The 71,878-nt window shown below is 37.3% G+C and overlaps 4 protein-coding genes and 2 long non-coding RNA genes across 8 annotated transcripts; all 6 read right to left on the bottom strand.

Moving 5' to 3' along the window:
* Positions 1-3,484: 3,484 nt before the first annotated feature.
* On the bottom strand, positions 3,485-4,687 carry LOC149621256 (uncharacterized). The gene is made up of 2 exons (XM_089854853.1): positions 4,626-4,687; positions 3,485-4,302 (listed from the first exon to the last, which is right to left on the bottom strand). Exons 1-2 carry the CDS (start codon positions 4,629-4,631, stop codon positions 3,886-3,888), a joined length of 423 nt encoding a protein of 140 aa, XP_089710979.1. The 5' UTR covers positions 4,632-4,687; the 3' UTR covers positions 3,485-3,885.
* A 467-nt stretch (positions 4,688-5,154) lies between these two features.
* Positions 5,155-5,614, bottom strand: LOC149621255 (uncharacterized). The gene is made up of 2 exons (XR_016375372.1): positions 5,487-5,614; positions 5,155-5,395 (listed from the first exon to the last, which is right to left on the bottom strand). It is a non-coding gene; the product is annotated as an uncharacterized LOC149621255 (long non-coding RNA).
* Positions 5,615-12,982: 7,368 nt separating this feature from the next.
* LOC149621254 (uncharacterized) lies at positions 12,983-15,788 on the bottom strand. Of its 3 annotated transcripts, none has more exons than XM_089854151.1 (6): positions 15,521-15,788; positions 15,300-15,420; positions 15,055-15,187; positions 14,909-14,971; positions 14,153-14,287; positions 12,983-14,055 (listed from the first exon to the last, which is right to left on the bottom strand). In XM_089854151.1, exons 1-6 carry the CDS (start codon positions 15,531-15,533, stop codon positions 13,726-13,728), a joined length of 795 nt encoding a protein of 264 aa, XP_089710277.1. In that variant the 5' UTR covers positions 15,534-15,788; the 3' UTR covers positions 12,983-13,725. The 3 variants fall into 3 exon arrangements, with proteins under 3 accessions (XP_089710277.1, XP_089710278.1, XP_089710276.1); XM_089854152.1 differs by having other exon boundaries at positions 12,983-14,031; XM_089854150.1 differs by having other exon boundaries at positions 12,984-14,055; positions 14,132-14,287; positions 15,521-15,787.
* Positions 15,789-25,064: 9,276 nt separating this feature from the next.
* Positions 25,065-26,007, bottom strand: LOC149621253 (uncharacterized). Its single transcript, XR_016375216.1, has 2 exons — positions 25,545-26,007; positions 25,065-25,322 (listed from the first exon to the last, which is right to left on the bottom strand). It is a non-coding gene; the product is annotated as an uncharacterized LOC149621253 (long non-coding RNA).
* Positions 26,008-33,418: 7,411 nt separating this feature from the next.
* On the bottom strand, positions 33,419-39,536 carry LOC149621252 (uncharacterized). The gene is made up of 7 exons (XM_089854135.1): positions 39,486-39,536; positions 39,330-39,395; positions 38,274-38,355; positions 38,097-38,201; positions 37,470-37,601; positions 36,520-37,384; positions 33,419-34,940 (listed from the first exon to the last, which is right to left on the bottom strand). Exons 2-7 carry the CDS (start codon positions 39,374-39,376, stop codon positions 34,084-34,086), a joined length of 2,088 nt encoding a protein of 695 aa, XP_089710261.1. The 5' UTR covers positions 39,377-39,395; positions 39,486-39,536; the 3' UTR covers positions 33,419-34,083.
* A 5,483-nt stretch (positions 39,537-45,019) lies between these two features.
* LOC149621251 (uncharacterized) lies at positions 45,020-53,773 on the bottom strand. The gene is made up of 7 exons (XM_089855260.1): positions 53,706-53,773; positions 53,550-53,615; positions 52,494-52,575; positions 52,317-52,421; positions 51,689-51,820; positions 50,745-51,603; positions 45,020-45,964 (listed from the first exon to the last, which is right to left on the bottom strand). Exons 2-7 carry the CDS (start codon positions 53,594-53,596, stop codon positions 45,279-45,281), a joined length of 1,911 nt encoding a protein of 636 aa, XP_089711386.1. The 5' UTR covers positions 53,597-53,615; positions 53,706-53,773; the 3' UTR covers positions 45,020-45,278.
* Between the last annotated feature and the right edge of the window lie 18,105 nt (positions 53,774-71,878).

The raw sequence follows: 71,878 nt of genomic DNA, 5'->3' as shown, positions 1-71,878 counted from the left end.
TGGTTTCGGACTACGACCATACTTGAGATCCACTCTGACGGTTCCGTAACTTTTTCCACAACGTCTAAAGCTTCTAGTTCCGCTAGTTTATCTTTTAGGGGTTGGCGGAGTGCCACCGGAACCTTCCTTGGTCTATGTTGTACAGGAGGGATAGTTTTGTCTACTACTAGGTGACAATATCCAGGTAAACACCCTAATCCTGTGAAAACATCTGCATACTCTTCTAGAATTTTCTCCTTGGTCAACGGACTTGGTATTGTGACTGAGTCTGTGGTATTGACTGTAGCCAGCGTTTCTTCCGAGTTCGTACTTGTAAATGGTTTATTAAACTTCAACAGTCCTAACTCTTCGCAAGTTTCCCCAGAGAGCAGTGGTACTTTATCGCTTGTGACCACTTGAAATTCCAAGGTATACTCCTGGGAATTATATAGGACTTGTATACTAGCAACTCCCATGACCTTTAACTCTGAGTCGTTGTAGCAATTTAAACGAGACTCATCCAGTTCTATCTGCTTCTGACTTTCTGGGAGGGAATCGAAAAGCTTCTTGCCAATTACATTGCAAGTTGATCCACTATCAATCTGGAACTTAACCATCTGTGACTGATTCTTTGCCTTATCTTCCACAAGCAACTGGGTGAAATACTTTTTTCCATGCTTGGTTTTCTTGACTGTCACCAAGTTTAAAGCGTATGTAGATTCGTCAGAATCAGCTGTCTCGGCAGAGTCGGGAGAGGCTAGCACCTGTCTTGTGTCGACTGAGTGAACCTGTTTCCCGGTTTTGTCTTGGTGAACTTCCCCTGTCGTTTCCGATTCTGATCAGTGCAGCATTTTGAAAAGTGATTTAGTTGGTCACACTTGCGGCACGTTTTTCCATACGCAGGACAGGCTTGACGATCTTGTACATGCATAGTTCCACAAAAATGACAGGATTTTTGTAACATCTTCTTAGCGCGACTTACTGACTGTTTTGTAGAGAACTTCTTATCAGCCATATTGACAGAGTGGACTGTCATGGAGTTATTTGAAGAGTCAGTATCGCCTAGATGTTGCACTTGTCTACATGTAAGTTCATTTGTTCTACACATCTCCAGTGCTTTATTTAACGTCAGATTGGGTTTATTCAAGAGTTGAGGTCTAAATCTTGAATCTGACATACCCAATACTAGTCTATCACGAACAAATTCGTCCACGTTTTGCCCATAATCGCATGTTTTGGCAAGTTTCTTCAAACGGTTTATATATTGGTCAATAGTTTCCGTAGGCTGCTGAGACGCCGTATGGAAAACATACCGTTCATAAATAGTATTCTTCATAGGTGCAAAATGATCTTCTAAAGCTGCTGTTAGTAACGCGAGTGTAGCAGTTTGCGCAGCCGTTAGTTCAAGATCTTGATAAACTTGGAAGCATGATGTTCCCATGACCGTAAGAAAAGTAGCTTTCTGTACTTCTTCAGTTTTAGTGGCCATACCTGTAGCTGTAGAATAATTTGCCCATTGCGCTCGAAAAAGTTTCCAATTCGTATATACATCCCCTTTTAAAGAGACCGGAGTAGGCGGCGGAATGTTGGCCGAAGCCATGACGAACTAGCAAGCGACCCGCAAAACAAAAGCAAACCAAACTAAACGGTGGGAACGTACGACGTACACACCGAAGCTAAGCCTTGGACACGGCTACAGTTAGGATAAGTTAGCAAATTTACCTCAAGAACTGGTAAAATGAGTCAGTTTTTAAGTAACGAGTACGAGAAACGTCACATAAAGCCAATAACCACTTCTGGCACCATGTTTCATTATCTTATTTGTTATAATGAATTTAAATTTATTGGAGAAAATCACAGTACGTTTTAATGGTTCACAAAATGAGTTGAGACTAGTTACAAAATACATGTATATCTTATACATGGAGAGAGAGGTACATTACTTAAACCCTAGCGCCATCTAGGTTGATTCCGAAACACCGTCCTTCTTTCGCCCGGGTAGATTGACATTGAAAGTTATCGTTCAATTAAGAGTTAAAAATGGATATTTCTGTCCAGTGTAATTTAGTATATCGGGAAACTAGTGACAAGAAAAGCCAGACAAGTTTTAAAGGCAAAACTAAAGGTATTCAAGTAGAATTTTCGCCAAATTCGAGTGACTCGTTAAGCCTCGGCCATAGTAAACACAAGAAGTCAGGTACCATAACAAAATCAGCATTCAGCTGGATAGCAGACGAACCTTCGAAGAAAATAGTTTCTTGTATTCATCCGCGGTTTCCCGCCAAAAAAAGCGGATATTCAGTGGCGCGAAAAAACCGATAAAGTGACGTCTCGCGAAATGGCTAAGAATACGTACTTCCCCTATTTTCTTCTGACAGTATGAACACTTCATATGGCGTTTTACTTTGGGCAGATTTTTTACTGCCGGAGGCGCTCGAAAAACCTTTGCGTATTCCAATGGTTTAAGCTCAGTAGTGATGAGACGCTGTGCGTGCTCCATTGGTAAAATTAGCCTTGAACTCCCAGCGCGATGCCAGCACTACTGACTTGCCAACACGGCAATAATAATTCGAAACATGGCGCTTAAAAAGTCCATTGAAATCAGGGTTGGAAATAAGACAGGTTTACAAGTCTAAAACCAGTTTATTAATGGCTCGGACCAGTTTATTTATTCCAAAACCTGGGGTCAGTGGTCCCAGGGACCACTTTATTAATTATCGTTTTTGGAAAAATAGACGGTGGGACCAGTTTATAAATTCGGGGTTCCTTATTAGAATTTTTCTAGCTCAACATATTTCCTACCAATTCTACTCCTAGGTTGTTAGTACTCCTTGGCTACAACTTCCCTACAAAAGTTTTGTAGTCTATTGACTATTGATCTTGACTAGCGTCTATACTCTAGAATGAGTCTCTTGTAGTCGACAGTCTAGACCATAGCCAGTACTAGTTGTCAGTTGTCGTATTAGGCAGTAGTGTATGGTCACATTACAGGATTTTGATCTGGCTTACCAGAGGTGGATTCATACAACAGGGGATCCGCAACTGTTTTCAGAAATATTATTTGAATTACAAATAAATTTTGGTGAGCATGTGCTTGTAATAACTAAATAAAACCGTAATTTTGCATAAACGTTTTCATTTGTATGTAATTATGTATCATGTTGCCCCCCAAAGGTTAGGTAACTTTCTTCAATTGAAATTACCATCTGAAAACTGATATCATTTAAGCAGATTTTATAAATTTTAATAGTCATAAAAATTCATTTACAATAAAACAATAAAAACAGAATATCAAGAAAACAATTTACATTATTTCAGAATTAACTTGTAATGAAGATTGGAAAATGGTATCATCCATTACAACTCCGTGATAGTTTTCAATGATTTTCAAAATTAAAATAAATATAGATTTCTTCTAATCTACCTGAAATGAAAAGCTGATAAACTTTTCGGGTTATAATCAATGTCGGGTGCAATTTTTATCACACCATGAACAAGTGTTGCCCGAAATAGTTCGTGTAACGGAAAAGGTATTAGCAATTTGTCAAAACATCATCGTTTCATTCAATAGCGAATTCTCAATTTTTTTTTTTCGAATTTTACAACATTGGAAATTTTTCATTATACAAATAGGTCTTACAATAAAAACATTCCTCGATTCTAATCTTTACCAGTCCTTCAAATCCATTCTATTCGCCCATGTGCTTTCAACGTTGGTGTGATGATACATCTTCACAATGATAAAACTTGAATGGTGTTTCACCATTATCAACGCCCTGATGTGTGATCAAATTTGACTTACATGTGCTAGTAAACTATAATCACATTTGAAAAGTTTTCTTCCTAAGGTGAATGCGCTGATGTACGATCAAATTACTACTCTGCCTACATTTATAGTCGCACTGATCACATTTGAAGGGTTTTCCCCCCACTGTGAATGCGTTGATGTCTGATCAAACCATTTTTACGAATACTTGCAAAGTCACACTGATCACATTTGAAGGGTCTTTCACCACTGTGAATGAGTTGATGTATTTTTAAATCATACTTCCGAGTACTTGCAAAGTCACACTGATCACATTTGAATGGTTTTTCACCACTGTGAATGCGCTGATGATTGATCAAATGAACCTTCTGCGTACCTTTATAGTCACACCGATCACATTTGAATTGTTTTTCACCACTGTGAATGCGTTGATGCATGATCAAATTAGTCTTGAGCGTGCTCGCATATTCACACTGATCACATTGGAAGAGTTTTTCACCATTGTGAATGCATCGATGGGCAATCCAGTGATGCTTGTTCTTGCTGAAGTAGTCACACTGATCACATTTGAAGGTTTTTTCACTACTGTGAATGAGTTGATGTCTGATCAAATAATACTTATCCTTACTTTCATAATCACACCGATCACATTTGAAGGGTTTTTCACCACTATGAATGCGTTGATGTCTGATCAAATTACTCTTCAGCTTGCTGGCAAAATCACACTGATTACATTTGAAGGGTTTTTCACCACTGTGAATGCGTTGATGCATGATCAAATTAGTCTTGAGCGTGCTCGCATATTCACACTGATCACATTGGAAGGTTTTTTCACTACTGTGAATGCGTTGATGTCTAATCAAATAACACTTCTCCTTACTTGCATAATCACACTGATCACATTTGAAGAGTCTTTCACTACTGTGAAGGCGTTGATGTTTGATCAAATTACTCTTCAGCTTGCTCGCATAATCACACTGATTACATTTGAAGGGTTTTCCCCCAACGTGAATACGTTTATGTCTGATGAAATTACTTTTCTGTGCGCTGGAAAATTCAAACTGATCAAATTTGAAGCTTCGTTCTCTAGTATGAATTTTAGAACTTAGTTCAAGAACTCTTTGATCTTCAATATCATGTTTTGCCTTGGATTTACCTACATAAATAAGGAAATAATCATGTAACATCTGGAAATTATAGATTCGACACAAGGAAAGTGCGATGATTCTATGAGATGTGGACGGAGCTAGTCCGACCCCTTTTCAAAAAATGATCGTTACACAGTGGGGACTAGGAGTGAAAGATTCTCAGAATCTCATCTCTTTTCTCTTAGTAATATTCATGCGTAGTCCAAAAATTAACGTTAAAAATGCTATATTCTGCAATTTACACACCAGGCTGGTTGCGGTTCCTGGCCTCAGTAGGGACTCCTTCCGAGCTATACAATTAAAATTGTGATAAATAGTCCATGGAAACAATAAAAATAAAAACACCTTTTTTTCTCTCGTAATACCTTTCATTTTGAGATTGAGGTTGTTGCTGTTCCGCAACTGGTAGGGATAATGCTTGGCTATCTGGCTCTGAATCATAATCAACTGGTTCAACTTTCACTGATACATCGTTAGCCTTTTGAACAGTTTCATTTTTCTCCTAATTTTTTAAAGAATTAACAATGATTAATGAATATTGCTAATACCTAACCTCATATTTCCGTTTTCATCAAATGAACAATGTCGCGTACCTTGAGATCTTTGACTTTGTTTTTCAATTCTTCTCTGACCTTATTGAGCCTGTCAATTTTACCTCGTTGTTCATTAATAGTTAATTCATTTTCCATTCTCTCCTTTCTCACGTTTGAAATTAAAACGTCAAACTAAAATATTGAAATAAGATTCCATTACTACAGCTGATTTCCATGGGACCTTCAGACAGAATGCCTTTTAAAGGGACAAGCAAGAAACAGGAAAAACCAATGACGCGAAAGAACGTTATAGGTCCATATTTTCAATGATGCTTAAAACAAGGGACCTCAAACCCTCCGAGCTTTTAGCCAATCAGACGCGAATTTTTCATTGGCAGTACATTTAAAAAAGTCCAATGTTCATCAGCCATGGAGTGGCGGTAGACAAGAAAACTGGGCGCTTTCGCTCAAGCATGGTGAAAGTGCCCCTTGCTTCGTTTTTCCTACCAGATTGCCTCTTAATGCTTTTTCTATGGGGATAATATTTGGGAAGTTTTCTCGTTTTGTCAAATAGTACCTTTTTCCTCAGTTTCTTCATTTTATCATCTTTGCTTAAGCAACGATCATTCTTATCCATTTCCTAAAACAAACAGCAGTTTTTTTGTAATTTCACGCGGTAGAACAATATTTGCTCAAATACCTCTCCGAGAACAACTCTTTGAGAATCGACTAAATTCATATAGGCTTTGCGTAAAGACAGTTTGTGTCGACACATTTCTTCCCTAGAATTAAACTTTGAATGAAGGTATGTTTTGAAACATGAAACATTATTTGAACAACAAGCGAAGGAATGGAAAAAAATGTTTATATTGTAAACTAATATGAGTTTATAGCGTTCCCATGACCTTTCAAGGCTGAAAGGTTTGATTAGTGCAAGAGCAAGAGCATTGTCAAAATTCCGACTCAATTAATTCATGTTAAAACTAATCAGATCTTCGTATATATAAATTTTAAATAAAATAATTTTGTATTTTTAACATTCATTATAAAATGTTGTTGAACTGTGATTAATGAGGGGTCTAATATTTCCGAAAGAATGTACATCATTATGTGGGATCATTCCTAGTTAGGAGGTCGCCTTTTTATAGCGGGAATTTTTTTTAGTAGGATAGTAGTAAAAATAGTACTATTTTTTTTAGACTGAAAAGCTAAACGAATGACGGAGAAACTACTATGAATAGCTACAGTTTGACTACTCAGGAGGCATATTTCAATATGAGCTCCCTATTCTTTACTGTTACTACAATAGACCTATTCACATTAAGGGCCGCGCATGAGAAGTTGCAATGTTTGGGGGCATGAGTTATAGCGCTTCTACGGAGTTAAACGTGTAAACTAAACTACGATGGACGTATGGGAGACCTTTTGAAATTTAATATTAAAATAAAATGCCTAGTATTTAAAACCGAGACAGTACAATTAAAATCATGTTAAGAAATAAAGTGTTTAAGTTCTAATGGAAACGGTGCATTGATATTAGTAGGCCGCTCACTAAGCCTTGGCGACGGTACGGGATCATCGCTTCATCGGCGAATAGACGGCGATGTCCGCCGATGCCGTGCCGAAAGCGCTGTGTATAAATGCCCGTAAGCCCTGGCGCCCAATTTAGTGAGTAGAATTTCATTAAATGCCCTAATTTTACGTCTATCAATTGAATTTGATAAAATTTCACCTCGGAAGTTCAATTAATACTTTTACAACAAGTAATACAACATTGTTTTATAAAAATAAACTCGAATGCGTAGCAAATAAGGCAAAAGGAATGGTTAAAAGTACTGCACTGCCCCCAGACATTCTTTCTACGCATGCTCACCTCTCTAAATTTTTCCCCCCTTTTCACCCCCGCTCTACCGGTGAAAAGGTCTATAGTGTGCTTCCGCGAAGCTGTGGGGGGAGGAAACTGTGACGTCAATATTGGGTCCCGAATTTGTATTGCCCAAGCTGACGACGTCTCGCGACTGCCAATATGGTCGCCTGAAAATAAGGTAAGAGATAAGAGCATGTGACGTCACTACAAAGTTCGTGGTAACACACTATTCCGCACGGCACAATGCACTATGTTACAAAAGACCGATATTTTGGCAATAATTCCACAAGGCACATAGTGATAATATTTATACATTTTCGACTTCCACCTATTTCTAGGATGATGCCAAAGTAAATAGTTTTTGGGTGCGCCACCTGGTGGCGAAGTTAGCACCCTAGTAGGTTTAAGTGTGTTTTGACGTTTGTTATGTGTAAAGAGCTTCATTCCTATGTTATGTTAAAAGGTCCGTTAGTAAAGATCACCTAACATTTGAGATACAGCGAACAAACTATCGAAAATTGCACAAAATGGGTCATTTTTGATCAATGATTACTCTTAAACGCGCAAGTGAATTGCGACGCGATTTTCATTAAAATGTAATTTAAATGCCATACTATAGAAATACCCGGAAAGATATTTGCGGTTTTGGCTGGTCTTTTAACAGTTGACGTTCCAAAGTCTAAAAAAACAAGGAAAGAAATATGCTAAACGATAAACGACGCACTTAAAAAACATACAGCACCTTTATTCCAACAATAGGGCAACACTAAAACGCAACTAATGCAAGATTAAACAGAATATGTTTATTAAACTTATAGTACTTATTGGTATGATAATACTATAACAGATTGTGTTTTTCACTCCGTGTCCGAATCGATGCAATCGACATTCGAGAGTAAGCTTAAATCTTCTATTTCATGTTCTTCTAAGCGTACTATTTCAGTGTGAATGCAGGTTTCATGAATATCCGGTTCTTGGAGAAGACCAATTGCTTCTTTCGGAAGAGGTAAAGAGTTACGTTTATCTAGTCTTTTCTTCAAAGAATACTCGGAAACAATAGGATCAGAAGAATCAAGGGCTCGTCCAATTATATCTCTCACATTGTCCTTTCGACTTGTCTTTCGCGCGTGAAGTTCCCTATCGCGCCGATAAAGTTTACTTCTTGATTCACCCGCTTGCTCACTCAACATCCCTACTGGCAGGGCGGATGTCTTGATAATATCTTCTCCATGAATGAGAATCTTATGAACAGTGACAGGCATATAGAACCATTGGTAAGAAGCAACATACCTTTCGGCCAGCTTTCGACAGTACTGCCCAAATTTTGATGGTTCAATTGGAAGAGATGATGATATGACGCAAAGGATGACGTGTAACTTTGGTACTAACCACTTCTCTAAACCAAGTATTTCCGCGAACATATCCTGGTTTTCTGGAGAGAAAGCTCTTCTTGCTGTATTTCCGTCGTTGCTTGTTCCCGCGCCTTTTGGATTTGGGAAGTCTACTCGAAGAGCTAATTTTTTACACATCAAACCCTGGATATGTTTCTTCCTTTGAATGAAAAGTGGATTATTCGCACCCCCTTTGATTCGCCATGTTTTCAAGCCTTCAACGTTGCGATAGCCCAAATGAAGACAAAATTCAAAAAACCTAATCCAAGCTTGAAGGGGACTAATACCGTAAATAAGTTGCTGCGCATCCGTTGTACGACTTGCTTGAAGGTTTAGTTTGTTGAATTGTGTTGGTGTGGCACCGCAAATCGAGCAGGATTGCTGTGACGTTGCTCCAGATATTATACTTAGGACTTTCCCATCAATTACCGTTAAGTAGAGACTATAGTCAATGATAACATTTAGATGATTTGATGGTCTTGACGTCAGCGGTTGAAGCGTTGCAATCTGATGTTCAACCCAATACTTTTCATCTAAAATTTATTGTTTCGATTCTTTGGCAAATTGTATCCTAAGTGGCCTGCAAAATCGAACAGACTGTGGAGAGGGGTTATTCCACAAAGCGTGGCCGCACTTGAGGAAAGGCGCAACGGAATCACGGTTGTAACAAATGACTCAGCGTCCGATAGTTCGTCTAAGCTGTCGAACCTTTGCTTGTATTGGGATTGTGCAGTGCTTCCATCAAAACCCCACGAAGCCAGAAGAGTAAGTTGCAGGTTGTCAACGTTACGAGTTTGAGCATAGCGTTCTACGGCTTCATGTTGTAGTTTCAGAATTCGGAGAGTAGTGTGGTTCAAGAGATCTTGCAAGGCTACTGAAGCAACAGTGTCCGACACGTCAATCATAGCGGGTCTGCAAAGTGACTTCGCCTCGAGGACCTTGTAATATGGTGGGAACAAAGACGATCAGTGGGACGTGGCTGTTTGCCTTAACATTTGATAGGTCGACACAGATAAATTTCCATCCAAAATCAAGGCTATGGCTTCTTCAGCAGTACAACTAGTTGATGCCTCGAGAGTCATGTTCTGTTGCAGTTTGGAAGCCCGATTTGGGCTTTTCAATAACTCATGCAAAATGTTCGATAATTGTTTTTCTCCTTGAATCTTTAGAGCTAATTCGCTTGATTTCATATGCTCCTCTTTAGATTTGTCGGCCAACACTTTAGCCAAATCAGTTACCTTTTGCCTTTTTGCTGCATTTTTCGCAAATGAATAGGGTGTTAATGGCCTACCTACAGCCACTGAAGTAGTTGAACCCTCAACAACTTCATCAATTCTATCTTTATCGAACTTGGCGTGGGGGACAGAGAAGTCGGAATTAAGCCATGACTCGTGTCTCTTCAAAAAAACACTCATTTTTTTCTGCCGGATTCTTTCCAATATTTGATGAAGCGGGACTTTTCCCTAATAAACGCCGCTTTCATACACTTAATATCTTCGTCAGAGATACTACTTTGTACATCCTCTCCAAGCAAAGCAATTACGTTTTGTATACACCCATTAACATCAGCCTTAGATTTAAAAATACTGACTAAATCGGACTTCCTGAGTGATAAAGGTGGTTTCGACTTTGCCATTGTAATGGGGCGAGCTTCTTCTTCAGTTGCAGAAGAAGTCAGCAATTCAGCAGACATACTGCACTGGAGATAGTAATCAAATGACTTACTTTGATAACCCGGAGAGGTAGAGGTACAAACTCCTCTTATCGTAATTTATTTTTTAAATTCTTTCAATATTACTCAAATTAGTGTTGCCCTATTGTTTGAATAAAGGAGCTGTATGTTTTTTAAGTGCGTCGTTTATCGTTTTGCATATTTCGTTCCTTGTTTTTTTTAGACTTTGGAACGTCAACTGTTAAAAGACCAGCCAAAACCGCAAATATCTTTCCGGGTATTTCTATAGTATGGCATTTAAATTACATTTTAAAGAAAATCGCGTCGCAATTCACTTGCGCGTTTAAGAGTAATCATTGATCAAAAATGACCCATTTTGTGCAATTTTCGATATTTTTTTCGCTGTATCTCAAATGTTAGGTGATCTTTACTAACGGACCTTTTAACATAACATAGGAATGAAGCTCTTTACACATAACAAACGTCAAAACACACTTAAACCTACTAGGGGGCTAACTTCGCCACCAGGTGGCGCACCCGAAAACTATGTACTTTGGCATCATCCTAGAAATAGGTGGAAGTCGAAAATGTATAAATATTGTCACTATGTGCCTTGTGGAATTATTGCCAAAATATCGGTCATTTGTAACATAGTGCAATGTAGCAATTTTATCCCATTTTCTCCATCATAGGTTTTGCTTTTCCGCGCCGGGGTGAATACTACTATTTTTACTACTATCCTACTAAAATATTTGTCACTAAGGAAAACGGCCTCTAAATTACGAATCTTTTCTAGATTCGCTGGCCCAGGATAGATTAACTTAGGTTAGGTTTTGCCAGGGCAGTTCCATTAAACCTCTTGAGGTATTCATCAAGTTCGAATTATTTTTATTACTTACCAGCTTAAAGGTTTCACCGTAACAACACAATCTTTCAATGAATCCATCCTACTTGTCCTCTTTTACCCGTCGAAGAATCTGATTAAACCAATCATTCAAGGATAAAAGTCAAGCCCTTTATCGTCTAACTGAAAGGTTTTCCTGTTACAAGTAACTAATGCCTTTTGTTCTTGTTTTATTAATAGTATTTCTAGTACTAAGGAGCCTTAATAATTTTAGTAACACACATTTAAAGGCTTCCGTCTACGTTGTTCGTTGACCGCTTTTCGCGCCGCCATAATAAGACAAGAATGACTAGCAGACAGGAATGTTTCCCAGTTTCGGACTTGGAGGCGGTAATATATTGACTACTGGAGTGGTATTGAGAAAATACAGTACTTACTGATCTATCTCTCTAGAATCACGCTGCACAGGCTGAGAAATAAGGTTTTTTTTTCAACTGGTCATATGGCCAGTAGAGCCCAAGTAATTTTATTAAATAAACAGGACATTAGCCACTTGAAATTGTTAATCTTGGAACATTTTTAATTAATTAGGTAGCCACGAGGCCAGTACTCCAGTAGACCCCAAGTAGTTAATTTTTAATCTGGCGCAGTTAATTTCTAAGGAGGATATTTGTCCTTATTTCTCTGCCTGGCCCAAAAACGTAACTCTGGGATTATCGGCGGGAAATTGAAATCTCAACTGCAAATAGATATCGCAAAAGTCAGAATATGGAGTAAAACATTAGTGAACCATCCGTACTGATTCGTCGCCGATTATTTTAAATTTTAAAATATGAAAAATATCCCCCCCCCAAAAAATTTCCGAATGATAACTAGCAGACACTTTCGAGTAATTTCGGTAGAGAGGGGGAGTGAACTTTGTATCCCCAACGTTGGGGGAAACTTTGTAAGAGATAGAGGGTTATGACGTTTCCATATATTGGAAAGAAATTACTCTACAAACCAGCAGTCTGGGAAATAGCACACTTCCTCTGGTCCAAAACCAGTTTATTAATTGCTTGAACTAGTTTTTTTAATTCAAGAAGTGGGGGTTTATTAATTGCAAATCTATAGGAGAACAAAGGATGGGACCACTCCGGAGACCAGTTAATTATTTCGGGGACAATGGGTGGTGTCACTGGTCCCAAGGACTAGTTTAAAAAATATCCTTATTTCCCAGATTGCAAACCAGTGGGCGTAGAGAGGGGTGTAGACTGTGTATCCCCCTTCTTGGCGCACTCTTGTAAGATGGGATACTGTACGCGCCAAGTAGGGGCTGTGACACTGAGCTATGATATAGAAGGGTGTTTGCTCACGTAGCACTGTCATTACCCTACAATTAGTGAAATAACGCAAGGGATAAATGAACAATAAACAGTGTTAAATACCTAGTAAACAGTGTTAACATCGGGATCGGCCGTTCTAAGAGAGTGCGAGATCTATATAGAGTGCTGTCAGTTGTGACGTCAAATCCAAGGTTAAACGTCACGAGTCTGCCTTTAGCAATGGGCGGCCATGACAGTTACCGTTTTTTTCTTTATGGGAAAACCGCATGGGTGACGTCACACCGGCGCTTCTGACAGCACTCTATAGGCGATTAAGGTTAAATGTCATCAAAATTTGAAGTAAAAGCGGCGGATGTCTTGTGATTCAACTCATGCTTATAAAGAAAAAAGATGCGGATTTCCATAGGCACATTTATTAAACCTTTTTTGCCTCTTTATAGTTTGGCACTTGTAAAATTAAAATTATCTTTAAAAACCGGTTTTTAACTTCTAAAAAAATATTTAGCACAGCAAGTGACTTCATCTTCCAGAGTAGATACTACCAATTCTAATTTGGCCGATTAGTGCATTTTGACGCAACAACGGCCTTGTTCCAGCGTTTTCAGTGGGCAAACATTCTTTTCTGTTATGTTATGTTAAATCTATTTCAGGTTCCCATAAGTGAGATTTTACTGATAAATCCATTCTACTTCGCAAGTTTTCTACATCGATATGTGATCAAAGTAATCTTCTGCACCTTAGAAGAGTTATACTGTTCACATTTGAAGTGTTTTTTAACGAAGTGATTGCATTGATGATTGATCAAATTATGCTTATAGTTGCCAGTATAGTCACATTGATCGCATTTGAATATCTTTTCACAACAACTGTGAATGCGTTTATGTCTGATCAAATTACTATTGACCGCGCACCCATAATCACTCTCACTGATCACATTTGAAGGGTTTTTCACCACTGTGAACGCGTTGATGTTTGATCAAACCTCTCTTGTTCTTACATCTAAACTTGCAGTGATCGCATTTTAAAGGTTTTTCACTTCTATGAATTCCTTGATGTATGATCAAAGTAGTCTTTTTCGAGCATCCATAGTCACATTGATCACATTTGAATGGTTTTTTACCACGGTGAATGCGTTGATGTCTGATCAAAGCGCTCTTCCACTTACTTGCATATTCACACTGATCACATTTGAAGGGTTTTTCACCACATTATGTTTTGATGTATGATCAAATCACTCGTGTTCTTGCATCTAAACTCACAATGATCACATTTGAATGGTTTTTCACAACTATGGATTCGTTTGTGTCTAATGAAATAACCCTCGCTCTTGCATCCAAAGTCACACTGATCACATCTGAATCGTTTTTCGCTCAGTTTTTTGCCAATTGGCATTTCTTGGCTATACATTTCCGAACCATACTCAATTGGTTCAGCTTTGAGGCATTCATCGTTAGTATTTTGATAATCATTTTCAACTGGTTCATCTTTCACGCATTCGTTGCTGGCCTTTTGATAAGTGTCATTTTTCTCCTAAGCATATTGTAAATTAACAATGATTAGACTGATACTTCAACCAGATTTTCGCTTCTCATCGACATGAACATACCAAGAGATCTTCTTCAAGTACCTTTTTCAATTCTTCAATGACTGTATTGAGCCTTTCACTTTCCGCACTTAGTCTTTCTGTTTCCTCTTGTTGATGATTTAGCGTTAGTGTAATTTTCATTTTCTCATTCCTCATGTTCAGAATTAAAACATCACACTACGCAAAAAAAAAATAAAACCTGTACATATCGGTATTGGCAGTGATACTGATTATTTCAAGATAGTATTGTATCGGTTAAACCAATACTGATTCAAATTCCGTTTGATGGCGCCACATGATATTTTCCGATATTTTCTTGGTTAATTTTAAACTAATATATGGCGCTTTTACATGTAAAATGTTCATAGTATCACCTATTTATGCAAAACCCTAACAGTATGGCTGATCTTCTACACAAATTTTACCTTGCCAAAGGCAGGAGCCAATCAGAACTCGTCCATGAGGGCGGAGCTAAAACTATCTTTTAATAAGCTTAGACTTAGAGGGTCAGTCAATTCCACCCCTCGATTATAGGAACATCTAGTGGCATTTGTTTAAACTTAACCACAGCCGAGACTTGCTTTAACATGAAGGAAAGTGTATAATGGAGTAGAAATGTTTGTGGGTCATGTGCTGCTATGAACGTCTCCAAGTGTACCTAGTGACAAGTGCTGCCACTTAGCGCCATTTTTCAGAACTGTTTTCCCATTTTATTTGTGTGAGAATAAACTTTTTTTTAAGACATAGGGGACACCCAGCCCAAACAGAACGACCTTCGTGGAATACCATGTAAATTACCTTGGCTTTCAGTTCCTTGATTTGATCATCTTTGCTTTGGTGGTTGTGGTTACACTCCATTTCCTAAAATAAATTTCAGTTTTTAAGTTTTATTGTAAAATATAAATTTACAGCATGGGTCTCTTAAAACAAATATGAATTACAACCATCATATAATGTCTTTGAGGAGGAAACCGTGGAGATGTCATCGTCTCAAATGTGGCAATGGGGTCAGTTTGAATATTTTTTTCAGTGGTGTCAAACACACTTTGGGTCCATTTATTACACATTTCCCCTTGACTTGTTTTCAATAAACACATATATATATATATATTAGTTAACAGTATAATTATTACTGTGAAAAAGAGGGTTGGGAGTCGCAATAGCGTAAGAACAGGCCTCAAAAACTTACTGCAGTTTGTCAAGTAGGAATGTGACAAATTTATCATTTTGTGATCCTATACCCCACCGATTCTTCTCTGTTGTCCATCTTTGAAAAACTGCATTACTGAGCTTTATTCTATGGATAGGTTCTGCAAAACATAATAATTATTTATTTATTTGCTACTGATAGTACATATAGATTGGATTTCTAATTTGTCAGACAGTAATTGGTTTAGTTCAATTTTTTACCTTTATTCGCCATAGTAAGTTTACTTATAAATGAATTTCCAAAAGTTTCCTAAGCCTTCCTGTGATATTTTCCTGAACTACAAAAAAATTTCTAATATTTCAGTTAGTGTTATCATAGCCCACTTGATCACGCTGGCTGCACGCGCTATAGAAGCCCGCTCAATCGACCCTAAAAATGAGAATAACATAGGTTCGGTCTAAAATTCAAACCCGTCTGGTTTTAACATGGGCGTCTATGGAAAGGGACCAGTTTTTTCCACGTTTTTGACAATATTAGTGCATCTACTGGTTCAAATCTCTTGAATTTTTAATGAGACGTGTATTGAAAGGTTTGATATTATCCTGTAAAATTAAAAGTCTTCAGCTATAATAGTTTTTTTTATAAAAAATAAAAATCATCACATAGTAGAGAAATTGAAGGATTTATTTCTCTACTATGTGATGATTTTTATTTTTTATAAAAAAACTATTATAGGCATATACCTTAAAAGAACGGCCTTTTTCGAAATATAAAAGGGAAAATATATATATAAAAAATAAATGATTTCTTACTACAAAATGATTAGCATTTAATTAGTCTTAAAAACGAGGGCTACTGCGCCATCCGCCATTGATTAAGTGGCGTCTGCTAAATCGAACCTCTTACCCCTTACCCTCTCTCGGCGTGTGAGAATTCAACCAATCCCGTAGGGGTGAGCGGTTCGATTTAGCAGGCACCACTAAACAAATGGCGGATAGCGCAGCAGTCCTTCATTGTTTTAAGACTAATTAAATGCTAATTATCATATTGTAATAATATAATATATAATATATAAAATATAATATATATAATATATAAAATATATTATATTATATATATGTTATATTAAGGTATAATGTTATGTTACCTCCAATTTTCCTTTAAGTACTCCAACTTAACTTTAAGAAATTCTCATAAAACTTTAATGAATAATTTGCCTTAAAAATAGTTCATCGGGGTTCTATGGCGGAGTGTATGAATTCTAAAACTACTTAGTTTTAGGATCCCCACTACGTCAATAAATTTGCAAATGTATGCAAAGTCATGAAGCGGTTTTGTTGGATCAGATATAAAATCGCGGGTTTAATTTCCTTTACACCGGCTTAAGTCTCAACTGGTCACCTTCCAAAAGGTGCAAAGCATATGTATATTAATAAGAGTGGTCAATAACATTAATATTTATTAAGAAAATTAAAACGCGTTGAACAATACATTTAAATAAATCTCCTTACAAAGTTTTAAATTACTTAGTGGTGTTTTGGATGTTGATGTGTGATGAAACTAATCTTCTTGTACTGGCATAGTCACAAAGATCAAATTTCAATGGTTTTTCACAACTGTGAATGCGTTCATGTCTGGCCAAATCACCCTTTCGCTTACTTGCATAGTCACACTGATCACATTTGAACGGTTTTTCTTCACTGTGAATGAGTTGATGTGCGCGCAACGTACACTTCAGCCTACATTTATAGTCACATAGATCACATTGGAAGGGTTTCTCACCACTATGAATGCGTTTATGTCTGGTCAAATTTCTCTTACGCTTACTTGCATAGTCACACTCATCACATTTGAAGGGTTTTTCACTACTGTGAGTGAGTTGATGCGTGATCAAATGACTATTCTCTTTGCTAGAAAAGTCACACTGATCACATTTGAAGGGTCTTTCCCCCCTGTGAATGCGTTGATGTATTTTCAAATCATACTTCCGAGTACTTGCAAAGTCACACTGATCGCATTTGAATGGTTTTCCACCACTGTGAATGCGCTGATGACTGATTTGATGACTGATCAAATGACCACTCTCTGTGGTTACAAATTCACACTGATCACATTTGAAGGATTTTTCATCGCCGTGTATGCGTTGATGTTTGTTCAAATCATACTTCCGAGTACTTGCAAAGTCACAGTGATCACATTTGAAGGGTCTTTCCCCCCTGTGAATGCGTTGATGTATTTTCAAATCATACTTCCGAGTACTTGCAAAGTCACAATGATCGCATTTGAATGGTTTTTCACCACTGTGAATGCGGTGATGACTGATCTGATGACTGATCAAATGACTACTCTCTGTGGTTACAAATTCACACTGATCACATCTAAAGGGATTTACACCATGGTATAGACGTTGATGTCTAATGAAACAATGCTTCCACACACTACTAAAGTCACAATGCTCGCATTTGAAGGGTGTTTCAATATGCATCGTTCTTTTATGCGCGATAAGATAATGCTTCCGTGTGCAGGCATGGTCACACTGATCACATTTGAAAATCTTTTCAACGTTATTCTTTCGCATTTGACGTTCTTGATCATTTTTAGAATATTCACATCGAGTTGAAAGTTCATTCTTGGATTTTTAAAGAAAATTAACCCATCAATATTAGTTTAAATCGAAGTCAGCACAAAAAGCTGAACCCTCTTTTAATTTGTGTCCCCTATGTCTCTTTGATACAAATTTCTCAGATGATATAAAGTTCGGTTTGTTTTCAAAATCTAAAAGGTTAAAATGTCCGAAGTTTTAGCGCATTTTTATTCAAGTCATTTCTGTAAACCAGGACCCCCAGCCGAATTTCGAAAATATTTATAGGAATTATAGGTATTTTTTCATGAAAATATAGGAATTTATAGGACGTTTTTCCAGAATTATAGGATTACATAGGGCACTAAAAAATTGTGATCTAGCAAACAACAACTTAATAGATTACCTATTAGCTGCCCACAGGCCCAAGACGCAAAGCTCACCAGAACCATAATATACCGAGGCATTTTTAACTAGTTAAGCGAAGGGAGCTCAGCAATTTCGGTGTCTAGTATCTCGATAACTGAGCAAAATTTTGATAAATTTGAGGCTAAACTATACCGAAACTTCGAAAAATATAGGAAATTATATGATAATATAGGTCAGGTTCAAAAATATAGAATTTTGTAGGAATTATAGGACCCTTGGGTCCCCCTGTAGTTTGGACGCTGGTCAGTGTTATTTAAATTTTTCCCATTCCAATACCCTAAATGGAGTTAATTAAAATTAATAAATAATTAATTTTGAAAATGGCGGATTACATTTAAAGGAAAAGGGAAGATAACATAACTTTATACTTTAAAAGAACGGCCTTTTTCAAAATATAAAAGGAACAATATTAAAAAATAATAATAATAAATGATCTCTTATTACAAATTAATAATTAGCATTTAATTAGTCTTAAAAACGAGGACTACTGCGCCATCCGCCATTGGTTTATAGGCGTCTGCTAAATCGAAACTATTACCCCTACCTCTCTCAGCCTGTGTGAATTCAACTAATTCCGTTACTCCCGTAGGGGTAAGTATATATTTAGCAGACGCCACTAAACCAATGGTGGATGGCGCAGTAGCAGGGCCGGAAATAAGAAAAATTTCTTATAGGACATGTGTCCAGTGACCCCCTGTTTGACTGGAAAATATATAGGACATTGTCCACTGGATTGTGCAAAAGTAGTGTCGCATCTCCATAGTCAAGCTATCAAAACTTGGGAAAATTTATTGGTCAAACTGTCCAGTGACCCCTCAGTTTTTGAAAGAATTATGGGACAATTTAAAATTTTATTGGACAATGTCCAATGTCCTGTGCTTATTTCCGGCCCTGCGCAGTAGTCCTTGATTGTTTTTAACACTAATTAAATGCAAATTAGTTTGTAATAAGAGATCATTTTTTTAATATTCTTTCTTTCATATTTAGAAAAATGCCGTTCTTTTAAGGTGTAATGTTAATGTATGTGATCTTTCCCTTAAATTTTTTTTACCTTTTACAATAGGTGCCACCTGGTGCCACAAAAATTAAAACTAGTGCGATTATTAAAACAAGGTAAAACGATAGTCTTAATCAGAACATTTAAGGTTCTTTTTACAACTGAGTCTGCATAATAATGCTCTTCGCACGATATTTTTAGATTGAAAATCGTCGGCTATTGTAGGATATCCCTAACCAGTTTTGGTGTTCAGTCGCTCTCCATGCAGACCTTACTTCATAGTTTTTGGTATCACCATAAGTTTATAAGATGTGTCCCATAAGTATGACACTTCCTATACTTCGTAATGCTAGAGACTTAATGAGAGCTAGTTCGAGAATGACAAGCGAGAATTGACTACACTCGGTTAATTTTGCAGTCCATCTATTCCTATTTAGTCTGTACTAAGCCTTTGACAGCGCCAAAACCAGGCGTCGCTTTACGAGAATCTTACGTCACTTCATGACAAGCTCTCACTCTCAGTAACAAGTGACTTGTGGAACATGTCTTATGAACTTATGGTATCAATGTACGACACATGATTCGATAGGCTAGGTACTCACACTATTTAAGAATAAAATTACTTACCAATTTTGGAACTAGCAGACGAATAGTTTGACGCGCAATATTCAAGGGCATCTAAGTTGGACACTGAAGTATCGTTTTCAAGTTCAAGCGGTATAACCGGTAAGTCGCTTTCCAGATCAACCGGGATCAGTTCAGGTGAACCGAAGCTCGGTTCAATATCTCCATTTTCATGAATCATATTTTTAGATTCCTGTGCTTATAGTTTTTCAAACAAAGATTCTATAATTGAATCGATCTCCATATTTCTTTCAAAGGATAATTCCAAATGTTTTCTGACTTCGACATTCAGTTGAGGAACTCACTCTTTCTTGGACTGCGATGTAATATCCCGATTTTCTCTCTTTGTCAAGGACCTTTGACATGTAAAATTTTAATATAATAAAAATAAATGTAAATCAAGATTTAGCATTGATAAGTTTAGTATAACAGAATTCTAAGTCGAAGCTTAAAAAGAGTACTATGTTAATAATTATGTTATCATAAATTTTAAAGTTATTTATGATCATGGTTAAGTGATTTTTTACCTATTCTTCTGCTAAGACCAATCTGGATAGTGACACACCCAGGAAATATCTCAGAGTGATTTTAAAATTACAATTATGTTGAGATTTTATGGACAATTTGAAATACATAGTTTCCAGGCATCTAGGATTTCTACCGTTATTAATAGAAGGAGATCAGGCGACTAAGAGCGAAAAATCGTCTGCTATTTTACACTCTAAGTCACCTGGTCTCCTTGTTTTAATGGTAGCAAATCTCCATTCCTGTAAACTATGTATAAGCACCTCCGGCCAATCGCGTAACGCCCTGCCTTCTTGATAACGAAATTCTCGTGGCACGCTCCATGCCGAATTAAATTTAGCGCGAGATTTGATAAAATTGCGCGAGATGTAGAGCGAGTAATGTGAAATTTTGATAACAGTAATGCAAAGCGTTATGCGATTGGTCGGAGGGGCTTATTTAAAACAATCCATAAAATCTCAACCTAATTTGAATTTAATAATAATAATAATAATAATTTATTTCCAATACCTTTGGTTACAATTATCATGGGCCGGCCAAGTCGTTAATCGACTTTTAGGCCGCGTTTAATACATTGTAATAAGATAATAGTTTAGAACTTTTTTTGTATGAGATTATTGCTTATGTAACTCTTAAATTGGGCCAGATTAAATTGAGAAGGAGGGTTTATGTTATTGAACATGTTAACAGTTCTGCAAAAAATTGAGTTTGATTTTATAGTAGTCCGTGCATATGGTACTTCTAAAATGTAACATTTTCGAGTAAAGTATTTCGAGAGTTTGCTTAGGGGAAATGGGTTAAACAATGAGGAATTCAATGATTTGAAAATAAAAATTAAACCGAAATAATCGTATATTTGAAAAATGTTCAGGATTTTGAGAGCTGTGAAAATTGGTATTGTATGTGCTAAATAATCCTTGTCGTCTAGTATCCTAACGGCGCGTTTTTGTAGTAGCCATAGCCTGTTAAGGTTATGCATGGCGCAATTACCCCATATTACTATACAGTACGTTAAATGAGGATAAACCAGGGAGTAGTACAGCATAAGAAGAGTTTTTTTATCAAATATTCTCCTATTTTGATTCAGTAGATAAATATTATAGGCCACTTTTTTAGCTATGATTTTAGTATGTTCGTTAAATTTTAGGTGAGGATCGTACCATACACCAAGGTATTTGTAGGATTGTACTTCTTGTAAGGGGTAGGGGCCAAACCTTATGTCTTTGGTACGTGTCCTAGTTTTGTGTATATTTGAGAAAAGCATGAACACTGTTTTGTCTTTGTTTAGTTCCAGGTGATTGTATTTTAGCCATTGGTAGATTTTGTTTAGGGTCTTGTTTACATCATTAATCAGATTATCTAAATTTGGGCCACCTTCAAGACTAACAGTGTCGTCAGCGTAAAGGGTCAGGGAATTCGTATTATCGATGGCCACCATATCGTTGATGAACAGGTTAAATAACAGCGGTGATAGTATAGATCCCTGTGGAACTCCTATCGAAACTAGTCTCTCTGTGGATAGGGTGTTATTCAATCTGGTTTGACTGAATCTATCAGTAAGATAGGATTTGATCCATTGAAATGCATTGCCTCTTATACCCATTATGTAAATTTTTTCCAGCAGTCTGTTATGGCACACTGTGTCAAATGCTTTCCTTAGGTCTAAAAACGTCGCTACAGCGTAATTATTATTATCCAAATGGTCAATAATCTTTTTGTATACTTGAATATTGGCCATTTCAACATTGCACTGCTCTCTAAAGCCAAACTGATTAGCTGAAATAAGGTGAAATTTTTTGGCAAATTCGTTTAGTCTATTGTAGAAACATTTATCGAAAACTTTTGCAAATGTGGGGAGGAGCGAGATGGGCCTGTAATTTATCGGAGAGTCTTTGTCTCCCTTTTTGTAAATTGGTACAATTACTGATCTTTTTAAGATGTCTGGGTATTGGCCAAGTTTGAAGGATAGGTTAATGAGAATTGTCAGGGGTATTGTTAGTAAGCTAGCCGTCTGGTGCACAATTTTTGGTGCAATATCATCAATTCCCGGAGATGAATTGCGTTTTAAATTGGACAAAAGTTTATAAACTTCTATTTCGTCCGTGTCGAGGAGTATCATGGAGTTTGGTAGGTGGTGTACATATTGCAGGTTTTTTTCTACTATAGCATGCGACGTTTCTAGAGATGGATTAAAGAAGATATTAAAGGTTTCCGGGGAGCTAGTAATACGGGGTGTTGCCATTTTTTTTCCTCTACTGAGTAGGTCAGTAATCAGTTTCCAAGATTTTTTTGGGTCCAATTTTGTCATGTTAAGAGCCTCTTTATAATAATTAATTCTGGCGTTTCGTGTTAAGTTGTTACATTTGTTTCTTAAAATCATATAGAGGTATTTTCTGAATGTTTCATTATGCAGACTGGTCTTACAATTAGTAAAAGAATCGACAAAAAATCGCTTGATTTTCCTTTTCACCCTCCTTTTAACAGAAGCTTCCGAGCACGTGGGTGGCAGTTGAAAATGAGCCACGAGCTCGAAAGTTTCTGTTAAATATTTTGAACTTTTATAATAAAGATTTAACCTGTGTATTTCTTCAATTTTTGATTAAACTCTGTAAAAATAATGTTATCAGTTATCACTTACACTGTTATGATTATTTTCCTCTTTGAAGAAGTAGTTTCCCCTTTCATTTACCGTTATCTCTAGCAGACAGTTTTAGTTTTTGACCCCAGCGCCCAGGGCCGGAAATAAGCACAGGACATTGGACATTGTCCAATAAAATTTTAAATTGTCCCATAATTCTTTCAAAAACTGAGGGGTCACTGGACAGTTTGACCAATAAATTTTCCCAAGTTTTGATAGCTTGACTATGGAGATGCGACACTACTTTTGCACAATCCAGTGGACAATGTCCTATATATTTTCCAGTCAAACAGGGGGTCACTGGACACATGTCCTATAAGAAATTTTTCTTATTTCCGGCCCTGCCAGCGCCTGGGGCGTCCCATAGCCAACTCGATCATGCGCTCGCGGACACAAGCTGCGAGTGCGAGCACTGAGCATGGCACTGAGTGCTCGCAGACGCAGCGGCTACCCGGCTAGTTCTTTCTTCCTACGAGAGCTAGGCTCCTAGGCAGCTAGCTGCTTCCGACTCACTTTCGTGAGTGTACAGCATATTTGGTGGTTAGAATTAGCCCCCGAATCCCCGATGGTGACTGTCATTTTTCAATTAACCCAAGATTTAGTAATATTATCCTAAAAATGATAATTAGCTTGTTATGTATCGGTCACGCGGTGGCGCTAAAGAAATAGCGTCCGCCTAAAGCGAACAACGGATAGTTTTCAAATTCCATGTAACGATGCTTTAATAGGGGTTAATCATAAAGCTCAGATGTTACGGATCCAGAATAGTATGTTCTTGCCAGTCTATAGAAGAACTCAATCAAACCAGTTTTAAAACTTCCCAATAGTGTTACCGATATAAACCAGGCTGCTCGGTCAAATTCGGAAAAAATAAACATAAACAAAGAAACAACTTTCGAAAATATATTTAGATTAAAATTTGATCACTGAAACAGTCCTCAGACAATATACGGAATGCAAACGTATCCTAATGGACGCATGATAAAATAAACTTGACAATATGAACAAACAGTATAATTCTGCCATTAAACCTCTATACGTGATAAACCTACTAAATACTGAAAACACAACAAGCCTGATTTCAACGGTAAAGTCAGGGCAGGGATAGATAGACTTTTTTAAGACGGAATGGGTAACAGAGTTATTCGGGTGCGCGTCCTAGTCCACGACCCCCTTACCCGTGACGGAGGGGTATGAAAGAAGAGGCGGGTCTTATTTTTGTTATGGCGTTGTATGTATATCCGGGTCAAATAAACGTCGTCTGCCCCTTCGTCTGCCAAGTTGGAATGGGTTCGGATTTTAATTTTTGAAATAACATTGTTTAAAAATGTACTTATGTAGAAGATAAAAGTAAATGAAATTACAAGTATATACTCCATTAAAGAGTAATGTTAAATAATAGAAATATCGAACCGTATAGAAAATACCCAATCTATTAAGAATAAAAACGAAAATCAGCCCCAAAAAACTACACTAACTTTACAACGGACGTTATGATAAGAAATTTATTTTCTTCCGCTGATGTAGCCGAAGTTCGGAAAAGAAAAGTATTTGTAATAAATGTTCAATCATCAAAAGTGAGTTTTAATAGATTTAATGATACAAACTTAACGGCAACGGGGTTCCCAGATTTGGACTTTCTCGAACCCAGTATTTCTCTCTTTAAGCGATTCTTTTTTCAAATCATGTATGAACTGCTCTAAGAGCTAGGAGGTTTTTGAATTAAGTCTACGCTACTAATCAGTATAAATTCATCTTTAAGTTCTCAAAACCTCTTGCCTACACTCTAAGAAATGGAAGTGTTAAAAACGTGTTTTTACGGTGTAAACACCGTAAAAACACCCAAAAGAGAGTTTTATTACCTTGACTTTTTAGGGGCTAATTTAAAGTGTAAATTCGGTGTAAAATAACACTATTAAAACACCGTTCGAAATTAAACATGAAAAATTATAATACTGCGGGTTTCTTAAATAAGGTCTTTCATTTTCATTAATGTTTTAATATTAAAGCAGGGATAGATAGACTTTTTTAAGACGGAATGGGTAACAGAGTTATTCGGGTGCGCGTCCTAGTCCACGACCCCCTTACCCGTGACGGAGGGGTATGAAAGAAGAGGCGGGTCTTATTTTTGTTATGGCGTTGTATGTATATCCGGGTCAAATAAACGTCGTCTGCCCCTTCGTCTGCCAAGTTGGAATGGGTTCGGATTTTAATTTTTGAAATAACATTGTTTAAAAATGGAAGTTACACAAGACATAGGGCTTGCAACTGAAAAAAAAAACGGGGAAGACCCAAGAAAATTAAAAGTGAGTTAGAATTAAGTAAAAGTCTTCATAGATTTTACAGCACGAACAGGTTTTAACCAAACACTAAGCTCACAAAACTCCTGACCATTCACTAAGCCTTGGTTAACTTCATCAAATTCGTTTACAAAATCATGAGGATAGTAGAAATGATTGGCTTAAGAAAGAATTAGCGAACACTTTTCACCTTTACAGATGTACTCCAAATCCAAAACACCGGCACCAAATTCACTAACTACCTTCTTAATTGCTATTAAAAACAATTCCCGGATAATTACCGGACCATCGCATTTAGACGGCTCCATTTTGAACCCCTGTGAAGACGCTTATCTGTACAACCATAGCCCACTCGATCCGCGCTCTATAGCTATAGCGCGAGCAGCTTGCGTCGTGACGCGCGTGATCGAGTGGGCTATGGTACAACGCAAGAGGGGTCGTAGTCATGGCGACAGAGGTAAACAGGAATTACGTATTTTTGGCCCTCCCCGTCAGCAACGTCACCAATACGTAGTTTTTGTGAGCCAATAAGATAATTTAATTTTTTGGTTACGTGTTGAAGGAAGGGACTATATACTCGTCTATGAGTCGGACTGAAGTAAAGGCCAAACATTGTTTATTCCGTCTTAAAAAAGTCTATCTATCCCTGGTCAGGGTTAGCGACAATTTTCCTGTCTCTGTTGAAACCATCTAGTACCTGAGCTGATGACCAAGTTAAAGTAATTAAAGACGCAAATGACGATCCAGGACATTTAGCAAGTACTACATCAAAACCTGAAGAAACTTCCGACAATTTAAGTGGTAATGAAAGCTCCGAGGGGACTGATAACGGAAATGGAAATCGCTCGAAAGAAGAAAAGCTCAAACGTTTGGAAACAAGTTTGGAACAATTCGAAAAACGTATCCAAAATTTATTAAGGCTTATTTTAGCATCGTCTTTGTGAATTTAATTACATTTAACATAAAATTATTTCTGAAAATGGCGGTGTTACAACAGTATATAGTGCCCCAAGAGTCTTGTCTCTGAAAATGAGCGGCGCTTCCGTTAATACAATTTATAATGGAGAAATTTAAAGGACTGTTAGATTCACAGTGTCGGCCCATTCATTACACAAAACGATGAAATATGGTTATTGTCCTACACATTTAAAATGTAAATCCATCTATTCATTCATGTGACTTCTACGTTTATGTACTATCAAATGACACTTCTGTCTGCATAGACATAGTCCCACCGATCACACTTGAGGCGTTTTTCACCATTGTATGATCAAATTACGATTACTAGCATATTCGCACTAATTAAATTCTGTGGGGTTTTTCACCACTGTGAATAAATTGATGTCTGATAAAATGAACCTTCTGCGTGCTTGCATAGTCACACTGATCACATTTGAAGGGTTTGTCACCACTGTGAATGCGTTGATGTCTGATCAAATTAATCTTCTGCGTGCTTGAAAAGTCGCACTGATCACATTTGAAGGGTTTTTCGCCACTGTGAATCCGTTGATGTCTTTTCAAAGTATTTTTCCACGTACTTGCATAGTCACACTGATCACATTTGAAGGGTTTTTCACCACTGTGAATAAGTTCATGTCTGATCAATGAAATCTTCTGCGTACTTGCATAGTCACACCCATCACATTTGAAGGGTTTTTCACCACTGTGAATGCGTCCGTGTCTGATCAATGAAATCTTCCACGTACTTGCATATTCACACTGATCACATTTGAAGGGTTTTACTTCGTTACCCTTCTTAATGTGACGTTGTGGACCCCTTTTATATTATATAAAAAAGGACTTGGTTTGCCCAAGCCTAAAAAACAAAACGATAAGAGTTTTTTCCAGTTGACTGAAGCGCGGATATTTTATTTTTCTATATAATTTTAAAGACAATCTGTATTTTACTACTCTTTAATTCAATCTCCTGATTTTACTGGTAATGGATTTATTTCCTATAAATTAATTGAAATAAAATATTACTTATCTCAGATTTTTCAACAACAATTCCATTTTCGTAAAAATTTTATCATGAAAAATCTGAGATAAGTAATATTTTATTTCAATTAATTTATAGGAAATAAATCCATTACCAGTAAAATCAGGAGATTGAATTAAAGAGTAGTAAAATTCAGATTGTCTTTAAAATTATATAGAAAAATAAAATATCCGCGCTTCAGTCAACTGGAAAAAACTCTTATCGTTTTGTTTTTTAGGCTTGGGCAAACCAAGTCCTTTTTTATATAATATCTGTTCCTTCAGTCTTTATTTGTATTAATCTATTATAAAATAATATTTGCCTGAATTGCGAAATTTTTCACTTCTAGGACGAGGTTAAAAATGGTTCTACACTTCTACTAATTCTTATATGATACGGCTCACAATTCGTTTTAGAACCCGAGCTTTATAGTCAACTTCAAAACAAACCTGCCACGATTTTAAACTATCAAAGCCGTATCTTTTACAGTCCACTTTAAGATTGCAATTATCCATGACATTGCGTGCACTGCCCTTGTACGTTTACAGTGATTGGCACCGTGGACAGTTATTTTAATTAAAATACCTAGGCCACAGGTCCAGTTTTAAAAATATCCTTATTTCCAACACTGATCTATCCTTCCAGCTTTTACAATCACCCATTGCATAGACTCACTCAATAGTCTGCCTAAGCATGGATTTATAATAGAAGCTTACGCTTCCTGGATATTTCACTCACCTTAAAACGCGCACAACATTTATTCCTCGTCTGAAATAGTACCAGCCTGGCACGCGCGTTTGTGACGTAGAATTTGAGGCAAATTCAGAGGGGGGTTGAAGTTTTTCACGTGCTCGAGTTCTAATTTTGATTAGCGCGCGCGCACGCGCGCCAAAAGAAAAAAGTTTGCCTCAATTTCTACGTCATCAGCCCCCCAGTCCCCACCCGCGCGAATTTTTGTGACATAAATGTGTTTAAAATCAAAATGCCTTACTGAAGGCTACAGGGAAATATCCATGAAGCGTAAGCTTCTATTATAAATCCATGGCCTAAGTAAGGCAACTTAAGCCTTGGTCGAAACTAACATCTAAAATATAAATTAAAAAGGTATCTTAAGTATAGAATTTCAACCGAGACACATAATTAAACGAAAATTAAACCCGCTAGAGAAGTTTTTAATAAATATAGTGTTATATTTATTTAAAAATATCAAGTTAAAGTTTCAAGGCGGTGAAATGGCAAATTAGCGTCGTCTACTGTAGAGTAACGAACAATTAGCGTCGTCTGCTGTAGAATAATCTTTTGAGGTACTTACATTTTTAATTAAATTAACATACTTAGACTTAATTAAATTTGATGAAACTTGAAAAAGGCACACCTTGAATAGTTACTTGTTAATTTAAAAGTATTCCGAAAGCTAACTTCCATGTAGTTTTTAAATGATTCGATGTACAGGAGCACCAAAAACCCCATGTTATTCCTATGGGAAAATCGGCGAAAATCTGTGAATTTTCATTTAACATTACGGGAGGGTGTGGGATCTTATCTAGAAGGGCCTACCGGCCCTCTAGAATTCAGCAGAATATTTGATCCAAGTTGAACGTTTCTTCCTGAATTTCCCTACAGAAATTTATTAATGAAATATAAAAACGACACATACATCATTAACAATATAGTATCAAAAACAAGTTGGGAAAACCAAAATATTACCTTTCCGAGTCAAGAGGTCTACTACTACAAAGTTATTTACCTAGATATGGAATTATTTCTCTTTTTTTGAAGTAAAAATTTACGAAATATTGAAGCAGTATTCCAAGCATAGCGAATATACAGTAAAGCAGACGACATTTTACATCCAATAAGGATAAATCTTGGACACATGGAAATTAGTTAATGGCTAAAAGAACAGGAAATGAAGTCTACGCTTCACCTGTTTACCCTATATTCTGCTAGCTACATTCACAACTGGTTAGCAGTGTAATCACTATCGTCTCGTCTCACCTCAACAATATTCTTAGTTTGCCAACATGAGTGTTAACGTTAAATAATACCAAAGCTAAATTGTAGCTAGACGCACTGATAGTCAATGCGCACCACAAAGAGAATAAAAACTCTGTAGCATAGCCCTACTAATCTAACTGCCACCATGATCTTTTCTTCTATTATAAAATCTTAACCTGATTATTTAAGAGTGTATTTAACTTTCGGCTCACTCTGAACCGTTGATGTCTCTTCATTTCAGACACGAAAATCAAAACCCAAAGTTTACTTCACCTCAGGCCTCAATTATTTACACTATATTTCACTAAGCTTATTGCAAGTAATACTAGATATACCCGCCGGAGTCTAGATCTTAGCTTTCTTCATGAAATTACTAAACCAAGGATTACTCTACAGGGTGTTTCTGGAAAGTCTGGCACAAATTAACAGGCATGTTCCTTGGGTCAAAAGGAGTCCGAAAGGTCCTATGACGTTTTGGGGTAAAGCGCTCCGTTACGACGTTATGGGCTCTCAAAAGTAGGCCGAAAAACAAGGAGATTTTGCAGAACTATAGCACTAGTATTGTGGTTTTGACCCAATTGTTTTCGATTATTGAGCATAAGGCAATGATCGAAATAAGTTCAAACCTAGTGGAAGACCGTGAACGTGTTAAACGGCCAAAATTGTTAATCCCTTTGTTTTTATTAATGATTGTAATTAAAGGTAAGGAAAGTAGCTCAGATATCGGTTACTTGTTTGTTCAGATGTACTGGTAATTGACCAGTCTTTTATTCTTTATTTCAATTAGACACATTACTTTTACAATAATTCGAATGAACCCCTTAACTTTTACAATAATTCGAATAAACCCCTTAAATTTTACAATAATTCGAATGAACCCCTTAAATTTTACAATAATTCGAATGAACCCCTTAAATTTTACAATAAATGGAATCAAGTCCATTAATTTTACAATAATTTGAATCGAACCCATTACATTTACAATAATTCGAATCTAACCCCATTACTTTTACAATAATTCGAATCGAACCCCATTACTTTTACAATAATTCGAATGAAACCCAATTACATTGTTCTACAAAAATTGTTCAAAAAGATGAAGTTCGCGATGTCGAAGACTTACGACAAAGGATAATTGATGGATGTGATAGTATCCGTAACACGTCAGGAATCTTCGAACGTGTTCGTGAATCTTTCAAACGAAGCGCGCAAGTTTGCTTAAACGTTGATGGTGCCCATTTTGAACAATTTTTGTAGAACAATGTAATTGGGTTTCATTCGAATTATTGTAAAAGTAATGGGGGTTCGATTCGAATTATTGCAAATGTAATGGGTTCGATTCAAATTATTGTAAAATTAATGGAATCGATTCGATTTATTGTAAAATTTAAGGGGTTCATTCGAATTATTGTAAAAGTAATGTGTCTAATTGAAATAAAGAATAAAAGACTGGTCAGTTACTAGTACATCTGAACAAACAAGTAACCGATATCGGAGCTACTTTCCTTACCTTTAATTACAATCATTAATAAAAACAAAGGGATTAACGCTTTTGGCCGTTTAACACGTTCACGGTCTTCCACTAGGTTTGAACTTATTTCGATCATTGCCTTATGTTCAATAATCGAAAACAATTGGGTCAAAACCACAATACTAGTGCTATAATTCTGCAAAATCTCCTTGTTTTTCGACCTACTTTTGAGAGCCCATAACGTCGCAACGGAGCGCTTTACCCCAAAACGTCATAGGACCTTTCGGACTCCTTTTGACCCAAGTATCATGCCTGTTAATTTGTGCCAGACTTTCCAGAAACACCCTGTATATACAGATGTAGTATAACTTAAGTAATATATAAACAGCCATTTCAAATAATAATATTAAAATAAATCTTTGGAATATCAAAATGAAACAGAGCTTTAACGCTACAAAAGCACTAAATGCATCATAATTACGAAAAATATTTCATCATATTCACTTTATATTAAGGATAAAGGGAATATTATGGTTCTGTAGGATTCCTTTACACATCAAAACAAAACGAACTTCTAACGCAGCGCACTACTGTAACAACGGACGGACACACACAGACAAAAACATAGACTGCTTTTTAACTCTTTCCGTATTAATTTTGAATTGAGAAACAAGATTATCTTAAATATTAAAATAAATATAATTAATATTTAATATTTTCTTCGTTAGTTATTCGCCTTATTGAACGTTACATCGTTTTAAAAAAGAACAATTAAACATTCTTGAGAGACTTGACTAATATTGGTGGGTATTTGAAGCCAGTGTTTACAGACTGATTTTCCATGTGGGATGGACAAAGACCAGAAGATGGTGGTGTGTAGAAGCCAGTGTGTACAGACTGGTGTCCAAGTGGGATGGACAAAGAGCAGAAAATGGTGGTGTGTAGAAGCCAGTGTGTACAGACTGGTGTCCATGTGGGATGGACAAAGAGCAGATGAAGGTGGATTATAGAAGTCAGTAAGATGGACAAATGGCCTGAGGATAGTGGTGTTAGATAGGCGATGGATAATAGCCATTGTAAGTGGAATACAATTTTCCAAATTTCCGGGAACTGTAAATGCGGTCCGGAATTTGGGAAAACGTTTGCTCCGATTTGAAAACTGCGAACGCGGTCCCCTGGGGTATAAGTCAATAACAACAGACTGACACACACACAGACACACAGACAGACAGACAGACACGTCGAAATTAGAACCTCTCCGTGACATACGTCACTCGGAGAGGTAATACATTAACATTCAATCGCACACGAAAAATCATTGTTTTTTTAAAAGTGTGAGTCAGTAAACGACCTTATAAACAACTAGTTGGGAAACCAAAATAGACCTCTACGAGTCGAGACTTTGTTCTTAATTAAATATAATTTATATTGATTACTTTTATCGTCAGTAATTTAGCTTAATATTAGTTTAGCCATTCTAAGAAACGTTATTCCTAAAATCATTTTAAACATAGCTATTGTTGACGTTTCAATTCAAGCGTATGCCTCTTTAACAATTTTTGGAAAATTAGGGTATATAAGGCGATTGAATCACAGTATTTGAAAAGAAAACCGGCAATTGCGTGAACCTTTGGTGGAAGCCCTGTCATTAGGAGGCTAGACATTTCTCGTAGGTGATCGCCGCGTACATCTTTACCCTAACAATGATAATGGAACTGTGAACGAGTTCCGGATATAGCATATACGTTCGCTCCGATTTGTAAACTGCGAACGCGGTGACAGACACGTCCAGTGTAATACCTCTCCGTGACGACAGACACGTCCAGTGTAGTACCTCTCCGTGAAGACATCATCAAACGGAGAGGTAAAAAGGGCATGAACATAAATTGAATTGCAAGAGAAACTTTGGCTCGAAAGGACGTATTTTCAAATTCAACGGATGTTCGGAGAATCAAATGCTAGCTGATGCTGCGTGCAGACAAGCTACCATTTTCTTTCGTTCTGCCACCCACTCTCTGTTGTCACATCTAGTTTTCACTTTGTTTCTCTACCTAGCAAAAGGCACCCTGAGTACAACTACATCTTCTTCTTCTACTTCTGATAGAACGTTGTCTTCGTAAAACTCACCGAATAATTTCCCTGGCCAGATTATTTAACACAAAGCGAGATAAATGTACTATTTACTCTCAGATTAAAACTCATGCAAGAGGGGTTACTCGAAACGAAACCCTGTCGATATCTAGTTCGACAACTTCTGACAGAATACCATTTTTGTGATTTTCGAGACCGAGAGAGATGTCGATCGACAACTCCCTTTCGAAGCTTACAGAATAGGCACCCTGGTGTTGTTAAGTAAAAGTCGTACCTGATTGATACTCAATGCCCCGGCCTAACCGTTCGCGCATAAATGTTGCAGGGACGTTAAAGAAATTGGTTTTAATCCGCGGACATCTTGAAAAATGGCGGCTAGAAATGTGAAGTTTCTTAGTGTAATTTGTAAATGCATTGAACAGAAAGCTAAATAAGAGGAAATGATAAAACAGTACCAGGATGAAATGGCGAAAAATCAAGGTCAGGGTTTTGACGCCATGAAATTTGAAGAACAACACGCAAAAATTCGAAGAGGATCAAGAAAAATTTCAATCGCAATATAAAACAAATGGATAAGCGATAATAACACTGTCTGTATCATATTATCGTGATATTATTTAACAGTATAATAAAAACGTTGTTTTCACAGCGACTACATTTTTTCGAAATATAGGTGGGCGAATATTACTTTTTGGGTATCGAACCGATTACCGGATCGAATACCAAAAAGTTTCCTTATCAAATACGGAATCATAACCGAATGGAATAGTTTATTCCAAATCGAATACCGAATATTTAGGCCTTTGTAGATGTTCAACTACATGATTAATCGCGAATAGTATCTATTTTAATGAATTAACTTTTCATTTGCACAACATATTACTATTTTCAAAAGTAAGATTTTGTCTTAAATCTTGAAAACACTCAATTAACAAAAATTGTATTTTCAAAAAGTGTATATACATGTATGTACGTATTTATTTTGTATTTTTTAAATTGTTGGGAAAGAAAGAAAGGAAAAAAAGCCAAATGTAATTATATTCCTTTAAGTATGAAAAGTAACATTAAAAAATAAAACTCAGTTCAATTCAAATTAGTTCTGAAAATGGCGACACAGTTTGTTTTGGCTCATTCATTAGAGAAGAGGATGAACTAGGGTTTTTGTCCAACACATTTAAAATGAATATCCATCTACTCATACATGTGTCTAATACGTTTATGTTTTGTCATATTACTCTTCTGCGTAAATTTACAGTCACACTGATCACATTCGAAGGGTTTTTCACCACTATGAATGCGTTTGTGTCTGATCAAATTACCCTTAAGCGTACATACATATTCACACTGATCGCATTTCAAGAGTTTTTCACCACTGTGAATGCGTTTGTGTCTGATAAATTTACGCTTATTTGTACACTCATATTCACACTGATCGCATTTCAAGAGTTTTTCACCACTGTGAATGCGTTTGTGTCTGATAAATTTACGCTTATTTTTACACTCACATTCACACTGATCGCATTTCAAGGGTTTTTCACCACCGTGAATGCGTTTATTGTGCCTGATCAAATTACCCTTATTTGTACATTCATATTTACACTGGTCACATTCGAAGGGTTTTTCACCACTGTGAATGCGTTTGTGTCTGATCAAATTACCCTTAAGCGTACATACATATTCACACTGATCGCATTTGAAGAGTTTTTCACCACTGTGAATGCGTTTGTGTCTGATAAATTTACGCTTATTTGTACACTCATATTCACACTGATCACATTTCAAGAGTTTTTCACCACTGTGAATGCGTTGATGAATGTTCAGAGAACCCTTCTGAGTGAATCCATAGTCGCACTGATCACATTTGAACGGTTTTTCACCGCTATGAATGCGTTGATGTTTGATCAAATCAAACTTATAATTGCATGAATAGTCACACTGATCACATTTGAAGCGTTTTCGTTCTTTAACCTTTCTAATGCGACGTTTTAGGCCCTTTTTATATTCAGTTGAATATTTGAACCCTGTGGTACGTTTCTTCTTGACTTTCCCTACAGAAAATATAAAAACCACAAACATCATTTATAATTTAGTATCAAAATAAAATAACATTCAAGCGAACTTCATAAAAAAGGTCGTGCGTACGAAAACGCAGTGTTACAGAGAAAAAAGGTATGTTGATCAAAGGCGTTAGCCGATGATTGAACGATCATATCAACAAAAAGGGGATGAAGATAAACTTAAATGGGGGAAAAACCTTTTCTCGAAACCAGAAAGGTTGTACGTTTAACTTTCCTTTGCTCTTGATTTTCATTAAATCGTTTTAAGGTGGTTCATTAGAACTTACTGAATGATGAAACTAATGTTGAAGAATGTAGGACTGGTTTAATTAAAATATAGGAGGTTCATAATTGTTATGAATCATTAACGAACAGGATAAGAACAGATGCGCAAGTCCCACAACGTGGAGTTTAGACAGTTCAAGTAATCTTACCCCTAACGATAATAATGGAGGTGCAGGCAATCATTTGAAGATGAATAGCTAAATTCTGGGTACATTTTGTCTTGGAGGCTAGACGTTCCTCGTTAAATCTAACGATGACAATGAAGTAGAAGCTAATCTCAAAGATACGGAATAGATGTACGCCAGAAGCCAATGCAACAGATTCGGTTTATGTGGAATGGACGACAGACTAGGCAGATGAAGGAATAGTGTGGATTGGTACTCAAGAAGAAAAGTTGACATAGTGAAATACAATTTTCCCCGATTATTGGAAAACGCGAACACGTTTACTTCCATATGCTACCTGCGAACGAGCTCTATTGTAACAAAAGACAGGCACAGAAACGTCCCAGACAGTAACTCTCAATGATACATGTCACTCGGAGGGGTAAAAAGCAGCGTTGATTAAGTATGTTTACCGAGGAAAAAAAGTTATAGCCACCCATAGTAGCACTGATCATATTTGAAGCGTTTTTCACCGCCATTAATGCGTTTATGCGCGATTAAATGACACTTCCGCGCTGATCACATTTCAAGCATTTTTCTTCGTTACTCTTTCAAATATGACGTTGTACACCCCCTTTTATAATCAGTTTAATATTTGAACCCGGTTGTACGTTTCTCCTTGACCCCACAGAAAATGTATAAAATATAAAAAAACGACGTATATCATCGAACGGTCGTATTTTAAACTTTTCTTTGCTCTCATAATATTTAACGTGTTTTCAGGGAATCAAATGCCAGGTGACGCTGCATGATGACAAGTTACCTCTTTAATTCGTCATCGCACCCCTCTCTATTGTCAAAGTATTTTTGGTGAAATAAGTACCAACGATGATAAGAAAAGAGTGAAGACCCTTGGGAAAGTTTCATTATTCAAGAGGCTGAAAGGTCGTCAAGTGCTACAATTCAAATATACGTTATGTATAATCTTAAAAATAACATAAAAAGCGGTAACGTTTTGTCCAACACATTTAAATATGTTACACATAGGATATAAATAAATTTTTATTTTGGCTGTGTAACCTTCAAAATTAGACTTAATACCGAGAAGGCGGAAATAGTTGCTTAGAAATATGACTTCTCAATCTAGGTACTCAACACTATAAAAGTATAAAATGACTTACGTGCAATTCCCGAACGAGGCGATGAGGTTTTACCTTCTGGAATCTTTGGAGCGACATCTTCAAATGTCTCCGAGTTGGACACCAAACTATTATTTTCAACTTCAATTGGAACTTCGGGTAAATCGCTTTCCTTAGAGACGGAAGTCAATTCTGATAGTTCATTTGGGCTGCTAAGTTCTTGTTTAGGAACATACACTGGCACACTCAATGAGCTCGGATCTACAAACAGTTCCATAGCTTGATGTTGTCTATTATCAGTTTTCTTTGCGTCTGTCAAGGCGATTCTGCATTGGTTATCATCAAGATCGTTTTCCACGTCTAATTCTAGTGAATCGCTTTCGACATTTGCGTCGAGAGAAAGATGCAATTGTTTTTTGGCTTCAACATTGAATTCAGGAACACGAAATTTTTGCGATCGAGTTGTGTCTCCCTCTGTCGAGAAACTTTGCGATTTACGATAAGAATCATTAATGTTAATACTGTTTTCAAGAGGTTCTCGTGGCGAATCGCTTTCCGTCGTTGTGTCAGGAGGCATTACAATTTTGTTTTCGATCTGAAGGTTAGGTGAAGGCGCACTTTGAGGCAAACTGTCACTGTAGTTCAATTTAGGGAGCCACGGATTCGGATTTCGCGTTATAAGCCCCATATTTTCACTTTTTTCCAAGGTAAATTTATTTTTGGTGTTTGTATTGCCAACCTCGGAAACACGTGATTCTTGACTAATATTTTCTTTACACAGAATGCCTTGGACATTGTGCCTCGCAATAGGAAGGGATAAAACCTGGACATTATTTCCCAAATCATTTTCAACGGGTTCAGTTTTCACGTATTCATCATTATCTAATTGAAGTATTCCACTTTTCTCCTATTTTTAAAACAATTTACAATAAGGCTCATTCTTAAAATAATTCATTTTTCCATCGACTATGAAAGTGAAGGATCTTGCATACCACCAGGTCTTTGATTCTCTTTTCCAAGTCTTTAATGACCCTATTGAGTCTTTTAATTTCGTCTATTTGATTATTTATCATTAATGTTGTTTTCACTCTCTCTTTTTCCAAGTTTGAAATTAAGACATTACACTAAAAAAAATGAGATTCCATCACAAAACAACCTTCAGACTTTCTTTGGCTGATCGTATTTTGAAGGGGCAAGCGAGAAAAAGGGGAAACCAATGACACAGAAGAAGGGGGATAAGTCTCTTGGTTAATAACAACGGATGCGTTCCCAAACCCCTTAGATTAGAGTCAATCGTGATTGGTGTTTTCACCAATAACCATAATTATTCACCGACCCATAGAGTTTGGTCCTGACTGTTAAGTTGTTGGCGGACCGTTGAATTTTGTTTTTAAAAAGTCACTCGACCCCCTCATTCGTCACCCCCGAGAGTCCGAGTCCCCCTCCCCCCGCCGCGTTTGCTAGAAGGTAAGACCACTTTACAGAACCTTTAATTAAGAGGACAGATTTGACAATTTAATCCTGTGCATGTAAAATTGGCTATGATCCCAAAAGGGTCTCATATTTTTGCGCTTAATTTCACACTACTAAAAAAAGCTCCCCTTTGCTTTGAAAAATACCTCGGCTTCCAGTGTCCTGACTCGATCATCCCTTGCTTTCACTACATGGATAAGATCATCTTTGCTTAAGTGATCGTAGATACAATTTTCCTCATCTTTCATTTCCTAAAAACAAAGTTTCAATAACTTAACTCAGTTTGCCTAAAACAAGGAATATTGCAATAATTGCGCAAATACCTCTTTAATCGCCACTCTTTGAAGATTTACCAAACTCATTTCGGAATTTTGTAAAGAGAGTTGGTGAAATTGTAAATCTTGCCTAAAATAAAATAATTTTTCAAAATGAAGGTAAATTAAAAACGAACAAATAAGAAGAAAGGTTTCCCCATACATTGTAGCCTTCGCTATAAAAAGCTAAGAAAAACATGGCAAAGCTTAACTAGTTCAAAAAATTGTTTTAATTAACGCTGCAATTTTGTTCAAGAGCTATCTCAGAAACCTTAGTGTGACGTCACCCACGCTATTTGCCCATAAAATCTAAGAAGTACCAAACATGGCCGCCCACTGTCAAAGTCAATCTGTATTCGTGTGACGTTTTACCTAGGTACTGACGTCACAACTAAGATAGCACTATTCCTCAAGCCCATTTTATGAATACAGCAAAACGTTTCATTCCTTGTTAAGACTTAAAGACGCCGTCTTTGATACTTTTTTAGTACGATAGTAGTAAAAATAGTAGTTTTCTGCCTTGCCTCGGACACAGAGCAAAATAAAAAAAAAATACCGATGATGGATAGATACTCATGAGGCATAATAGAGACTTGGCAATTCGGGCTTAACCCCGCCCCAGCGCCATTATGGTTTTTTTTCTTACAGAATGAAAGCTATATAAGCCCCTCCTCCTAGTGGAAGATAGCGTGACGTTGCATGACGTAGTACTGCCAAGTCCCTATTCAGATATGCAATATTCCACTACGAGGGTATAGATCCTAAATCTCACATGCAGAACTAAATCTCACTATAGCGAGGACATCTTACAAAGTTACACGAGTGGCTAAATGTGCGCCTCTTAGTCTTTTGGGGGTAAAATGAAACTAAATTAACACTATTGTTCAAAAGGCGGCAATAAACAAGCTAATTAGCAATAATTTGAAAAAAGTAGCAATATTTAGGGGTTAAAACATATCCACTTTAGTAATATATTGGAAAATGAGGGAATTTATTCTATAGGTTAAGGTTTAGATCCGTTACATGCCTTGTTGACATCCAAGTTGCATTATATTCATCACTTACCAACTTAAACGTTCGACCATAACACGACATTCTTTAACAAAATCCATCACTCTTTGTCCAGTCTTCCTGTTAAGATAACATACGAAACATTTTAATAATAATAAAAATGTGGCCATAAACAAAGACTTAGCGTGACTAATATACATAGTCACTTACCAGTCAGGTAAGGGGCAGGGCTGATATGAAGTTAGGTGACTTTAGGAACACCTTTAAGAGAAATACTATCTAAAGCTAAATTTGTTTTTGCTCAACTTTTACTGAATTACCCCAAATTCTAAAATAGTGGGAATCCTCCTATGCGTCGTCTGCTAAAACATTTTAACGACTTTCGGCTTTGGCTTTTCGGGGTCAAATAGTGAGCTTCGGCAGAAAATTGTGGGGTAAAATTTAAAAATGCGAAAACTCCCAATAAACGTCGCAATTAAATTAGGTTACTTAAATCCGTTTCAGAAACTAATAAAGCTAACTAAACTACCCTCTTGCCTACAACTTAAATTTAGTTACAAAAAACCTGAAATTAACCTAAAAAAGGCATTTTTTAAGTGGGAACACGAAACTGCATAAACCTATTAATTTATGAAAAGGTGCGAAATTCGAACAGTAAATATAAAGTAAAAATAAAATGAACTATACTAAACATTGCAATTAAAGAAAATTATTAATTTAAACTTGTTTTATACTCTAAATGAACACTATTTAGCACGCTTCAAGATATATCAAATGAATTAACGTGAAATTAGACCAAAAATATAAATTTTTTGGATAAAAATTCTAATAACTACTTAATTAAGATTAAAAAGACGAGCCGTTGTTCGTCCAACCTCATTTTTACTATTATACGTTTAAATTAACCTAAATAATCATTAAAATACACTAACAGTAGTGAAATCATGGTATCGGTGTAGGCAGTTTTTCAAAACTTGCACAACGTCTGTGCAACTTATTTGGAATTTTCAAAACGAATAAACAACAAAAACGGAGGGTAAAATTTGGTGTCAATGGGCGCAATAATTGGTGTAGTTTTGGTTTAAAATTGCAATTGAACAGAAATTTAGAAATAGAAATGAGGATCTTTCAAAGTGAAAATGAAAGGTAAAGGTGATTTAAGTACCAAAATAAAGTCCTTATCGATACTTTCCCAAAAAAATAAGTTGACTTACAGTCAGAATACAATTTTAAAGTGACCAACATTAACCCCAAGAGGTTAGTCAATTGGTTCTCTCTATAGTAGAACAAATTATTAAATATGGCTTGAAAAAGAGTTCATAATTAAACGTAAAGGCAAATTATTTCCAAGGGCCTCGAAAATATGCCTTCATGTTGATTCTTCAAAAATTTCAACATCGAAGAATAAAGCTCTGGGCAAATAGACTAAAGGGTGTACTGACGTCATAAGAACATTCAGAAATATTTCAAATTACATATTACACCTCGTTCTTTTAGAATACGGTTCGCATCTCCGTTCAAGTTCACTATACATGAGTTCCTAACTTCCAATTTATTCTCTTTAATATTATGCTACATAGGCTGCGTTCAGTAACGCTCAACGGAGGCTCCGTTGAATGCGCATTCGCCACTGAACGATTTTCGGAACTTCCGGTTTGACGTCACGATTGTAAGCGAAGAGGCATCGAAGTCATCGGCTGTAAGAGCCGATTACTTCGTTGAGCAACGCATTTGTGACGTAGCAGCAATGGAGGAAACGTATCTCCCTGAACGATTTCGAGATGTTAATTTGATGGATAATTTAGGAACTATTTATAAAATCGGTGTAGCAGCGACTGAATGCGAATGAATAGTGTCTGTTAATTATTTTATGAAATTTTTTCGATTATATCTATGAAGCTTAAAAAGTTATTGGGGTTTTAAAGCTTAAGCCTTGGCTAAGTTACGGGTCAGAGTTTGCTCTTATTTCGGCTAGCAGCCTCAGGTCCTCGCATATCCATTTCCATGAACTGTAAGCATACGATACAACGAAAAGTTTGCAAAAAACCGTTCAGTAGCCTAATACGTCACATGACATCACGTTGATCAACGGAGCTCAACGCGTTTGGTCTCCGTTGAGCGTTACTGAACGCACCCATAATTCCTTTCACGTTATCCACACCGGCGTTGACCACGAATTTCAAAAACGACAGGAAGAATTCAACCTTAAAATCCAATCGGAAGTTGACCAACTTAAAGCGGAAGTTGCTAAAATATCTGCCCAACAGTCTGAAAACAATCAAATACGGGAGAAATTCAAAGGCGAGCTAGATGAATTGCGGAAGCAAGTCGCGGATGATCATGAAAAGTTGCAGAAAGACTTGGGTGCCGTATGGCAAAAAGAAATGGATGAATTTCATAAGAAATTAGAAGAGTATTTGAACAAGTACAAGCTAACCAATCCGGGAACTGATGCTGCAACCAAGGACAATAAGGAACAGATTGGAATAGTGCTGTACTAAGTTCAGCTAGCTAATTGGACCAAGTCATCTTGCGACTTATTGCCACTTATCTAACGCCTTTACAATGCATAGAGGGGTGGTGGCTGGCCCCATGCCACAGCTAACCGACAGCGCCCTATACTAACTATTACCGTTAACCTCTGCAAGTTTTGATGGAAAGGAGAAACCGAGTTAGACCGCGGAGGAAAACTCCTTTTAACAAGCGGGGAGAGAACTTGCAAACTCTACGCAGAAGGATTTGTTCCCGGATTTTCACCCGGTGCCACAGTCCGGGATCGAACCCGGGATCCTCTTGCTGCGAGGCGAAAGCGCTAACCGCTACGCCACCCCACCTTCGGGGTATTGGTGGCCTTAGAGTCAAAGGAGATTCACATTCACCATGACCATGGAAAGACTGATGACATTCACGTGCACCATGTTCATCATCATGGCGATACATCCATCAGCCAATCAAAAAACAACACGTTTTCAAGTGCCACTGATTGGGAAGGTGCGAAACGCGAACTCGAACAAGACTTACGCATGCAGAAAGAAAACTTCAACATGAACATGGACAAACTACGGCGGCAGCAAGAAGATGCGACGAGGACACAGCGTCACAATTTGGAGCAGGAGATGCGCCGTATGCAACAAGAAAGGGAGGCCAAGATGAGGGAAGGTCAAAGGTTAAGAGCTGACATGGAACGAGTCCAACAAAAGCAGATGGAGGCCGCGCAAGGGGACCAAGAGAATTTGAAACGTAACATGGAACATCAAATCAGGGAAGGTCAGGAGGAGGCAAGGAGACAAATGGAAATGATGCAACGTCAACAAGAGAAAGTTCAGAGGGAGTTGGAGAAGAGGAAAATGGAGATAGAAGCCCAGTAACAAAATAATCAGGGATAAGTTAGGCTTAGGGATAAGACTGCAACCTGACCCCCCCCCTATAGTATTAACATAAGATTATAAGATGTTCCATAAGTTTGACACTACCTAATAATGCTAGAGATTTACTGAGAGCTAGTTCGAGAACGACAAGCGAGAATAGAGTAGTGTCAGTACTACGTATGCAAACGTCATACCCTTCTATCTCTTAGCCAAGCATCATCCCTCTACTAGGCGCAAACAGAATCCCCTGAGGGAGGGATACAAGGTCTACCCCCTCACTGACGATACTAGTCTATGGACTACACTTGCTTTTGCAGTTCATCTTCCTATTTAGTCTGTATTAAGCCTTTGACAGCGCCTCACCAGGCGCCGCTTTACCTCGAATCTATGACCTTCGTCACTTCATGACAGCTCCAGTTTGTAACCAGTGACAAACTTATGGAACATATCTTATGAACTTATGGTATTAATAATGCCTTAGTCTTAGGGTAAGTTAGGTTTGGTACGGTTAGGCTCAATGGGGAGTCAGGTTTCCGTCTTCTAATCTTGGCTTTATTTATGTATCTATTAATTTGAATTTATAACAAAATTTTATTTCAAAGAATGTACTTATTTGAACAGATGCCTATTGTACTACCTTGATTACATGACAACCTGTGTTACATTTTTTCCGAGAATTTAGCCGATGGAAAGCTTGTGACGTCAATGATTCCGTTATATAAAAATCATAAATTTCATATTAGTTTTAAATTCGCAGTTATAACATTGAATATTACAATGAAATATTATTGCTTAGTGTTTTTATTATTGCACCTAATTGCGGCAGAATTTGACCCGAATAAGGTTTTGGAGGAAACTAATGAAAAGCTTAAGAAACTGCAAGAAGATTGGCAAGTGAAACAAGATCAATGGCAGAAAAAGTGGGCTGATGTGCACGTCAAAGGTCAGGGCTTCGATTATAAAAAGATGGAAGAAGAATTCAAAACTCTTTGTGATGGAAATCAGAAAATGATCAAAGATGTCATTGATAGTTATCAAGCGCAATTGCAAGCGCAAGGATAAGCTTCAGACTTGTTCTTAAAGAATTAATTTTAAAATAAACAATATAAAAATTGATGTTTACTATATTCATATGGGTTTTCTTAAGGGAACAGAAATCCGCTTCAACCACAGTTAAACCTAAAGTAATGTCCTCCCGAGGGGCTAATCACTCTCAATCTCTCTGTACACCAATTAAGAATTAAGCGTGGTCATTTTAGCGCTGTCAAGGGCAGCGCTTTTAAAGATTACGTGTAATCCGTTTAGTACAGTCAAAGCTGGTAGATAAGAGGTAAGATATGGAGTGGAAATGATTATGGGCGAGCTGCGCCACTAAAAGTGTCCCAGTGTACCTCGCTTCGGAATAGGCGATTGCTAAGTGCCAAGGTCGGTCAAAATCGTGCAGGCTAAGTGCTGCCGTGTAGCGCCATAACGTTATAGGTATGAGTGTTTCCACTCAGTCCAGAAATAATTTAGAAGGGGAGTGGAAAGGGTGGTTTGGAATGTAGCGCAACGTCGTCTACTAAACGTTATCTAGGCAGGTCGACTTCCGGTATGATGCGTTTGTAACAGAGAGATTTTAGAACATGTGACCGGAAACTCGCCTACCCCAAAAAGATCAACGCGACATCTTGGGCGTCATCACGTTTAATAGAGTCAAAGGGCCTTCCACTCCTCTTCTAAATTCTCTCTGCTCAGTCTTTGTGTCCAAAGGAACACTGATTGAGCTGAGTGACTGGCCCCTCGTGTCTTCAACAACATAAATTTCTCGACACATCAATATTTGTTAAGTCAACGATTTTGAATGCTGAAATCAAGTGCATTCCTTAACGATCGATGGCATAACACCACGTGATTAGGTCTTTACGGTCTTTATCAATAAGCTACAAACGTGAACACACGTTGTTCGTTTCTCAACTGGAATTTTAGCCTGGTTCTTGTTGACACTGAAATTCCACCCCACCCCTCCCCCGAATAGTTTACCCTAACATCGGCGGCGAATAGTTTAGAGTTTACCCTAACATCGGCGAATAGTTTAGAGTTTACCCTAACATCGGCGAATAGTTTAGAGTTTACCCTAACATCATCGGCGAATAGTTTAGAGCTTACCCTAACATCGGCGAATAGTTTAGAGTTTACCCTAAAATCGGCGGCGAATAGTTAACATTTAGAAGCTCCTATATTTCAAAATACCCCACCTCGTTGGTCGCCGAGTATTTCTTAAAATATTCCTAGGCACTTGCTGGTAGTTGTATCTATTTTAATGAATTAACTTTTCATTTGCACAACATATTACTATTTTCAAAAGTAAGATTTTGTCTTAAATCTAGAAAACACTCAATTAACAAAAATTGTATTTTCAAAAAGTGTATATACATGTATGTACGTATATATTTTTAAATTGTTGGGAAAGAAAGAAAGGAAAAAAAGCCAAATGTAACTATATCCCTTTAACTATGAAAAGTAACATTAAAAAATAAAACTCAGTTCAATTCAAATTAGTTCTGAAAATGGCGACACAGTTTGTTTTGGCCCATTCATTAGAGAAGAGGATGAACTAAGGTTTTTGTCCAACACATTTAAAATGTATATCCATCTATTCATACATGTGTCTTCTACGTTTATGTTCTGTCATATTACTCTTCTGCGTGCTTGCATAGTCACACTGATCACATTTGAAGGGTTTTTCACCACTGTGAATGCGTTGATGTGCGATCAAACTAATCTTCTGTGTACATTTATAGTCACACCGAGCACATTTGAAGGGTTTTTCACCGCTGTGAATGCGTTGATGTACTGTCAAACCGCACTTCCACGTACTTGCAAAGTCACACTGATCACATTTAAAAGGTTTTTCACCACTGTGAATGCGTTGATGAATGTTCAGAGAACTCTTCAGCGTGAATCCATAGTCACACTGATCACATTTGAACGGTTTGTCACCGCTATGAATGCGTTGATGTTTGATCAAATCAAACTTATACTTGCATGAATAGTCACACTGATCACATTTAAAAGGTTTTTCACCACTGTGAATGCGTTGATGAATGTTCAGAGAACTCTTCTGCGTGCTTGCATAGTCACACTGATCACATTTGAACGGTTTGTCACCGCTATGAATGCGTTGATGTTTGATCAAATCAAACTTATGCTTGCATGAATAGTCACACTGATCACATTTGAAGCGTTTTCGTTCTTTAATCTTTCTAATGCGACGTTTTAGGCCCTTTTTATAATCAGTTGAATATTTGAACCCTGTGGTACGTTTCTTCTTGACTTTCCCTACAGAAAATATAAAAACCACAAACATCATTTATAATTTAGTATCAAAATACAATAACATTCAAGCGAACTTCATAAAAAAGGTAGTGCGTACGAAAACGCGGTGTTACAGAGAAACAAGTTGGGAAAACCAAAGTATTACCTCTCCGAGCCGAGACGAATTTACTTTCTAATCTAAACACAGGTCCACCAGCCAGTGAGAAAAACCGGAAATACGTAGTTTAAATTGGCGGGATATTGCGAAGGTCATTTGTAAAGGTTTAATCGTTTAACATTTCCCTGTGTATCCTCATAATTCTAATGAGGACCTAATATCTATCACTTAAGTGTGTATTTAACTTTCGGCTCACTCTGAACAGTTAAAACCTCTTGTAAGAGGACACGAATCAAGGTCAATTCTGGTTTAAATCTAGGGTATCTTATTTCATAGCCCCAAAAGCTTCAACACTTATAGAGAGCCGAAGTATTAAAACCCATATTAAGTAGTGTTGTTAAAAGTTGTGTTTACACTATATATAAATGTAGTAAAGCTGAATTAAAAAGTAAACACCAAGTTTGAAATGTTAATATAAAAGATGTTCTTGGAATATTGAGATGAAACAGAGCTTTATAGCTACGCAACTACTAAAAGAATCGTTATGCCGAAAATTATTTAAAATATTTCCATTTAATATTCTGCAAAAAGGATATGTTATCGTTTTGTAAGAGATCTTATCATCCTACTCGCTTATTATTAACTTTGATAAGCGTGTAGTGTTTCGATTCGGATGCAATCTTCATTATTCGTTCTATATAAACTCTCACTTGTGTCATTACATAGAAAGAAGTTTAATTATAATTTTACGTTAATTATAGTTAGGTCGGTTTAAGAAACTTAATTCCTAAAATAATTTTAAACATAGCTATCTTTAACGTTATACCTCTAGGGAACACCTATATCAGAACTTTTGTAAATTTAGGGTATATAAGGCGATTGATTCACATTAAGTGGAAAGAAAATGCGCAATTGCGTGAACTTTTGGTGGCGATCCCACCTTAGGGAGGCTAGACGTTTCTCGTAACCCTAGCCGCTCGCCGCGTACATCTTAAGCCTAACGACGATGATGGAGTAGAAGCCAATGTTACAGATTGGTGTCTATGTGGTATAGACGAAAGACCAGTAGATGGTGGTGTTAGAAGCCAATGTTGCAGATTGGTGTCTATGTGGTATAGACGGAAGACCAGGAGATGGTGGTTGTTAGAAGCCAATAAGGATAGATTGGTGTGTACGTGGGATACACGAAAGACTAGGGCATGGTGTTGTTGTTAGAAGCCAATAAATACAGAGGGTGTTGAGTGAAAGAATCGGCGGTTAGTCAGCAGATGAAGGCGTAACGACTAGTCAATGATTGGCGTTAAATAAGATAGATAAAGTTTTTCGGAATTTCTGTGTACTGCGAACGCGGTCCGGAAATTGCGAACACGTTTGCTCCGACTTGCCGATGAGTGAACGATCATATCAACAAAAAGGGGATGAAGATCATCTTAAATGGGGAAAAAACCTTGGCTCGAAACCAGAAAGGTTGTACTTTTAACTTTGATTTGCTCTCGAATTAATTTTCATTAAATCGTTTTAAGGTGGTTCATTAGAACTTACTGAATGATGAAACTAATGTTGAAGAATGTAGGACTGGTTTAATTAAAATATAGGAGGTTCATAATTGTTATGAATCATTAAAGAACAGGATAAGAACAGATGATTAGCGAAATTCTGGGTACATTTTGTGTAAGCCCGCCCTTGGAGGCTAGACGTTCCTCGTTAAATCTAACGATGGCAATGAAGTAGAAACTAATCTCAAAGATACGGAATAGATGTACACCAGAAGCCAATGCAACAGATTCGGTTTATGTGGAATGTACGAGAGACTAGGCAGATGAAGGAATAGTTTGGATTGGTACTCAAGAAGAAAAGTTGACATAGTGAAATACAATTTTCCCCGATTATTGGAAAACGCGAACACGTTTACTTCCATATGCTACCTGCGAACGAGCTCTATTGTAACACAAGTTGGGAAAACCAAAATATTACCTCTCCGTGTCAAGAGGTCTACTACTACAAACGTATTTACCTAGATATGGAATTATTTCACTTTTTTGAAGTAAAAATTTACGAAATATTGAAGCAGTATTCCAAACATAGCGAATGTACAGTAAAGCAGACGACATTTTACATCCAATAAGGATAAATCTTGGACACATGGAAATCAGTCAATGGGGAAAAGAACAGGAAATGAAGTCTATGCTTCAGCTGTTTACCCTATATTCTGAAAGCTACATTCACAACTGGTTTGAGGTGTAAACACTATCGTCTCGTCTTACCGCAACAATATTCTTAGTTTGCCAACATGAATGTTAACGTTAAATAACACCAAAGCTAAATTGTAGCTAGACGCACTAATAGTCAATGCGCACCATAAAGAGAATAATAAGTCTGTAGTTACTAGCCGTTTACCATTGTCCCTTTTACTAACCTTATTATTATTATTTAAGAGTGTATTTAACTTTCGGCTCACTCTGAACCGTTGATGTCTGTTCATTCCAGACACGAAAATCAAAGCCAAAAGTTTACTTCACCTCAGGCCTCAATTATTTACTCTTTGTTTCACTAAGCCTATTGCGGATAATACTTGTTGTACGCGCCTGAGTTCAGGTCTTAGTTTTCTTCATGAAATTACTAAACCAAGGATTATTCTATATACAGATGTAGTATAGCTTACGCAATATATAAACAGCCATTTCAAATAACAATATTAAAATAAATCTTTGGTATATCAAAATGAAACAGAGCTTTAAAGCTACAAAAGTACTAAATGCATCATAATTACGAAAAATACTTCCACATATTCACTTTATATTATGAAAAAAGGGAATATTAAGGTTCTGTATGATTTCTTAACACATCAACACAAGGCTAACTGCTAACGCGACGCACTAGTGTAACAATGGACGGACACACACAGACAAAAACATAGACTGCTTTTTAAATCTTTCCGTATTAATTTTGAGTTGAGAAACAAGATTATCTTTAATATTTAAATAAATATAATTATTTTTAATTATTTTAATCTTCAATTATTAACATTAATAATAGTTAAATCGTTTAAAATAAAGTTATACCTATTATCTTCTCAAACGTTTCTAATATTGACGTTTAAAGTGAAGGGTACCCCTCTTGCCCGCTTTCTTCAAATTTTGGGGTATATATACGATTCGTTTCCATTATAATAGTAAGGAAAAAGCGCAATTGCGAAAACCTTTGGTGGCGATCCCACCTTAGGGAGGCTAGACGTTTCTCGTAACCCTAGCTGATCGCCGCGTATATCCTAAAACCAAACGATGATAATGGAGTAGAAGCCAATGATACAGATTGGTGTCTATGTGGAATAGACGGAAGACCATTGGATGGTGGTGTTAGAAGCCAATGACACAGATTGGTGTCAATGTGGAATAGACGGAAGACCAGTGGATGGTGGTGTTAGAAGCCAATGATACAGATTGGTGTCTATATGGAATAGACGGAAGACCAGTGGATGGAGGTGTTAGAAGCCAGTGTAAGTGCTGACTGGTGTCAATGTGGGATTGACAAAGAATAGAAAATGGTGGTGGTGGAAGCCAGAAAAGTACCAGACTGGTGTTCTTATGGGATGGACGAAGACCAAACATGGTGGTGTAAGAACTCAACTATAGAGTAGCCAACGGAAAGAAATACAATTTTCCAAATTTCTGTGAACTGTCAATGCGGTCCGGAAATTGGGAACACGTTTGCTCCGATACGCAAACTGCGAACGCGGTCACGTGGGTGTAACAACGGACAGACAGACAGACAGACACACACACACACAGACAGACAGACAGACAGACAGACAGACACGGCCGTTACAGAACCTCTCCTGGACTACGTCACACGGAGAGGTAAAAAGACAGACAGGCACAGAAACGTCCCAGACAGTAACTCTCAATATGTCACTCGGAGTTGTAATAAGCAGCGTTGATTAAGTATGTTTACCAAGGAAAAAAGTTATAGCCACCCATAGTAGCACCATAAGTGCACTTTTGGTAGCACTGATCATATTTGAAGCGTTTTTCACCGCCATGAATGCGTTTATGCGCGATTAAATGACACTTGCGCCTGAATCTATATTCGCGCTGATCACATTTCAAGCATTTTTCTTCGTTACTCTTTCAAATATGACGTTGTACACCCCCTTTTATAATCAGTTTAATATTTGAACCCGGTTGTACGTTTCTCCTTGACTTTCCCCACAGAAAATGTATAAAATATAAAAAACGGCGTATATCATCGAACGGTCGTATTTTAAACTTTTCTTTGCTCTCAAAATATTTAACGGGTTTTCAGGGAATCAAATGCCAGGTGACGCTGCATGGTGACAAGTTACCTATTTAATTCGTCATCGCACCCACTCTCTATTGTCAAAGTATTTTGGTCGAAATAAGTACCAGCGATGATAAGAAAAGAGTGAAGACCCTTGGGAAAGTCTCATTATTCAAGAGGCTGAAAGGTCGTTAAGTGCTACAATTCAAATATACGTTATGTATAATCTTAAAAATAACATAAAAAGCGTGAACGTTTTGCCCAACACATTTAAATATGTTACACGTAGGATATAAATAAATTTTTTTTGGCTGTGTAGCCTTCAAAATTAGACTTAATACCGAGAAGGCGGAAATAGTTGCTTAGAAATATGATATCTCAACACTATAAAAGTATAAAATGACTTACGTGCAATTCCCGAACGAGGCGATGAGGTTTTACCATGTGGAATCTTTGGAGCGACATCTTCAAATGTCTCCGAGTTGGAAACCAAACTATTATTTTCAACTTCAATCGGAACTTTGGGTATATCAATTTCCATAGAAGTCAATTCTGATAGTTCATTTGGGCTGCTAAGTTCTTGTTTAGGAACATACACTGGCACACTCAATGAGCTCGGATCTACAAACAGTTCCATAGCTTGATGTTGTCTATTATCAGTTTTCTTTGCGTCTGTCAAGGCGATTCTGCATTGGTTATCATCAAGATCGTTTTCCACGTCTAATTCTAGTGAATCGCTTTCGACATTTGCGTCGAGAGAAAGATGCAATTGTTTTTTGGCTTCAACATTGAATTCAGGAACACGAAATTTTTGCGATCGAGTTGTGTCTCCCTCTGTCGAGAAACTTTGCGATTTACGATAAGAATCATTAATGTTAATACTGTTTTCAAGAGGTTCTCGTGGCGAATCGCTTTCCGTCGTTGTGTCAGGAGGCATTACAATTTTGTTTTCGATCTGAAGGTTAGGTGAAGGCGCACTTTGAGGCAAACTGTCACTGTAGTTCAATTTAGGGAGCCACGGATTCGGATTTCGCGTTATAAGCCCCATATTTTCACTTTTTTCCAAGGTAAATTTATTTTTGGTGTTTGTATTGCCAACCTCGGAAACACGTGATTCTTGACTAATATTTTCTTTACACAGAATGCCTTGGACATTGTGCCTCGCAATAGGAAGGGATAAAACCTGGACATTATTTCCCAAATCATTTTCAACGGGTTCAGTTTTCACGTATTCATCATTATCTAATTGAAGTATTCCACTTTTCTCCTATTTTTAAAACAATTTACAATAAGGCTCATTCTTAAAATAATTCATTTTTCCATCGACTATGAAAGTGAAGGATCTTGCATACCACCAGGTCTTTGATTCTCTTTTCCAAGTCTTTAATGACCCTATTGAGTCTTTTAATTTCGTCTATTTGATTATTTATCATTAATGTTGTTTTCACTCTCTCTTTTTCCAAGTTTGAAATTAAGACATTACACTAAAAAAAAATGAGATTCCATCACAAAACAACCTTCAGACTTTCTTTGGCTGATCGTATTTTGAAGGGGCAAGCGAGAAAAAGGGGAAACCAATGACACAGAAGAAGGGGGATAAGTCTCTTGGTTAATAACAACGGATGCGTTCCCAAACCCCTTAGATTAGAGTCAATCGTGATTGGTGTTTTCACCAATAACCATAATTATTCACCGACCCATAGAGTTTGGTCCTGACTGTTAAGTTGTTGGCGGACCGTTGAATTTTGTTTTTAAAAAGTCACTCGACCCCCTCATTCGTCACCCCCGAGAGTCCGAGTCCCCCTCCCCCCGCCGCGTTTGCTAGAAGGTAAGACCACTTTACAGAACCTTTAATTAAGAGGACAGATTTGACAATTTAATCCTGTGCATGTAAAATTGGCTATGATCCCAAAAGGGTCTCATATTTTTGCGCTTAATTTCACACTACTAAAAAAAGCTCCCCTTTGCTTTGAAAAATACCTCGACTTCCAGTGTCCTGACTCGATCATCCCTTGCTTTCACTACATGGATAAGATCATCTTTGCTTAAGTGATCGTAGATACAATTTTCCTCATCTTTCATTTCCTAAAAACAAAGTTTCAATAACTTAACTCAGTTTGCCTAAAACAAGGAATATTGCAATAATTGCGCAAATACCTCTTTAATCGCCACTCTTTGAAGATTTACCAAACTCATTTCGGAATTTTGTAAAGAGAGTTGGTGAAATTGTAAATCTTGCCTAAAATAAAATAATTTTTCAAAATGAAGGTAAATTAAAAACGAACAAATAAGAAGAAAGGTTTCCCCATACATTGTAGCCTTCGCTATAAAAAGCTAAGAAAAACATGGCAAAGCTTAACTAGTTCAAAAAATTGTTTTAATTAACGCTGCAATTTTGTTCAAGAGCTATCTCAGAAACCTTAGTGTGACGTCACCCACGCTATTTGCCCATAAAATCTAAGAAGTACCAAACATGGCCGCCCACTGTCAAAGTCAATCTGTATTCGTGTGACGTTTTACCTAGGTACTGACGTCACAACTAAGATAGCACTATTCCTCAAGCCCATTTTATGAATACAGCAAAACGTTTCATTCCTTGTTAAGACTTAAAGACGCCGTCTTTGATACTTTTTTAGTACGATAGTAGTAAAAATAGTAGTTTTCTGCCTTGCCTCGGACACAGAGCAAAATAAAAAAAAAATACCGATGATGGATAGATACTCATGAGGCATAATAGAGACTTGGCAATTCGGGCTTAACCCCGCCCCAGCGCCATTATGGTTTTTTTTCTTACAGAATGAAAGCTATATAAGCCCCTCCTCCTAGTGGAAGATAGCGTGACGTTGCATGACGTAGTACTGCCAAGTCCCTATTCAGATATGCAATATTCCACTACGAGGGTATAGATCCTAAATCTCACATGCAGAACTAAATCTCACTATAGCGAGGACATCTTACAAAGTTACACGAGTGGCTAAATGTGCGCCTCTTAGTCTTTTGGGGGTAAAATGAAACTAAATTAACACTATTGTTCAAAAGGCGGCAATAAACAAGCTAATTAGCAATAATTTGAAAAAAGTAGCAATATTTAGGGGTTAAAACATATCCACTTTAGTAATATATTGGAAAATGAGGGAATTTATTCTATAGGTTAAGGTTTAGATCCGTTACATGCCTTGTTGACATCCAAGTTGCATTATATTCATCACTTACCAACTTAAACGTTCGACCATAACACGACATTCTTTAACAAAATCCATCACTCTTTGTCCAGTCTTCCTGTTAAGATAACATACGAAACATTTTAATAATAATAAAAATGTGGCCATAAACAAAGACTTAGCGTGACTAATATACATAGTCACTTACCAGTCAGGTAAGGGGCAGGGCTGATATGAAGTTAGGTGACTTTAGGAACACCTTTAAGAGAAATACTATCTAAAGCTAAATTTGTTTTTGCTCAACTTTTACTGAATTACCCCAAATTCTAAAATAGTGGGAATCCTCCTATGCGTCGTCTGCTAAAACATTTTAACGACTTTCGGCTTTGGCTTTACGGGGTCAAATAGTGAGCTTCGGCAGAAAATTGTGGGGTAAAATTTAAAAATGCGAAAACTCCCAATAAACGTCGCAATTAAATTAGGTTACTTAAATCCGTTTCAGAAACTAATAAAGCTAACTAAACTACCCTCTTGCCTACAACTTAAATTTAGTTACAAAAAACCTGAAATTAACCTAAAAAAGGCATTTTTTAAGTGGGAACACGAAACTGCATAAACCTATTAATTTATGAAAAGGTGCGAAATTCGAACAGTAAATATAAAGTAAAAATAAAATGAACTATACTAAACATTGCAATTAAAGAAAATTATTAATTTAAACTTGTTTTATACTCTAAATGAACACTATTTAGCACGCTTCAAGATATATCAAATGAATTAACGTGAAATTAGACCAAAAATATAAATTTTTTGGATAAAAATTCTAATAACTACTTAATTAAGATTAAAAAGACGAGCCGTTGTTCGTCCAACCTCATTTTTACTATTATACGTTTAAATTAACCTAAATAATCATTAAAATACACTAACAGTAGTGAAATCATGGTATCGGTGTAGGCAGTTTTTCAAAACTTGCACAACGTCTGTGCAACTTATTTGGAATTTTCAAAACGAATAAACAACAAAAACGGAGGGTAAAATTTGGTGTCAATGGGCGCAATAATTGGTGTAGTTTTGGTTTAAAATTGCAATTGAACAGAAATTTAGAAATAGAAATGAGGATCTTTCAAAGTGAAAATGAAAGGTAAAGGTGATTTAAGTACCAAAATAAAGTCCTTATCGATACTTTCCCAAAAAAATAAGTTGACTTACAGTCAGAATACAATTTTAAAGTGACCAACATTAACCCCAAGAGGTTAGTCAATTGGTTCTCTCTATAGTAGAACAAATTATTAAATATGGCTTGAAAAAGAGTTCATAATTAAACGTAAAGGCAAATTATTTCCAAGGGCCTCGAAAATATGCCTTCATGTTGATTCTTCAAAAATTTCAACATCGAAGAATAAAGCTCTGGGCAAATAGACTAAAGGGTGTACTGACGTCATAAGAACATTCAGAAATATTTCAAATTACATATTACACCTCGTTCTTTTAGAATACGGTTCGCATCTCCGTTCAAGTTCACTATACATGAGTTCCTAACTTCCAATTTATTCTCTTTAATATTATGCTACATAGGCTGCGTTCAGTAACGCTCAACGGAGGCTCCGTTGAATGCGCATTCGCCACTGAACGATTTTCGGAACTTCCGGTTTGACGTCACGATTGTAAGCGAAGAGGCATCGAAGTCATCGGCTGTAAGAGCCGATTACTTCGTTGAGCAACGCATTTGTGACGTAGCAGCAATGGAGGAAACGTATCTCCCTGAACGATTTCGAGATGTTAATTTGATGGATAATTTAGGAACTATTTATAAAATCGGTGTAGCAGCGACTGAATGCGAATGAATAGTGTCTGTTAATTATTTTATGAAATTTTTTCGATTATATCTATGAAGCTTAAAAAGTTATTGGGGTTTTAAAGCTTAAGCCTTGGCTAAGTTACGGGTCAGAGTTTGCTCTTATTTCGGCTAGCAGCCTCAGGTCCTCGCATATCCATTTCCATGAACTGTAAGCATACGATACAACGAAAAGTTTGCAAAAAACCGTTCAGTAGCCTAATACGTCACATGACATCACGTTGATCAACGGAGCTCAACGCGTTTGGTCTCCGTTGAGCGTTACTGAACGCACCCATAATTCCTTTCACGTTATCCACACCGGCGTTGACCACGAATTTCAAAAACGACAGGAAGAATTCAACCTTAAAATCCAATCGGAAGTTGACCAACTTAAAGCGGAAGTTGCTAAAATATCTGCCCAACAGTCTGAAAACAATCAAATACGGGAGAAATTCAAAGGCGAGCTAGATGAATTGCGGAAGCAAGTCGCGGATGATCATGAAAAGTTGCAGAAAGACTTGGGTGCCGTATGGCAAAAAGAAATGGATGAATTTCATAAGAAATTAGAAGAGTATTTGAACAAGTACAAGCTAACCAATCCGGGAACTGATGCTGCAACCAAGGACAATAAGGAACAGATTGGAATAGTGCTGTACTAAGTTCAGCTAGCTAATTGGACCAAGTCATCTTGCGACTTATTGCCACTTATCTAACGCCTTTACAATGCATAGAGGGGTGGTGGCTGGCCCCATGCCACAGCTAACCGACAGCGCCCTATACTAACTATTACCGTTAACCTCTGCAAGTTTTGATGGAAAGGAGAAACCGAGTTAGACCGCGGAGGAAAACTCCTTTTAACAAGCGGGGAGAGAACTTGCAAACTCTACGCAGAAGGATTTGTTCCCGGATTTTCACCCGGTGCCACAGTCCGGGATCGAACCCGGGATCCTCTTGCTGCGAGGCGAAAGCGCTAACCGCTACGCCACCCCACCTTCGGGGTATTGGTGGCCTTAGAGTCAAAGGAGATTCACATTCACCATGACCATGGAAAGACTGATGACATTCACGTGCACCATGTTCATCATCATGGCGATACATCCATCAGCCAATCAAAAAACAACACGTTTTCAAGTGCCACTGATTGGGAAGGTGCGAAACGCGAACTCGAACAAGACTTACGCATGCAGAAAGAAAACTTCAACATGAACATGGACAAACTACGGCGGCAGCAAGAAGATGCGACGAGGACACAGCGTCACAATTTGGAGCAGGAGATGCGCCGTATGCAACAAGAAAGGGAGGCCAAGATGAGGGAAGGTCAAAGGTTAAGAGCTGACATGGAACGAGTCCAACAAAAGCAGATGGAGGCCGCGCAAGGGGACCAAGAGAATTTGAAACGTAACATGGAACATCAAATCAGGGAAGGTCAGGAGGAGGCAAGGAGACAAATGGAAATGATGCAACGTCAACAAGAGAAAGTTCAGAGGGAGTTGGAGAAGAGGAAAATGGAGATAGAAGCCCAGTAACAAAATAATCAGGGATAAGTTAGGCTTAGGGATAAGACTGCAACCTGACCCCCCCCTATAGTATTAACATAAGATTATAAGATGTTCCATAAGTTTGACACTACCTAATAATGCTAGAGATTTACTGAGAGCTAGTTCGAGAACGACAAGCGAGAATAGAGTAGTGTCAGTACTACGTATGCAAACGTCATACCCTTCTATCTCTTAGCCAAGCATCATCCCTCTACTAGGCGCAAACAGAATCCCCTGAGGGAGGGATACAAGGTCTACCCCCTCACTGACGATACTAGTCTATGGACTACACTTGCTTTTGCAGTTCATCTTCCTATTTAGTCTGTATTAAGCCTTTGACAGCGCCTCACCAGGCGCCGCTTTACCTCGAATCTATGACCTTCGTCACTTCATGACAGCTCCAGTTTGTAACCAGTGACAAACTTATGGAACATATCTTATGAACTTATGGTATTAATAATGCCTTAGTCTTAGGGTAAGTTAGGTTTGGTACGGTTAGGCTCAATGGGGAGTCAGGTTTCCGTCTTCTAATCTTGGCTTTATTTATGTATCTATTAATTTGAATTTATAACAAAATTTTATTTCAAAGAATGTACTTATTTGAACAGATGCCTATTGTACTACCTTGATTACATGACAACCTGTGTTACATTTTTTCCGAGAATTTAGCCGATGGAAAGCTTGTGACGTCAATGATTCCGTTATATAAAAATCATAAATTTCATATTAGTTTTAAATTCGCAGTTATAACATTGAATATTACAATGAAATATTATTGCTTAGTGTTTTATTATTGCACCTAATTGCGGCAGAATTTGACCCGAATAAGGTTTTGGAGGAAACTAATGAAAAGCTTAAGAAACTGCAAGAAGATTGGCAAGTGAAACAAGATCAATGGCAGAAAAAGTGGGCTGATGTGCACGTCAAAGGTCAGGGCTTCGATTATAAAAAGATGGAAGAAGAATTCAAAACTCTTTGTGATGGAAATCAGAAAATGATCAAAGATGTCATTGATAGTTATCAAGCGCAATTGCAAGCGCAAGGATAAGCTTCAGACTTGTTCTTAAAGAATTAATTTTAAAATAAACAATATAAAAATTGATGTTTACTATATTCATATGGGTTTTCTTAAGGGAACAGAAATCCGCTTCAACCACAGTTAAACCTAAAGTAATGTCCTCCCGAGGGGCTAATCACTCTCAATCTCTCTGTACACCAATTAAGAATTAAGCGTGGTCATTTTAGCGCTGTCAAGGGCAGCGCTTTTAAAGATTACGTGTAATCCGTTTAGTACAGTCAAAGCTGGTAGATAAGAGGTAAGATATGGAGTGGAAATGATTATGGGCGAGCTGCGCCACTAAAAGTGTCCCAGTGTACCTCGCTTCGGAATAGGCGATTGCTAAGTGCCAAGGTCGGTCAAAATCGTGCAGGCTAAGTGCTGCCGTGTAGCGCCATAACGTTATAGGTATGAGTGTTTCCACTCAGTCCAGAAATAATTTAGAAGGGGAGTGGAAAGGGTGGTTTGGAATGTAGCGCAACGTCGTCTACTAAACGTTATCTAGGCAGGTCGACTTCCGGTATGATGCGTTTGTAACAGAGAGATTTTAGAACATGTGACCGGAAACTCGCCTACCCCAAAAAGATCAACGCGACATCTTGGGCGTCATCACGTTTAATAGAGTCAAAGGGCCTTCCACTCCTCTTCTAAATTCTCTCTGCTCAGTCTTTGTGTCCAAAGGAACACTGATTGAGCTGAGTGACTGGCCCCTCGTGTCTTCAACAACATAAATTTCTCGACACATCAATATTTGTTAAGTCAACGATTTTGAATGCTGAAATCAAGTGCATTCCTTAACGATCGATGGCATAACACCACGTGATTAGGTCTTTACGGTCTTTATCAATAAGCTACAAACGTGAACACACGTTGTTCGTTTCTCAACTGGAATTTTAGCCTGGTTCTTGTTGACACTGAAATTCCACCCCACCCCTCCCCCGAATAGTTTACCCTAACATCGGCGGCGAATAGTTTAGAGTTTACCCTAACATCGGCGAATAGTTTAGAGTTTACCCTAACATCGGCGAATAGTTTAGAGTTTACCCTAACATCATCGGCGAATAGTTTAGAGCTTACCCTAACATCGGCGAATAGTTTAGAGTTTACCCTAAAATCGGCGGCGAATAGTTAACATTTAGAAGCTCCTATATTTCAAAATACCCCACCTCGTTGGTCGCCGAGTATTTCTTAAAATATTCCTAGGCACTTGCTGGTAGTTGTATCTATTTTAATGAATTAACTTTTCATTTGCACAACATATTACTATTTTCAAAAGTAAGATTTTGTCTTAAATCTAGAAAACACTCAATTAACAAAAATTGTATTTTCAAAAAGTGTATATACATGTATGTACGTATATATTTTTAAATTGTTGGGAAAGAAAGAAAGGAAAAAAAAGCCAAATGTAACTATATCCCTTTAACTATGAAAAGTAACATTAAAAAATAAAACTCAGTTCAATTCAAATTAGTTCTGAAAATGGCGACACAGTTTGTTTTGGCCCATTCATTAGAGAAGAGGATGAACTAAGGTTTTTGTCCAACACATTTAAAATGTATATCCATCTATTCATACATGTGTCTTCTACGTTTATGTTCTGTCATATTACTCTTCTGCGTGCTTGCATAGTCACACTGATCACATTTGAAGGGTTTTTCACCACTGTGAATGCGTTGATGTGCGATCAAACTAATCTTCTGTGTACATTTATAGTCACACCGAGCACATTTGAAGGGTTTTTCACCGCTGTGAATGCGTTGATGTACTGTCAAACCGCACTTCCACGTACTTGCAAAGTCACACTGATCACATTTAAAAGGTTTTTCACCACTGTGAATGCGTTGATGAATGTTCAGAGAACTCTTCAGCGTGAATCCATAGTCACACTGATCACATTTGAACGGTTTGTCACCGCTATGAATGCGTTGATGTTTGATCAAATCAAACTTATACTTGCATGAATAGTCACACTGATCACATTTAAATGGTTTTTCACCACTGTGAATGCGTTGATGAATGTTCAGAGAACTCTTCTGCGTGCTTGCATAGTCACACTGATCACATTTGAACGGTTTGTCACCGCTATGAATGCGTTGATGTTTGATCAAATCAAACTTATGCTTGCATGAATAGTCACACTGATCACATTTGAAGCGTTTTCGTTCTTTAATCTTTCTAATGCGACGTTTTAGGCCCTTTTTATAATCAGTTGAATATTTGAACCCTGTGGTACGTTTCTTCTTGACTTTCCCTACAGAAAATATAAAAACCACAAACATCATTTATAATTTAGTATCAAAATACAATAACATTCAAGCGAACTTCATAAAAAAGGTAGTGCGTACGAAAACGCGGTGTTACAGAGAAACAAGTTGGGAAAACCAAAGTATTACCTCTCCGAGCCGAGACGAATTTACTTTCTAATCTAAACACAGGTCCACCAGCCAGTGAGAAAAACCGGAAATACGTAGTTTAAATTGGCGGGATATTGCGAAGGTCATTTGTAAAGGTTTAATCGTTTAACATTTCCCTGTGTATCCTCATAATTCTAATGAGGACCTAATATCTATCACTTAAGTGTGTATTTAACTTTCGGCTCACTCTGAACAGTTAAAACCTCTTGTAAGAGGACACGAATCAAGGTCAATTCTGGTTTAAATCTAGGGTATCTTATTTCATAGCCCCAAAAGCTTCAACACTTATAGAGAGCCGAAGTATTAAAACCCATATTAAGTAGTGTTGTTAAAAGTTGTGTTTACACTATATATAAATGTAGTAAAGCTGAATTAAAAAGTAAACACCAAGTTTGAAATGTTAATATAAAAGATGTTCTTGGAATATTGAGATGAAACAGAGCTTTATAGCTACGCAACTACTAAAAGAATCGTTATGCCGAAAATTATTTAAAATATTTCCATTTAATATTCTGCAAAAAGGATATGTTATCGTTTTGTAAGAGATCTTATCATCCTACTCGCTTATTATTAACTTTGATAAGCGTGTAGTGTTTCGATTCGGATGCAATCTTCATTATTCGTTCTATATAAACTCTCACTTGTGTCATTACATAGAAAGAAGTTTAATTATAATTTTACGTTAATTATAGTTAGGTCGGTTTAAGAAACTTAATTCCTAAAATAATTTTAAACATAGCTATCTTTAACGTTATACCTCTAGGGAACACCTATATCAGAACTTTTGTAAATTTAGGGTATATAAGGCGATTGATTCACATTAAGTGGAAAGAAAATGCGCAATTGCGTGAACCTTTGGTGGCGATCCCACTTTAGGGAGGCTAGACGTTTCTCGTAACCCTAGCCGCTCGCCGCGTACATCTTAAGCCTAACGACGATGATGGAGTAGAAGCCAATGTTACAGATTGGTGTCTATGTGGTATAGACGAAAGACCAGTAGATGGTGGTGTTAGAAGCCAATGTTGCAGATTGGTGTCTATGTGGTATAGACGGAAGCCCAGGAGATGGTGGTTGTTAGAAGCCAATAAGGATAGATTGGTGTGTACGTGGGATACACGAAAGACTAGGGCATGGTGTTGTTGTTAGAAGCCAATAAATACAGAGGGTGTTGAGTGAAAGAATCGGCGGTTAGTCAGCAGATGAAGGCGTAACGACTAGTCAATGATTGGCGTTAAATAAGATAGATAAAGTTTTTCGGAATTTCTGTGTACTGCGAACGCGGTCCGGAAATTGCGAACACGTTTGCTCCGACTTGCCAACTGCGAACGCGGTGACAGAAACACACACAGACACACACACACACAGACAGACAGACAGACAGACACACACTCAGACACGTCCAGTGTAAAACCTCTCCGTGACGTCATCGTCACTCGGAGAGGTAAAAAGGTGTGTTGATCAAAGACGTTAGCCGATGAGTGAACGATCATATCAACAAAAAGGGGATGAAGATCATCTTAAATGGGGAAAAAACCTTGGCTCGAAACCAGAAAGGTTGTACTTTTAACTTTGATTTGCTCTCGAATTAATTTTCATTAAATCGTTTTAAGGTGGTTCATTAGAACTTACTGAATGATGAAACTAATGTTGAAGAATGTAGGACTGGTTTAATTAAAATATAGGAGGTTCATAATTGTTATGAATCATTAAAGAACAGGATAAGAACAGATGCGCAAGTCCCGCAACGTGGAGTTTAGACAGTTCAAGTAATCTTACCCCTAACGATAATAATGGAGGTGCAGGCAATCATAATTGAAGATGATTAGCGAAATTCTGGGTACATTTTGTGTAAGCCCGCCCTTGGAGGCTAGACGTTCCTCGTTAAATCTAACGATGGCAATGAAGTAGAAACTAATCTCAAAGATACGGAATAGATGTACACCAGAAGCCAATGCAACAGATTCGGTTTATGTGGAATGTACGAGAGACTAGGCAGATGAAGGAATAGTTTGGATTGGTACTCAAGAAGAAAAGTTGACATAGTGAAATACAATTTTCCCCGATTATTGGAAAACGCGAACACGTTTACTTCCATATGCTACCTGCGAACGAGCTCTATTGTAACACAAGTTGGGAAAACCAAAATATTACCTCTCCGTGTCAAGAGGTCTACTACTACAAACGTATTTACCTAGATATGGAATTATTTCACTTTTTTGAAGTAAAAATTTACGAAATATTGAAGCAGTATTCCAAACATAGCGAATGTACAGTAAAGCAGACGACATTTTACATCCAATAAGGATAAATCTTGGACACATGGAAATCAGTCAATGGGGAAAAGAACAGGAAATGAAGTCTATGCTTCAGCTGTTTACCCTATATTCTGAAAGCTACATTCACAACTGGTTTGCAGTGTAAACACTATCGTCTCGTCTTACCGCAACAATATTCTTAGTTTGCCAACATGAATGTTAACGTTAAATAACACCAAAGCTAAATTGTAGCTAGACGCACTAATAGTCAATGCGCACCATAAAGAGAATTAATAAAAACTGTCTTTGTACACAAAGACGCGAAAAAGTAAGAGATAAGTGTAGAAAATTAATTGTTTGAAGTAACAGATATTCAAATTTTCATCTTTGAAGACGTGATTATAAAACATCAATTATTAGAAAAAATTTCTTATCTTAGTTTTTTCACCAAAATTCCTTAAGTAAAATATTTTATCCTTAAACATGTGCATCATTTTAGAAATAGAAAACGTACGCATTTTATTTTATTTTTAAAATTTAGAGTTAGTTTGAGTATTCGGGCCTAAAAGGAGAATAAAATGGACAGAAAATCGTTGATAGCAGACAAAATAAAATAAGCATGAAAACTTAACAAAACGTGTTCGTTAATTTTAAAGTTTTCGAGGTTTCAAAAATTGACGTGTTATATATCTCTCCAAAGATCATGATCAAGCTACAGATCCTTTTGACTCTAATAACTACATCACAGTCAAAGGGCGAATGTAATTTTCGGATCGAAATATTTTCAATTTTAAAATAAATGCTTCTAGCTCTATTTTTCAGATATCCGAGTATTTGAACTTCCTCGAAGCAAATGTTTCTAGAAAATAAACAGTAGTATCAAGGTAATTTCTCTGAAATTTTTGTGAAAAAAACTAAGATAAGAAATTTTTTCTAATAAGTGATGTTTTATAATCACGTCTTCAAAGATGAAAATTTGAATATCTGTTACTTCAAACAATTAATTTTCTACACTTATCTCTTACTTTTTCGCGTCTTTGTGTACAAAGACAGTTTTTATTAATATCTGTCACTTCAGTCTTAATATGAATTAAAACTGTTTAGAAACTATTATTTTAAAACTTGTACTGAAAAGCAGGCGCTCTATTTAAGTCTTGTGGTGTTGCGCATTTATTAGTTACCGCGTTTGAACTAACAAGGCCCTAACCATCTATTATAGAAGTATTAATCTTGATTGCTTCAACGCCCAGTCTAACTCAAATTGCCTTCCCGTCGTTTTCACGTGCAAAGCACAGTGGATGCAATAATTCTTAGACTTAGGCTAAAAAAAATAAACAATATATACACCTGTGCACAAACATATTCCATAGACCTGTGCTGGGTGACCACATTTCCTAAATTTTATAATTTTTCCAATTTTCGGATGTCTTCCTATATTAGTTCTCATAATTTCGATAATATTCCTATATTTTCCTATTTTTTGAAATTGTAGATATTTTGTGCGCTCTCGCTTTTGGTTTTGTTATATATCACTCAAAACAGAAATTTGACAGAAAATAATGGCGATTTCCACTAGCTACTAGCAATCAGATACCGTGGATTTACAATACAGGCTAACGCTTCTGTGATTCAGATATTCCGATCGTGTTTTAAGTTTAAGTTTAGTATTCCATGAGGTATGTAGCTAAAGCTATGGAAGCCTCTAAAAATACTTGTCACGGAAGTCTGTGATGTTTTAAGGTTATAGCATATGTTTCTAAGATTACGTTCCATAAGTTTGACACTTCCTATATTTCGAAATACTAGAGACTTAATGAGAGCTAGTTCGAGAACGACGCGAGAATTGACTACTCGCGATTTTCTACTACATCTTCCTATTAAGTCTGTACTAAGCCTTTGACACGGCCTCATCAGGCGTCGCTTTACGAGAATCTATGACGTTTCATTTACGTCACTTCGAGACAAGCTCTCAGTAACCAGTGACAAATTTATGTAACATATCTTACGAACTTATGATTATAATTAAACCAAAGTTCCTTTGTAAATCTTGTCTTATTACTTTCAAAGCATTTGCAACCTATGTATTTTGCTATTTTTTCAAGAGTAGTTCTGTCTTTTCCTGTTTTTTTTAAATATTCATCTATATCTATATAAATCAAAGTCCTGACTGACTGATAATCATCGCCCAGCCCAAACCGCTGGCCCCAGAACGCTGAAAATTTGGAGGAACGTTACTCCTAAGTAGTAGGCGCGTACTAAGAAAGATTTTTCCAATCCGCCGCCATCTTAATAAATGGCGCCCAGAAATGTAACAAATCTTCTCTTTGTAAGAAAGGCCGCGCGTTTCAACCGAATTCACAAATATTTAGTACACTGGATTCCTTTAACCTATAGACGGGCTGAATGGTCTTTCAGGATCGATTTGTTGCCATCATTTTAAATGGCGACCAGATATTTAAAAACCCTTCTTTATAGAATGTCTGCGTGAAGAATCGGGGTATTTTTGCCCCTTAGCTTTGGCTTGTTTCTTCTCTATTCTGGTTCTTGGGAGAGCTGGGGATTGAATATTACGGCGGACTGAAACACCGCAATATTTTGTGATAATCTAAAGAGTTAACTGCTGTTGCTTAAGTTAAGTTTCGTTGGCGAAATAATTTAGTTAGTTTTCTTGAACTCTGTTTTTATTTTCTTTGCTCCGCTTTTGCAGGAGAATGACCAGTTAGGTCCTAGCGAGAGTACAGTTTTTGGTATTCTGATTTTATAAAAGGTAAAAACTCTCTCCCTCGCCCGCTCACCTCTTAGCCTTTTGTTAATCCTTTTATTTGCTTTTACAAGGTGGCCTTTTGGGGGTACTTTTCCTCTCTTTTTTTGGGGGTTTTTCCATTTAAGAAGTAGAGGTGAGCTGGCAAGAGGGACCGTTTCTTTTTGAAACTTTTACAGAAAAAAAAAGATTGTTTACATTGATACAGGTTTTGAAGAAAACATGGAAAGTTTTAGCTTTTATACAATGAAATAGAAAAGATTCTTTTTAAGTTTACAAGATTACTTTAAATTTTAGAAGAGAAATTATTTTAGTTAATTTTAATTTATTTAATTTTACATCATGAAGCTTAATTAGTTAATGACGCTTAGATATTTTACATGCGGTGTTGTGTTTTCTAAACCTCAAAATTAATAGTAGAATGTCAGGGTTTAAATTTGGGCCTGGTGATAAACATTGGTTTAAGGAGGGTTCTCCTTTTTCGTGAGAAGACCCATCAAGAACTACACGTAGCTTGGTAGTAAGCGCGTCCTCTCTAATGACCCCTTGGTGTGGAAGGTAGAACATTCCTGGTTTGTCAATGTTTTGTTCATTGGGAGGGACCTTTTCGGCTATACCCGTGTCTAATTGCTCTTCAATAACTTTTTTATAAGCCTGGTAGTAGGACTGGTCTTTACCAAATTTTCTATTTAAAGCCTGAGCTCTTTTTATGGCTACCGACTTGTTATCTGGAAGGGCTTCTTTAGGGGTTTTCCAGGGTAGTTTTACTACATATCTTTCCCCATCAAATGCAATGTCCTCGAAAAAGCTAGAGACTGTTGCGTCATCAGTGGTTTCTTCTAATTCTTTGCTATTTATGCCAATGGTTTCGAGATCGAAAAATTTAGTTAAAGTTTCATCTACTCTTTTTTGTGTGGCATTTAGAAACATTACGGATCCTGATTTTATTTTTTCCTTAGCTTCACCTGAGGGACCATGTAGCGCCCACCCTAATATGGTTTCCACACAAACCACGCGTTTGCTGAACCTTTCGGTTTTCCCACTAGCTATTTCCCAGTAGATATCGCCTCCTATTAATATGTCGGCTTCCGTGCTTTCGTTTAGGGGATCGGTTGGGTCATCTGACATTTGTAAACCCATTCTATCCATAAATTTTTCAATCTCCTTGCAACCCATGCTAACAACTTGGTTGCATACGAAAGGCGATTCAACGGCGATAAATTCTATGCTCTTTTCGGGGAAGGCTCTATTTTCTAACCTAACTTTGACCTTTTTGCAAGTTACGGTTTCAGGTTCCCTTGAAGCGTATTTGAAAATGTCGAGGGTTGTTTCCCCAACTATTGGTAATTTTAATGAGCGTGACAGGTCTTCCCTAATTACGCTAATCTGACTCCCCCATCTAAGACACACCTTACTTTTAGTTTATTGTTAGGGTTAGAGGGGCTTTTTGCGATAGCTAAGGCAGTTTGAAGTTGTACTGTGTTTTCCTTGTTATCGGTAGGAGTTATGGCAGTTACTACACTCTGTCTCTCATCTTCCACGGTATCTCTTACTAGATGCGATTCGTTTTTATCGCACACAGCAAAATTGTGGCCTTTGAGGCATTTTTTACATTTCCTAAATTTTGTGCGACACCTGTCGGAGGAATGACCAAATCGGAGACAAATGTAGCATCTACCGCTCTCCCTTACGTTATCTCTCTTTTCTTCTAAGGTAAACTTATTGCAATTAATCGACTTATGATCCTCGGTTGCGCAAAATATGCAATATATGTTTTCTGGATATCTATTATTGCTAGGTTTTTGTTTAACACTAGTTGCTAGGCTAGCTACGGAAGGGGTATGCCTTTTTTCCATTTTTGGTCTTGATTTTTCTTGGGCATAAGTACTAATTTTTGACTGGGATTCGTTTTCTTTTCTCCCCCCATACCTTCCGGAAGTTGAACCTAGGATATCTGCCATTTCTCGGCACTCAATTTGCTCTCTAAGGAACGCAAGTAGTTCATCCGCGTCCCAACTATCTAAATAGGTAGCGGCGTTTGGTTTTGACTTTCTTTTTAAGAGAAATTCTGTTCTAATGTCTGCGGGCAAGCATTTTAATAAGGCTGGACATAAAAAGGCGGCCTTTTCAGAAGGATCGAAACCCATAGACCTTAAACTTCGTACACTAATTTCGCAAGTAGTCAATAAATGACGTAGCGCAGGGACATTTTTTGAATTAGTGACCGGCTGAATTTCTTGGAGCTGACTAATATGGTAATGAATAGCTAACTCGGTTCGCGCGAATCTTTTATGTAATTGGTCTATTGCTTCATCGTATGCCGCTTCAGTTTGTTCAAAATTTTTAATTTCTTCAAGAGCTTCCCCTTCTAGGTAAGAGGTTAAGTAAATAAGTTTGTCTACCTTATCAATCCTGGAGCTATCGTGTATGGTGACCTTGAAACGTCCCCAAAATTGGTTCCACTTGGCGAAGTCGCCGTCGAATTTGGTTATGGTGAGCGGCGGAAGTTTAATTTCCACCTTTTCTTGCTGAGAGTTCACACTGTTTTGTACTAATTGTCCGTTAAGTCCGCACGTGGAGCCGTAGATTGAAGTTGTGGACGATGGTGGGGTTCCACCCATCTTCTTTATCATCCTGGTTAACTTTAGTTTGATGGCCATGATGTCTTCTTTGTAGGTGAAAGCCTCGTCCTCATCTTTTTCCAGCTCCACTTCGTTGTCGATCAACGGTTTGACCAAATTCTCGGCGTTGGTTAGGTCCTCTTCTCGTTGAAGTAGGATAGCTAGACCATCCTCCAGGTCGTCGATATCAGGAACAGTTGCTGATTTAAGTAGATTTTTGAGTTCGTTTACTTTTTTCGTTGCAGCGGAACGCGCACTTTTTCTTGTCGCTTTGGCGAGTTTTAGATCCTTTGTATTCTTGGCCGGATTGGTATTTCCTTGGGTCGCTTGACCATTTGTTTGTCCATTTTGGCCGGCTTGAACATTGGATACTTAATTGTGAACGTTGGATACAAGCGATCCGGTTCCGTTTGCGTTTGCGTCCGCCATTATTTCGCGAAAGTTCAGTTTTCACTTTAAATTAATCCAAAAGTCCCGCGGTCGAGGCACCATGAAGAATCGGGGTATTTTTGCCCCTTAGCTTTGGCTTGTTTCTTCTCTATTCTGGTTCTTGGGAGAGCTGGGGATTGAATATTACGGCGGACTGAAACACCGCAATATTTTGTGATAATCTAAAGAGTTAACTGCTGTGGCTTAAAGGAATACTGAACTGATTTAAAAACTATCTCAAATCTAAAGAAAACCTTACTTTTTTGATAGTTTAAACTCTTCTGATTCCAAAAATACGCTTAATAAATATTTAAATATGAGGGAAAACACAGAAAAACACTTCGAAAACTTGAAATTTGGGGGGCAAAAGCAAATTTGCGGAGAAGATATTTGGCGGGTTTTTCTCCTCGCTACGTCACTCACGGCATCTCGCGGAAAAGCCAAGCGCGCGCGCCCGAGACTCCCGAGTCTACTAATGCCGCGCGAGTCTGAATAAATTAGGCTTAACGCGGCGCTGAGACACTAACAGGCGTCACGTGAGCGACATCAAGAGAGAAAATTTCTCCTTGCTACGTCATCAAAAGAAACAAAATTTAGCTAAGCCTTTTCCAAACACAAAACTTTGATTGCAATTTTATAAATTTCTACGAAACCAAATACAAAAGTAAACATATCATAATTAACTAGATTTTTCAAGGATTTTTTTCGTATTTTAAGTTTGTGGATGACGAAAATTATGTCGCTAACACTTTAAGTTAAGTTTTGTTGGCGAAATAATTTAGTTAGTTTTCTTGAACTCTGTTTTTATTTTCTTTGCTCCGCTTTTGCAGGAGAATGACCAGTTAGGTCCTAGCGAGAGTACAGTTTTTGGTATTCTGATTTTATAAAAGGTAAAAACTCTCTCCCTCGCCCGCTCACCTCTTAGCCTTTTGTTAATCCTTTTATTTGCTTTTACAAGGTGGCCTTTTGGGTACTTTTCCTCTCTTTTTTGGGGGTTTTTCTATTTAAGAAGTAGAGGTGAGCTGGCAAGAGAGACCGTTTTTTTTGAAACTTTTACAGAAAAAAAAAGATTGTTTACATTGATACAGGTTTTGAAGAAAACATGGAAAGTTTTAGCTTTTATACAATGAAATAGAAAAGATTCTTTTTAAGTTTACGAGATTACTTTAAATTTTAGAAGAGAAATTATTTTAGTTAATTTTAATTTATTTAATTTTACATCATGAAGCTTAATTAGTTAATGACGCTTAGATATTTTACACTGCGTGTAAAGTAATAAAAATGTCCCGACGAGCTGATGGGCGACGCCGAGTGCCTTCGCTCCTAGGATGCTACAAAAATATTAGTCGAATCAGTATAATGTACCCATACTTGATGGAAGTTCTTACTACACTCAAGCGATGCCGCGGGTAACAGCTAGTCTCCTATAATTTCCTGTAAATCAATTGTAAATTTCCTATTTTCCTATAACTATTACAAGGCTTTGTTGTGGTCACCCTGCCTGTGCACAAACATATTTCGTAGAGCTGTACACATCCAGATACCATAGACTTGTGAAAACACATGTCATATAATTGTGTACAAACATATCCCGTAGAATTGAGCTCAAACTGATGTCATAGACTTGCGCACAAAATGATGTCATAGACTTGCGCACACACTGATGTCATAGACTTTCGCACAAACAAATGTCATAAACTTGCGCACAAAGAGATGTTATAGACCTGTACACAAAAAGATTCCATGGACCTCTGCACAAAAACATTCCATACCCCTATGCTCAAAAATATGCTCAAGAATATATCGTACACCAGTGCACAAAAATAGTGCATATCCATTTGCACAGAAATATCCCGTATCCATTTGCAGAAAAATGTTCTTTAGACTTGTGCACAAACAGATGCAGTGGCCTTTGCAAAAACAGATTCAGTAGGCCTGTGCACAAAAATATTCCGTAGACCTGTGCACAAACAGATACCGTAGACATGTGCACAAACAGATACCGTAGACATGTGCATAAACAGATACCGTAGGCATGTGCAGAAACAGATACCGTAGACATGTGCATAAACAGATTCCGAAGACTTGTACACAAACGGAAGTCACAGAGTTTTGCACAAACAGATGTCATGGACTTGCGCAAAAAGAGCTGTCATGGATATGTGCACATCAGATTCCATGGACTAGTGCACAAACAGAAGTCTTAGACTTGTTTACAAACAGAAGTCATAGACCTGTTTACAAAAAGATTCCATAGACCTATTTACATAAAGATTCCATACCAATTTGTACGAAACGATTCCATACCAATTTGTACGAAACGATTCCATACCCATTTGCACAAAACGATTTCAAAGACCTGTGCACAAAAATATTCCACAGACCTGTGCCCAAAGAGATTCCATAAAACTGTGCCCAAAGAGATTCCATAAAACTGTGCACAAAAAGATTCCCTAGACCTGTGCTCAAAAAAATATGCTGTAGGCCTGTGCACAAACAGATGCCGTAGACCTGTAAAGAAACAGATTCCGTAAACCTGTGCACAAACAGATGCCGTAAGCCTGTGTACAAACAGATTCCGGAGATCTGTGCACAGATTCCGTAGTCATGTGCACAAACAAATTCCGTAGACTTGTACACAAGTGGAAGTCACAGGCTTGTGCACAACAGATGTCATAGACATGTTCAAACCAGATTCCATAGTTTTGTGCACAAACACTAGTCATAGACCTGTGCACAAAAAACATTCTATAGACTTGTCCTCATCAAGTTTCCATAGACCTGTGCACAAAAGATTTCATGGAGATGTGAACAAAAGATTTCATGGAACTTTGCACAAAACATTATATAGGCTTGTGCACATAAAGATTCCTTAGACCTGCGCACTAAAGATTCCATAGACCTGTGTACATAAAGATTTCATACCCATAGCACAAAACTATTCCATAACCATTTGCACAGAAATATTCCCTAGACCTGCGCACAAAAATATTTCATAAAACTGTGCTGAAAAAGCTTCCATTGACCTATGCCCAAAATATTATATTGGCTTTTGTATTAACATGTGACATAGACCTGTGTACAAAAATATTCCATGGACCTGTGCAGAAAAACATGCCTTGGACCTGTTCAGAAACATTCCATACCCCTATATGCTCAAAAATATTCCACACCCATTTGCACAAACATTTTCCGTAGACCCGTGCACAAACAGATGCCTTAAACTAGCGCATAAATAGATTATATAGATTTGCGCACAAATATATTACGTAGACTCGTGCACAAATTGATTCCACAGAATGGTACACAAACAGAAGTCACACGGTTTTGCACAATCCGATGTTATAGACTTGTTCACAAACAGATGTCATATGCTTGTGTAAAATACTGATTTCATAGACTTGCTCAAAAAGAGATGTCATCGACATTTGCACAAGAGATTCCGTAGACTTGTGCACATAAAGAT

The sequence above is a fragment of the Phalangium opilio genome, unplaced genomic scaffold (assembly GCF_054372755.1).
Source record: "Phalangium opilio isolate 3A_F unplaced genomic scaffold, DU_Popi_V2 ptg000209l_1, whole genome shotgun sequence".
Taxonomy (NCBI): Eukaryota; Metazoa; Arthropoda; class Arachnida; order Opiliones; family Phalangiidae; genus Phalangium; species Phalangium opilio.
This window is presented reverse-complemented; position numbering and strand designations above follow the sequence as displayed.

What these genes read in the sequence shown, in the direction of transcription:
- LOC149621254 (XM_089854150.1), bottom strand. An exon ending in CTCAAAGACATTATATGATG is followed by an intron (nt 14,972 to 15,054) that starts GTTGTAATTCAT and finishes AATTTATTTTAG; the next exon opens with GAAATGGAGTGTAACCACAA. An exon ending in TCAAGGAACTGAAAGCCAAG is followed by an intron (nt 14,288 to 14,908) that starts GTAATTTACATG and finishes TTTTTTGCGTAG; the next exon opens with TGTGATGTTTTAATTCTGAA.
- LOC149621252 (XM_089854135.1), bottom strand. Translation starts at nt 39,376, where the DNA reads ATGGATTTTGTTAAAGAATGTCGTGTTATGGTCGAACGTTTAAGTTG. An exon ending in AAAGAGTGGCGATTAAAGAG is followed by an intron (nt 38,202 to 38,273) that starts GTATTTGCGCAA and finishes CTTTGTTTTTAG; the next exon opens with GAAATGAAAGATGAGGAAAA. An exon ending in GCCTCGTTCGGGAATTGCAC is followed by an intron (nt 34,941 to 36,519) that starts GTAAGTCATTTT and finishes TATTTTCTGTAG; the next exon opens with GGAAAGTCAAGAAGAAACGT.
- LOC149621251 (XM_089855260.1), bottom strand. Translation starts at nt 53,596, where the DNA reads ATGGATTTTGTTAAAGAATGTCGTGTTATGGTCGAACGTTTAAGTTG. An exon ending in AAAGAGTGGCGATTAAAGAG is followed by an intron (nt 52,422 to 52,493) that starts GTATTTGCGCAA and finishes CTTTGTTTTTAG; the next exon opens with GAAATGAAAGATGAGGAAAA. An exon ending in TCAGGACACTGGAAGTCGAG is followed by an intron (nt 51,821 to 52,316) that starts GTATTTTTCAAA and finishes ATTTTTTTTTAG; the next exon opens with TGTAATGTCTTAATTTCAAA.